Source organism: Nicotiana tabacum, chromosome 4, assembly GCF_000715075.1.
Source record: "Nicotiana tabacum cultivar K326 chromosome 4, ASM71507v2, whole genome shotgun sequence".
NCBI classification, from domain to species: Eukaryota; Viridiplantae; Streptophyta; class Magnoliopsida; order Solanales; family Solanaceae; genus Nicotiana; species Nicotiana tabacum.
In genome coordinates this window covers 58,538,837-58,610,925 of record NC_134083.1, presented here as the reverse complement: position 1 = coordinate 58,610,925, position 72,089 = coordinate 58,538,837, and the positions used below count along the sequence as shown (strand labels likewise).

The window sequence follows — 72,089 nt, the reverse complement described above, 5'->3', positions numbered from 1 at the left end:
AGATTTTTAAGATTTAAGAGCGCAGAATCGAGTTTTAAAACATAAGGTAACCTTTTGGGTCATCACATTTTATGTCAAGTTAATCACCTATCCTTAAAATCACTTACAGATTCAATTGTTATTCGATTTTGAGAGTAAACAAACAAACTATAATTGTCACGTAACAAAAACCAAATAGTATATGGCATTTTCAAATTTTCCCGTCATATTCGTGCAACCACTAACTTTTGCCCTTGAGAAACAGAAGGTGAGCATAAAATTAAGGTCACATTTCTATAGGATGTGCTCCACCTTTTTTATTTTATTTAAATCCCTCCCAACTCATAAGCACAAACAGTGGTTCCATGTGGCAAATAGCATCAAAATTAGCCATTACAAAATAAAAATAATGAGAGCCTAAATTAAACAACTACTAGTATAACACCCGCACGATACACAGAGAATATTAATCATATTGTGTTATCTAATTTGTTTGACCATATTATATTATATTACTTAAATTAAATTTTAATTCCCTTTTATCTGGTGAAACATGCCCAATAAAAAAATCTTATGAAATTAGAAAAGATTCATATGGTCATCAAATAGTATTTTTGTTACTTCTTTTTTTTTAATATATTATAGATATAGAAATATATTTTTCTTGAAACTTTTTTTCCATTGTACATCTTCATTTGAATTCGTATAGCATGGTATTCTTCTATTGCCTAATATATTTGGTTTTTGACTTTATCTATTAAGATTTAAGCAACGTGATATTTTACATATGTATGATTTTTATCATTATAACTCAAAAACGCTTTATGATTTGAAATTCTAATAAATCTTATTATTTTATATTTATTTTTCTTTTGTTGCTCGATATCGTTATTGCTTTATTCATTGCTCCAAATTAATTCCGATCTAATATTAAATAATTTTGAATTTTTAACTATTGGTATTGTGTTACCTAATATATAGTATTTCATGTTTTCATATGGCCTTCATTACTTTCCTCTTTATTTAATATCATGATCCATTTATATCCTTTAATATAATATAGATAAATGTGTGATTTTTTAATCTTGATATAAATATTTATTTTATTTTAAATTAATACTCGAAATTATTAAAATTCTTTAAATTTATTAATAACATTTTTATGTATTATATAGTAAAATTTATAATATTTTGATTTAGATATTTATTATTAATAAATTAAAAAATAAGTTATATGTGGCTTTTTCTGGTTATGCCATATGGTTGAAGTAGTTATTGGTTAATAGTAATGTGTTATATGTGACTAATTTTAAGGATGCCACTTGGCTTAGGGAAAGGACTTCTTTCTCTCCTTTTAATAATATATAGATTATAACTCAAAAATGCTTTATGATTTGAAATTCTAATAAATCTTATCATTTTATATTTATTTTCCTTTTGTTTTTCGATATCGTTATTGCTTTATTTGTCGCGACCCAAAATCTGTTAAAGGTCGTGATGGCGTCAGCCACCACTGTCAGACAAGCCAACAATAAATAGTTAATTAAATTCTCATTTTAATATTTTTGAAACTGTAAATTTACTTCAATTTATCTAGTAAAGGATGAATTTACAAAATAATTATAATGTTTCCCAATTTCAATACTGAACATCCCATAATCATCCCAAAGCCCGGTGTCACAATTGCATGAGCATTTTCTAGGAATTTAAAATAAAATACAATAACTGTGCGGAATACAAATTTGGACATGAAAGAAATACAATACTTTGAAGGAGACTCTGTTGGTTGCGGATCGTAGTAGAGAGTGCAGCTCACCTAAGTCCCCGCAATCACCGCGCCTCTGCGCCCATAAGGCCTCTAGACATATATGTACCTACACAAAAATGTGCAGCAAGTGTAGTATGAGTACATAAATCAACGTGAACCCAGTAAGTATCCCGCCTAACCCCGAAGAAGTAGTGACGAGGGGTCGACTTCAATACTTACTATGGGCTATAAATAGGATATCAATGATATAATTAAGTATAGATTATATGAACGGTTGCAAGCTCAATATTTGAAGTATATAAGCAGTTCTTTTATAATTGAAAAATCTCCAAATTTATCTCCCATTATTAAACAATTTAACTCAGGTCGCAGAGGCAATATCATTATTCATAAATTTCAAGGTAAGCAATACAAGCATGCGCAAATCATGCCGAGGTCGTACGGCCCGATCCAACAAATATTTAAACTGTGCACTGCCAGAGGGTCGAATGGCGAGAACCATAGATGCATCTATTTAATCTGCCGAGGCAAACGACCCGCTCCCATGAGAGTAGTAGGAAATACCCCGCTCGCGAATCATACGTGCGATACGGTCAAACATAAATTTAAGGAATCACCTCGCTCGCAGATCATACTTGCGATGCGGTCAAATATAAATTTAACATTAAAATCATATCTCTTTATTGATTCTTTTCAAAATAAGGGAAATTCAGCTTATAGCTTTTTAAGAAAATTATCCTGTTCGCGAAACATACATGCGACGTGGTTACACATAGATTTCTTCAGCTATTATATTATTCATCACTTCTTTTCGAAATTATGAAGTTCAAATGAAACCTTTTAAATCTTAAGTTCTTCAATTTCGACTCCTTTCAAAACATTTAATAAGCAGACTCAATCTCGCTCCCTCTCAAGGCAAACAATAAACATAAATCAATAACAATATCAACAAGGCATGATGTGAGCCTAAAACTACCCGGACGTAGGCATAGCTAGTATCTACGTACGGACTCTCGTCACCTCGTGTGTACGTAGCCCCCACAAATAGAAGCACACAATAATTTAGTTTATCTATGGGGTTAATTCTCCCTTACAAGGTTAGAAAGGAGACTTACGTCGCTCCGTAGTTCCATAACCGGCTTCTGAGCCCTTCAAACAACTTAAATCGATGCACAATGCTCCAAAACTAGCCAATAATTATGCAACCCATTAATATACACTCGAATACTCATTATAATCCAATTTATAGCAGTTTCTAACCCCGATCGAAGTCGATAAAATTACCCTCAGGCCCACGTGCCCGGATTCCAAAAAGTTTCGAAGATAATCATTACCCATAACCTTATGAACTCAAATATATGATTTATTCCCAATTCCAAGCCTGAATTCGTGGTAAAAATCCAAAATACCAAATTCTAGGTTTTCTACTAAAGCCCCACAATTTATACTAATTTCCATGTTCAAATCCATATAAACTCATGTATTTAACTCAAAATTGTGACGAAAACACTTACCCCATTATGATTGATGAATATGGCACTCCAATGTGCTCCAAAATCGGCTCCCATGGGCGAAAATGAAATGAGATAGAGCCAAACCCTCGCTTTAAAGGAGACACTGCTCAGCCCCGACTTCCACACCTGCGGCCTCTTCGTCGCATCTGCGGTCTCGCAGGTGCGGCCAAAACCTCGCACCTGCGCATTCCCTCTACCTAGCTTGACTCCGCACCTACGCCTTTCCTTCCGCATCTGCGCCTTTGCAGGTGCGGACATACTCTCGCACCTGCGCTCCCAGATTCTTCTCTCACTCTCGCACCTGCGACGCACCTCCACATCTGCGACCTCGTAGGTGCGGAAAACCCTTCGCACCTGCGGTCACTGCCCAGATTTGCCCAAATCGCATCTGCGACCACTGGCTCGCACCTGCGGCCCTTATTGCGCAGGTGCCATCACACCATATATCAACTACCTCATCTTTTCTTCCAAGTCCAAACTCGATCCGTTAACCACTCGGAATCCACCCGAGACCCTCGGGACCTCAACCAATTATACCAACACGTCCCAAAACACATTACAAACTTAGTCGAGCCTGTAAATCACATCAAACAACGTTGAATTCATGAATCGCACCCCATTACAAGCTTAGTGAACTTTAGAATTTCAAACTTCTACATTCGATGCCGAAACCTATCAAATCACATCCGATTGACCTCAAATTTTGCACACAAGTCACATTTGACATTACGGACCTACTCCAACTTCCAGAATCAAATTCCGATCCTGATATCAAAAAGTCCACTCCCGATCAAACTTTTCCAAATTATCCAAACTTCCAACTTTCGCCAAATGACCCCAAAATGACCTACGGACCTCCAAATCCACTTCTGGTCGCGCTCCCAATACCCAAATCACCATACGGAGCTATTCCTATACTTAGAATTCCAAACGGATATCGATAACATTGAGATGCACTTCAACCCAAAATTTATGGAATTCTTCCAAAATGCTAAATTCCATAATAGGTGCCGAAACGTTCCCGGGTCATCCAAAATTCGACCCGGATGTACGCCCAAGTCCAAAATCATCATACGAACCTGTTGGAACCTTCAAATCCCGATTCCGAGGTCGTTTACTCAAAAATTCAACCTTATTCAATTCTTCCAACTTAAAGCTTTCAAAATGAGAATTTTCTTTCCAAATCAACTCTGAACTTCCGAAATTTTAATTTCGACCATGTGCACAAGTCATAATACTTGAAGTGAAGCTACTCATGGCCTCAAAATGCTGAACGATATGCTAGGGCTCAAAACGACCGGTCGGGTCGTTACATTCTCTCCCACTTAAACATACGTTCGCCCTCGAACGTGCTAAGGATTATTTTGGAGTTGTTTGAAATCACTGCTTAACACCTCGTGCACCTACCCATGCTACCACAACTCAGTTGAGCATATTAGCTCGATCAATCTGAAGATATTCTCTTTTATTTAGGCAAATAAGCCTTAGAGCCAAATTCCAACATCCCAAATTTTCTACTAGGCATGTTTCCAACATACGATCACTGTATCAATCACAACACGATGTACCAAAACATGACTGCATACCTTTGCTAAATTCACACCATGTGCCGCATAATTCACATGACCATAATAACATCCTCTGATAACAATAGCCGAAATTCCATGAACCTGATGTCCACAACACACCTCATGCCACATACATGTCCTGCTCTAACTCTTGTAATGCTGCCGCAGCGGAAAAGATGCGTAGAAATTTACAACCAACTGTCGAGTCAACCATTCAATAAGTTTCTCCCCTTGACAAGAATCATTATCTCATTCTGGACTGAATACCGATATTTACTCTTTAACTATGCCTCATACCGATCTGATCACACTCACTCCAGGTCCAATAATCCCGTCTCTCCCAGCATAAGCTGTCCAGGCAATAAGCCACCTCAGACTCTGTCAAAAATATCATATGATGCCACAATGTGCCGACAAACTATAAACTTGAATGTGATACATAAGGAAAACGAACTCTGGAAAGAACTACTCAACCCACGTAACTAACTAGACAATCGAAAAGTTGTTACGAACCTTCCTCAGAAAATGGAAAACAAAACACACGAAAATGGACATAGGGGACTGCACTCAACATCATACTGCTGCGGCATGCAACCCAATCCAAACAACATACCCGTGGTGGCATGCTACCTGATTCACACATAATAACCTATAAGGAATTCGTTACCGAGCTAAAATGCTCATTATTACAAAATACCCGAATATCAGCCACAAGCAATGTGCCGACAAACTATAAACTTGAATGTGATACATAAGAAAAACGAACTCTGGAAAGAACTACTCAATCCACGTAACTAACTAGACAATCGAAAGGGTGTTACGAACCTTCCTCAGAAAATGGAAAACAGAACACACGAAAATAGACATAGGGGACTGCACTCAACATCACACTGCTGCGGCATGCAACCCGATCCAAACAACATACCCGTGGTGGAATGCCACCTGATTCACACATAATAACCTGTAAGGAATTCATTACCGAGCTAAAATGCTCATTATTACAAAATACCCGAATATCGGCCACAAGCACGCTAAGTGCATAATACCATCTTTGGAGAGACAGATAGCACCATACGCTACAAAACTCGAGCACAACTAAGGTATGATATATGATCTTAATCTCGAGAGCCATCCCGCTCACACAACACCATCGCTACGCGAAACCTCAACACATAGGAAATTTATCAAGCTGTTCCGCAACTCACACGGCATAATATAGTATTACATGAAATAGCCGACGATGAAATAACATCCAACGTCTGAATACTCCTCCATGAGGAGCGCTATGCCGAAATGAACACATTCGGCCTGACATAGAGCACATATTCACTTTTAAATCCATCCACAGACCTCAAGTCGATTCCGATCGCACCGTACTAGGATAATAACCTTTCAAGGATCCATAATAACCCTTTTTTCCCATAACACACGAGAACAACCATCATAACCGGAACAAACTACCACAGTCCACAACCAAATAAACCGAGCGCCCTCTAGGCATAAATTCCCAATCAGCGATATTACCACAATCTTCATACTTGGTTTCCATTCTTCAATCAATCAAGTGACTACACATCACACTTATACAACCTTCCCGTGGCATATGCTCCCATGACCTTCCGCACCATGTAACAAGTCTGTATATTCATACTACCGTCCACACCAACATTGTAAAGCAATTCGAGAATCCGCATTCAGTATGCAAAGCCTCTTCATACCAGGCACCGATATCAGGTGACGCTAAAGACAGTACCATCTTACTCTAACCATCTGAATCCCTTGCCGATCACTACACTTAATCATGCCAATGCGCAAGAGTACAAGAATTTCATTTTAACTTCCAAACTATTAATAGGGTAAACACTTCATCACATAGAAATCTTTTATTTAACTCATTCCGAGAGAACCATTGCAACACGCAATTGAATCCTCATATCCGCAAAAAATACCAACCTCAAGTAGTGTTCTAAACCACCATAACCACTCCGGGATCCATCTGCACATAACAGGCCATAATACTCAATAGCCTCCTCATCATTATGTCAATTCAACCATTGCTAACCAAACCCGACTTCTCCTAATTTACTCTGGATCTTTCTTAGAAATAACAACAACTCCTTTATCATAATTTGTTGCAAAAGCTCGATATTCAACCCTACTATGGACTCAAAATCCTTAGACACCACACCTTAAATTTTGAATCTACTAGGACCGTTATTGAGATTCACCTACTCTGACTTGGTCCCGAATATAATCAACTCCAAGGCTCTGCTAGCACATGAGCACCCTCTCAAAGAAGCACCTGGCCGAATCATCTTCCTTGTAACCCACCTCTACACGAAGCATAAATCCTGAATCTTCCCCAAGCCTGACATGAACAGATAAGGGCAACTATAACACACATTACTCAAATCGCTTGCTCAAATTACCACTGATGTTCTCTTTCCTTAGTCATAATATCCCATCAATATGTCGATAATCAGAAATCTTTCAAATAGACGACCATGAAATCCAACTATGGGCGGTGGGACTCTCCCACTTAGCTTGAAGCTACTATTGCATAAACCTGAAACCAACCAAGATTCTTCCTTCATCGACATGGTCTAGCCCAATCAACCCGCCTAATTCCTCGAAATCCTTTCTGTTAAACACTTCATGAGTACTCTGAATCACTAGCCACATGCGCATATTCGACCTCTTCCTGGATAGTCAGTAGAAATTCTCCGTTGGAGCTTCGTCAACACCACGCGACCGCTAACCTACTCACAAGAGATAACCCACTTGTGGAAATTATATGGCAACATATTCCAACGTCGCTGCACTGGGTATAATTACTACGAAATCAGTAGATCATCCAGAGTCTAAGCTCATTCACCAGCTGCACCAGTCTGTTCACTCCTCATAGACGTCAATTAAAGGTGCGATAATACATTCCAATCCAAAGTCATGTGGTATCCTTCTTCATATCATGCAACTTCTTTCTGTCACACCTAATCTCCCTCAATATAGCAGCCAATATTCCAAATTAAGCCCGCATACCTTGTCACTGCCCACCATGAATCCCAAATCACTCTAAACTTTTCTCAAGGAGTGTAGTCATCCAACCACCGAACCCATATGCTACCTTGCCACTCTCCCACTTTGGTCAAACCCTCTCCTTTAAGCAACTACTCGATTTGTGTTTCTCACACTTGGCCTTCTAGGAACTTAACCACCACAAGACACCTCCCCACATGTCCTTCCTATTCCTTCGCTGCCCAGTTATTGCCTTAAATCAAAATCTCTCTGTAGCACTTGAACCGATAGATTGCTACCAACTTTAAACCCTTCCGGAAATCATCTATCTCGAGCCATCAATACCCGGAATGCCGATTCAATCCTGAACCACTGCACACTGCGACCTCTGAGAGCTGCTTTCTCGGCACCATTTATAATACTCGGCCCCAAGGCGAATTAAAGGAAACCATAGCACCGGCGAACTTAACACATCATAACTAATCAAGGACAATGACGTCACATCACAGGCGAAGATTCCACCACGCTCAAAAATATCGAGTCCTGCTACTCCATCAACCCAAATCTGAACATTCTTAGTTCGATTGGCTTTCCTCCGTCGGAAGTAAATTACTGAATCTTTGAATCATGCACTGAGTAAACCTCATTTCAAGTAATTCACTGCCCCGAGACATAGGCAAGCATCCTACCATCACATCAATACTGTGCAATAACAACTCATGAGCATCATAGCAACCTGTGCATAGCCTCAAAGCTCTCAGAAGTACAGCTACTAAGCTGAAATGACAGAATATCCTTCCATAAGGAGATGACAATAGCCCAATCAACTATGCAAGGGGAAACATCTCGCACCACATCTGTAGTACCATTACAATTCCTCAATTCTCGATCGATAGCAAGTGCTTCACGTCTCATAAGACTGAATGGGAAGGAAACAAAGGCATAAGCCTCAAAGGAATCAAATCGCACGATGCGAATCAAGAAGGGAAGTGCTCCTAACAGTCATGTAGCCTCTCGAAGATAAGTACAGACGTCTCCGTACCGATCCACAAGACTCTACTAGACTCGCTCATGACTCGTGAGACCTAAGTGAACCTAGTGCTCTGATACCATGTTGTCACGACCCAAAATCCGTTAAAGGTCATGATGGCACCGGACACCACTGTCAGGCAAGCCAACACTAAATAGTTAATTAAATTCTCATTTTAATATTTTTGAAATCGTAAATTTACTTCAATTTATCTAGTAAAAGATGAATTTACAAAATAATAACAATGTTTCCCAATTTCAATACTGAACATCCCATAATCATCCCAAAAACCGGTGTCACAAGTGCATGAACATTTTCTAGGAATTTAAAATAAAATACAGTAACTGTCCGGAATACAAATTTGGTCAGGAAAGAAAATACAATACTTTGAAGGAGACTCTGCTGGCTACGGATCGCAGTAGAGAGTGCAACTCACTTAAGTCCCCGCAATAACTGCGCCTCTGCGCTTACAAGGCCTCGAGACATATATGTACGTGCACAAAAATGTGCAGCAAGTATAGTATGAGTACGTAAATCAACGCGTACCCAGTAAGTATTAAGCCTAACCCCGAAGAAGTAGTGACGAGGGGTCGACTTCGATACTTACTATGGGCTATAAATAGGATATCAATGATATAATTAAGTATGGATTATATGAACGGTTTCAAGCTCAATATTTGAAGTAAGCAAACAGTTCTTTTATAATTGAGAAATCTCCAAATTTATCTCCCATTATTAAGCAATTTAACTCAGGCCGCGGAGGCAATATCATTATTCATAAATTTCAAGACAAGCAATACAAGCATGCACAAATCATGCCAAGGACGTACGGCCCAATCCAACAAATATTTAAATTGTGCACTGCCAGAGGAATGGCGCGAACAATAGATGCATCTATTTAATCTACCGAGACGAACGGTCTGCTCCCACGAGAGTAGTAGGAAATACCCCGCTCACGAATCATACGTGCGACACGGTCAAACATAAATTTAAGGAATCACCCCGCTCGCGGATCATATTTGCGATGCGGTAAAATATAAATTTAACATTAAAATTATCTCTTTATTGATTCTTTTCAAAATAAGGAAAATTCAGCTTGTAGCTTTTTAAGGAAAATACTCCGCTCGCGAAACATACATGCGACGCGGTTACACATAGATTTCTTTAGCTATTATATTATTCATCACTTCTTTTCGAAATTACGAAGTTCAAATGAAACCTTTTAAATCTTAAGTTCTTCAATTTCGACTCCTTTCTAAACATTTAATAAGCAGACTCAATCTCGCTCCCTCTCAAGGCAAACAATAAACATAAATCAATAACAATATCTACAAGGCATGATGTGAGCCTAAAACTACCCGGACGTAGGCATAGCTAGTATCTACGTACGGACTCTCATCACCTCGTGTGTACGTAACCCCCACAAATAGAAGAACACAATAATTTAGTTCATCTATGGGGTTAATTCCCCTTTACAAGGTTAGAAAGGAGACTTACGTCGCTCCGTAGTTCCATAACCGGCTTCCAAGCCCTTCAAACAACTTAAATCGATGCACAACGCTCCAAAACTAGCCAATAATTATGCAACCCATTAATATACACTCGAATACTCATTATAATCCAATTTATAGCAGTTTCTAACCCCGATCGAAAAGTCGATAAAATTACCCTCAGGCCCACGTGCTCGGATTCCGAATATTTTCGAAGATAATCATTACCCATAACCTTATGAACTCAAATATATGATTTATTCCCAATTCCAAGCCTGAATTCGTGGTAAAAATCCAAAATACCAAATTCTAGGTTTGCTACTAAAGCCCCACAATTTATACTAATTTCCATGATCAAATCCATATAAACGCATGTATTTAACCCAAAATTTTGACAAAAACACTTACCCCATTATGATTGATAAAGATGGCACTCCAATGTGCTCCAAAATCGGCTTCCATGGGTGAAAACGAAATGAGATAGATCCAAACCCTCGCTTTAAAAGAGACACTGCCCAGCCCCGACTTCCGCATCTGCGGCCTCTTCGTCGCATCTGCGGCCTTGCAGATGCGGCCAAACCCTCGCACCTGCGCATTCCCTCTGCCTAGCTCGACTCCTCACATGCACCTTTTCTTCTGCATTTACGCCTTCGCAGGTGCAGACATACTATCGCACCTGCGCTCCCAGATTCTTCTCTCACTCTCGCACCTGCGACGCACCTCCTCATCTGCGACCTCGCAGGTGCGAACCACTCGAAATCCACCCGAGACCCTCGGGACCTCAACCAATTATACCAACACGTCCCAAAACACATTACAAACTTAGTCGAGCCTTTAAATCACATCAAACAACGTCGAATTCATGAATTGCACCCCATTCCAAGCTTAGTGAACTTTAGAATTTCAATCTTCACATTCGATGCCAAAACCTATCAAATTAGATCCGATTGACCTCAAATTTTGCACACAAGTCACATTTGACATTACGGACCTACTTTAACTTCCGGAATTGAATTCCGACCTCGATATCAAAAAGTCCACTCTCGGTCAAACTTCTCCAAATTATCCAAACTTCCAACTTTCTCCAAATGACCCCAAAATGACCTACGGACCTCCAAATCCACTTTCGGTCACTCTCCCAATACCGAAATTACCATACGGAGCTATTCCCAGACTCGAAATTCCAAACGAACATTGATAACATTGAGATGCACTTCAACCCAAATTTATAAAATTCTTCCAAAATGCTAACTTCCATAATAGGTGCTGAAACGTTCTCGGATAATATAAAATTTGACTCGGAGGTACGCTCAAGTCCAAAATCATCATACGAACCTGTTGGAACCTTCAAATCCCGATTCCAAGGTCGTTTACTCAAAAATCCAACCTTAGTCAATTTTTCTAGCTTAAAGCTTCTGAAATGAGAATTGTCTTTCCAAATCAACTTTGAACTTCCGAAATTTCAATTCCGACCACGTGCTAGGGCTCAAAACGACCGGTCGGGTCGTTACATTATTCATGGTAGCCCAAATCAATTCTGATCTAACATTAAATAATTTTGAATTTTTAACTATTGGTATTGCATTACCTAATATATAGTATTTCATGTTTTCACATGGCCTTCATTACTTTCCTCTTTATTTAATATCATGATCCATTTATATCCTTTAATATAATATAGATAAATGTGTGATTTTTTAATCTTGATATAAATATTTATTTTATTTTAAATTAATACTCGAAATTATTAAAATTCTTTAAATTTATTAATAATATTTTTATGTATTATATAGTAAAATTTCTAATATTTAGATTTAGATATTTTTTATTAATAAATTAAGAAATAAGTTATATGTGGCTTTTTCTGGTTATGCCATATGGTTGAAGTAATTATTAGTTAATAGTAATTTGTTATATGTTATTAATTTTATGGCTGCCACTTGGCTTAAGGAGAGGGCTTTTTCCTCTCCTTTTAATTATACATAGATTATAACTCAAAAACGCTTTCTGATTTGAAATTCTAATAAATCTTATCATTTTATATTTCTTTTCCTTTTGTTTCTCGATATCGTTATTGTTTTATTCATTGCTCCAAATCAATTCCGATCTAATATTAAATAATTTTGAATTTTTAATTATTGGTATTGCGTTACCTAATATATAGTATTTCATGTTTTCATATGGCCTTCATTACTTTCCTCTTTATTTAATATCATGATCCATTTATATCCTTTAATATAATATAGATAAATGTGTGATTTTTTAATCTTGATATAAATATTTATTTTATTTTAAATTAATACTCGAAATTATTAAAATTCTTTAAATTTATTAATAATATTTTTATGTATTATATAGTAAAATTTCTAATATTTAGATTTAGATATTTATTATTAATAAATTAAGAAATAAGTTATATGTGGCGTTTTCTGGTTATGCCATATGGTTGAAGTAGTTATTAGTTAATAGTAATTTGTTATATGTGACTAATTTAAGGATGCTACTTGGCTTAAGGAGAGGGCTTTTTCCTCTCCTTTTAATAATATATAGATTATAACTCAAAAACGCTTTCTGATTTGAAATTCTAATAAATCTTATAATTTTATATTTATTTTCCTTTTATTTCTTGATATCTTTATTGCTTTATTCATTGCTCCTAATCAATTCCGATCTAATATTAAATAATTTTGAATTTTTAACTGTGATGACCCAAAAGATCATCTTATGTTTTAGAACTCGAATCTACACTCTTAAGCCTTAAAATTTTCATTTTTACCCTCCTCGATTTGCATGCGCAGTCCGAGCATAATTAAAATTCAAGATTAAGCTCAAAGGATCTTTTATTTACTGTTGAAAAGAAGAATCAGAGGATTCATAGAGATTGTATACTCAAATTACTTGAAATCTAATACTACGATTGTTGCAATATTTTTCGATCTCGATTACGTTCTTGATGCAAATTTATTGTCTACAAATTCTGGCATGCCCAGTGGGACAATCTCTACCTCTCATCTCAACTTTTCAATCATCAAAGTTCAAGAACATTGAAATGGCTTCAAAGAAAATCAACTCCAGTTCAACTTCCACCAAGGCTGCTAATTCCAGGTTCTATGTTGACGTGGAAAGCATCCTCGATGTTACCTTTGGAAGCTTTGGACCAATTACGAGGAGAAAAGCAAGCACGTTAGGACAACAAGAACCCCAAGTGTCATCCGCATCAACCCCTGTTTTCGAATCTTCATCCTCAAAAGGAGCAAGATCTTCCACAAACGTACCCAAAGGAGGAAGCGATGTTGCTGAAAAGATCAAGAAAACTCTTGCTATGCTTGACCTCTCCGGATCCAAGAACTCGGATGTGGAGGAAGATGATGATGCTTCAAGTGATGGATCCTCCCCACTTACACCGCAATCCATGTTACTCTCCATCATCTACAACAATCATGCAAGCCATGGTGACAAACACTTCATCTGTGGAAGAGCAGTTGGCGAACTTGACGGAAGCAATCGCTGGCTTAACCAAGTGCATGCAAAATCAAGATGCTAGAATTGATATACTAACAGACATGGTGGGAATCTTGATGGAAGAAGAATCCACCCATGCACCTGGCAAGCTCCCAGTAGTTCCAGAGATTGAGTCTCCCCCGATACGAGTAGCATCCGCTAAGGCTATCATGTCTCATCTAAAGGGATGATTCCCATCGATCAACTGAAGGATTTCATTGAAGGAACTATTAAGAATAAATATGAAGTTGCTGCCAAGTTCTCCCTTACATACGCAAAGCCGTACACTGCAAGGATCGATATGTTGAAGATGCATGCTGGCAATCAACCTCCAAAGTTTCAATAATTTGATGGTAAAGACAATCCAAAGCAACATGCGGCACACTTCGTTGAGACATGCAACAACGTTGGGACTTATGAAGATTACCTTGTCAAACAGTTTATCCGCTCGCTAAAAGGAAATGCTTTTGATTGGTATACAGACCTCGAGGTGGGATCTATTGATAGTTGGGACCAACTAGAGCAAGAGTTCCTCAATCGCTTTTATAGCACAAGGCGCACTGTGAGCATGGTGGAACTCATAAATACTCATCAACGGAAAGGTGAACCAGTTATCGACTTTATCAATCGTTGGAGGAATGAAAGCCTCAACTGTAAAGACAGGCTTAGTGAAGCTTCTGGCATAGAGATGTGCATCCAACGCATGCATTGGAAATTGCGCTACATCTTGCAAGGTATCAAGCCTAGTACATTTGAAGAACTTGCGACTCATGCCCATGAAATGGAATTGAGCATGGCCTCCGCTGGAAATGAAAGGCTGCCTATCTACGAGCCTCACAAAGGGAACGACAAGCAAGAAGTTAGGAATTGGAGCAAGTTTGTACCCAGGTCTGAAAACAAAGAAGCTATGAATGTCAACGCATCACCTGTGGTGTTCACAATAAAGGTGAGCAAAAATCAGAGTACGAAATCCACTTCTTTTCAAGATAAACCAAGTGGTAAGTTGATTCTAAAAGAAATGCAAGAGAAGGAGTACACATTTCTGGATTCTAATGTGCCAGCAATTTTTGAAGAACTCCTCGAGTTAAATCTCATTGAGTTTCCGGAGATGAAGCATCCAAATGAAGCTGGTAAAACAAATGACCCAAATTACTGCAAATACCATCGACTCATGAGCCACCCTCTAGAGAAGTGCTTTGTCTTCAAGGACAAAGTTATGGACTTGGCCCGTGAAAAGAAGATCGTGCTTGAAGATGAGAAATCAAGTGCAAACCAAGTCTCTATCACCTTTGGCTCATTTAGTCCGGATGAATTGTATGGTTTTAAAGAAAGTAAAGATGGAGAATTAGTGGAGAACAATAAAGTTGAAGTCAATCAACCTAATGACGATGAAGGTTGGACATTGGTGACTCATCGTAGGCGCCACAAAAGGAGCCCACGAAAAGAATAAATAAAATAACCAACAAAAAAATGATGGTAAAAAGACGAAGAAAACAAAATCCAGTTAGGCATTTGGGGAAAGCAAAAGTGGAGGTGTACCACCCTTAAAAGCCACGACATCCAGTGACCTTGGAGGATTATTTGCCAGGTTAGTTTCGCATGAAGATTTCCTTGATAGTATTGAGGCCTCTTGTTGCAATGCTGATAAAGGGGAAGAAAAGAGTGATGACCTACCATTGGCACCATCTCCAGAAAATCTCATCGAGTCTATCCATCAAGAAGTTAACACGTGCGAGGAAAAAGTTACGTTCACAAATGACGACCTTCTACTAGGTGACACTCTTCATAACCGCCCGTTGTACCTGGTTGGCTATATGCGTGATGAAAGGGTAAATCGAGTTTTGGTTGATGGAGGATCCTCAGTGAATATCTTGCCAATTCGCACTTTGAAAGAACTTGGTATTCCCATGAACGAACTCTCGGAAAGTCGTGTGATGATCCAAGGATTCAACCAAGGTGGGCAAAGATCCATAGGTGCGATCAGGTTGGGAATCACCATTGAAGATATGCAATAAAGTGCATGGCTGCATGTGATCGATGCAAAGACTTCATATAACGTCTTGCTCGGAAGGCCTTGGATACATGAGAATAAAGTGGTTCCATCTACCTACCATCAATATTTGAAGTACTACGAGGGTGAAGTCTAGAAGAAGATAGTTGATGATGATGAGCCATTCACCAAGGCTGAGTCACACTTCGCCGATGCAAAGTTCTACTTGAAGAACCACATTATGAATAAGCTAAAATTTGATGATGGCATGAAAAGTAAGAATGACGAGCCCACAACTAAAAGAGCTGAGGTGATTGTTGGTAGAGCCAAAGCTGTTACTAAGGAGGTATAACCCAACACGAATAGATCTCATAGAGGGGATATTGCGTCTTATGGAAAAAAAAGTAAGTCCTGCACTCCAATATGTCCCTAAAAGAAAGAAAGATTAAGGCGAATCATCTAATCTCCAAACTAACATGCTAAAGGAGTTAACTCTTCCGGTAAAATGAATTGAGGCAGTAAAGTTGTCCTCAAAGCCACTTGCAGGGTTTGTAGCCCAAAATCGTTTGCAGAATATGGCACTCCCTACAAAGCAAACAGATGAAGGTTTTGATCCTAATGCTTACAAGCTATTTGCAAAAGCTGGATATAATCCCAATGAGCCGTCAAAGTTAGGGAAGCTCCCATCAGAAGATGCGACGAGGCAACCACGTGAAGGTTTGGGATACAAGAAACCATCACCAGTGCGCATCTCCATAAGAAGGGCGAGCTGCAATTATATCACTGTAGAAGATGAATCTGCCACTTCTAACAGGCCTTCTGTCTTTGATAGACTTGGAAAATTAACTGTGAAAACTTCTGTATTTGAGAGATTAGGTCCATTAAAGAAGGGGAATAAGTTCCAGAGAAATTATCGAAATACAAAAACAGCCGCTTTGCCCAAAATTTAGAAGATCTTTAAAGATTCCAAAGTTTGGTTGCTTCTAGAATGAAGCAACAAACAAAAGTCATGGTTTTGTGTGATGAGGTACTGAAGGTGAAGCCATACACTATGGTCTACACTAAAGAACGTGATGAAGACGAAGAAAGTGTGGGTTCTTCGTATCATGTTACTGCACAAGGCGAGCATGGTGTTTTATCTCTAATGGAGGATGACGAGAAATTGGACGATGTTTCACCGTGTTATCATGTATCCTTCAATGATGGGGACCCTCAAGAAGATAAAGATGCGAAAGATGCTCCCACGAAACTTGAAGAAGGGGGTGAAGGCAGCTATTGATGCCTTAAAAGAAGTTAACCTTGGCACTGATAAAGAACCAAGACCCACCTACCTAATTGATTTACTAGAAGTTGATGAAGAAAGCACTTATATTGAGTTACTCAAGGAGTTTAGGGATGTCTTTGCTTGAAGTTACAAAGAAATGCCTGGCTCGGACCCTAAAGTAGCAGTCTATCACCTTGCGGTCAAGAATGGCGCTCGTCCTATTAAGCAAGCTCAAAGGCGCTTTAGGTCGGACTTGGTTCCCTTGATTGAAACCGAAGTTAACAAACTCATTGAAGTTGGATTTATTCGGGAAGTTAAATACCCAACGTGGGTTTCAAGTATTGTCCCTGTAAAGAAGAAGAATGGCCAGATTTAAGTGTGCGTCGACTTCAGGGATCTCAATAATGCGTGTCCCAAAGATGAATTCTCGCTTCCTATTCTAGAGCTGATGATCGATGCTACTACTGGGTATGAGGCAATGTCATTTATGGATGGTTCATTGGGCTATAACCAAATTCGCATGTCACCAAAAGATGAAGAGCTTACTGCATTCCGCACCCCCAAGGGTATTTATTGCTACAGGGTAATGCCTTTTGGCTTGAAGAATGCAGGTGCTACTTATCAAAGGGCTATGTAGAATATTTTTGACGACCTTCTCCACAAAAATATCAAATGCTATGTGGACGACTTGGTGGTAAAATCAAGAAAGAGGGGCGACCACTTGAAAGACTTGAGAATGGTGTTTGAGTTGCTCCGGAGGTACCAACTTAGGATGAATCCATTGAAATGCGCTTTGGAGTTACTTATGGAAAGTTCCTTGGTTTCATTGTCCTACATCGAGGGATTGAAATTGATCAAGCCAAAGTAGATGCAATTTTGAAAATGCCTGAGCCTCGGAATATTCACGAATTGAAAAGTCTACAAGGAAAGTTAGGATACCTTAGGAGATTCATCTCAAACCTAGCTGGGAGGTGCCAACCATTCAGTCGCCTTATGAAGAAAGGTGTCCCTTTCAAATGGGACCAAGCGTGTAGCAATGCCTTTGAGAGCATTAAATCCTACTTGATGAAGCCTCCGATTTTAGCAGCCCCTATACTTGGAAAGCCAGTGATACTATATATTTCAGCACAAGAAAGGTCTGTTGGAGCGTTGTTGGCCCAAGAAAATAGTGAGGGGAAAGAAAACTCTCTTTACTACTTGAGCAGAATGATGACACCAAACGAGCTAAATTATTCGCCAATTGAAAAGTTGAAGCACTACTTTCAAGCTCATGTTGTTCGTCTTGTTTCTAAAGCAAATCCCATCAAGTTCGTTGTCACGACCCAAAATCCATTAAGGCCATGAATTCCCATATCCGCAGAATATACCGGCCTCAAGTAGTGGTGTAAACCACCATAACTCTTCTGGGATCCCTCTACACATAACATGTCATAATACTTGAATTCCTCCAAATAAAATCAATAACGGCGGCCGTCGAGCCTCGCACGTACCACCACAAATCACATGCATAACTCAATGCACTGAAGGAACTGATCATTGCCACCATCATGCCGATTCAACCATTGTTAGCCAACCCGTGTTTTCTCAATTTATTCTCAACTTGCCTTAGAAATAATAATAGCTCCATTCATTACATTATGAACTCAAATCCGTACTCATCCCGAGTGACCTTATTTCACGAGACCACGCTGTTTCAAAACCCACTAATCATCTCATATCCCTCCTTGTGCGCACTTTCACATCTTCAATTGGTACACCCATTCTAATACTCCTTTTATGAATCCGAAGTTATTTTCTTCCATTTATCAAATACTACACCACAACCTGAAGATAACGCAGAGTACTCCAAACCTCGTTTCATAATCTGTTGCAAAAGCTCGATACTCAACCATACTACGGACTCGAGATCCATAGACACCGTACTTTAAATTTTTGAACCCGCTAAGACCGTTATTGAGAGTCACTTGTTCTGACTTGTTCCCAAATATGATCAACTCCAAGTCCCTGCTAGCACATGGACACTTTCTTAAGGAAACACCCGACTGTCTCACTTTCCCTATGCATTACATCTACACGAAGCATAAACTCTGAGTCTTCCAAAAACCTGAATATGAATCGATAAGGCCAAATATGGCACACATTCCCCAAATCCTTTGCTCAGATTACCACTGATGTTTTCTTTCCTTAGTTGCAATGATCCACTAATACACCGATAACTAGGAATCTCACAAATAGACAACCATGCAATCTAATTGTAGATGGTGCGGCTCTCCCACTTAGCTTGAAGATACAATTACATAACTCTGGAAACCACCAAGATTCTTTCTTCATCGTCGACATGATCCTGCACACGCAACTTGCCAAATTTCTCGAAATCCTTCTATTAACCTTTAATAAACACTCCGAACCACTACCCACATTTACATATTAAAACTCTTACCGGGTAGCCAGTAGAATGTTTTGCACAAGCTTCGTCAATACCACGCAACCGCTAACCTGCTCACAGGAGATAACCCACCTGTGGAAATAACATGTCGACATATTCTAATGCCGCTGCACTGGGTGCAAATATTACGAAATCAGTAGATCATCCTGAGTCCGAGCTCATTCACCAGCTGCACTAGTCCATTCACTCCTCATGAATGTCAACTAAAGGTGCGACAGTACATTCTAATCCAAAGTCACGTTGTATCATTCTTCATATCAAGCAACTCCCTCATGTTGTATAAAATCTTCCTCAATATAGCAGCTAATATTACAACTTAAGTCCGTAGACCTAGTCAGTGTCCATCCTAAATCCCAAATCACTTCAAACTTTCCTCAAGCCGTGTAGTTATCCTACCACGTAACTCATATGATACCTTGCCACTCTTCTTTAAGCAACTACTCAACTGTTGTTTCTCACGCTTGGCCTCCTAGGAACTTAACCACCACAAGACACCTTCCACATGTCCTTCCTCATCCTTCGCTGCCCAGTTGTTGCCTTAACTAAAAATTCGTCTCTGTAGCACTTGAACCAATAGCTCGTTACCAGCGTTAAACCTTTCTGACGATCATCCTTCTCGAGACATCAATACTAGGAATGCTGCTTCGATCCTGAATCACTGCATTGCGATCTCTAACGATTGCTTCCCCTATATCAATTCCTAACACCCCGTCGTGAAGGCGAGTTGAAGAAAACCATAACACTGGCGAACCTTAACACATTTTACAAGGCGATGACACTACATCAAAATTGAGAAATATACCACACTCGAAAATATCAAGCTCCGTTACTCCATCAACCCCAAACCTGAACATTCATAGTCCGATTGCCTTTTGTCCGCTGGAATTAAAACATGGAACCTCTGAATCATGTACTGAGAAAATCTTCTTTCAAGTCGTTTACTGCCTTGACACATAGACGGGCATTTTACCATTTCATAAACACTGTGCGATAACAACGCATGAATCGTCATAACAATCAATGCCAAATCTCAAAACCTTAGGTAGTACTGATACTTAATTTGAAGTGACAGAGCGGCCTTTCGCAAGGCGACGACAATAGCCCAATTAATTACACAGGGAGAAGCATCATGTACTACATCTGTAGTACCATTAAAAATTTCCTTGACCCCCAATTTATAACAAGCGCTTCACATCGCATAAGATTGAGGAGGAAGGAAATGAAGGCATAAGCCTCAAAGGAATCAAATCGCACGATAAGGAATCAAAAAGGGAAATATTCCTAACATCCCTATAGCCTCTCGAATATAAGTACAGATGTCTCCGTACCGATCCGCAAGACTCTACTAGACTTGCTCATGATTTGTGAGACCTAAGTGAACCTAGTACTTTGATACCATGTTGTCACGACCCAAAATCCATTAAGGTCGTGATGGCATCGGACACCATTATCAGGCAAGCCAACCATAATTCGAATAACTTAATTACCCATTTTTAGTAATTTTGAAATAAAAATTTCTTCAATGAAATATTAAAGATAAAACTCATAGAGTAAATGATAAATATTTTTAGCAACTAAATTTCTAAACAATTCACAACTATTCCCAAAATCCGGTGTCCGAAGTGCATGAACATTTACTAGGAAATTTAAAATAAAATACAGCATCTGTCTAGAATACAAATTAGACAGAAAAAATATAATAACTCTGAAGGAGACCCTGTTAGCTGCGGATCATAATATAGAATGCAGCCCACCTATGTCCCCATAATTATTAACCACACATATGCACCCACAAGGCCGTTATACATATATGTACCTGTACAATAAAATGTGCAGCAAGTGCAGTATGAGTACGAAAATAACGTGTACCCAGTAAGTATCAAGCCTAATCTCGAAGAGGTAGAGACGAGATAGCCAACTTTGACACTCACTATGGGACAATAATAATAATTGGAATAAATTATAATTATTTAAATCAGCATGTGTCACAGAGTTAACAATAATTTTATTCAATTAGCAGAAATAATAAAAATCCTTCAAATGCAACAATTTTCCAATCTATTAATTAAATCATGCAATTTCAATAAAACTTCCAATTTATCAAATAGCTTTACAAGCTGAAATTCAATTTCAATAAATTTTTAATTTATCAATTAGTCTCATTTACAGGAATAACAATAATTTCCTTAACAAGCTGAAATAATAATTCATTAAATTCCAAAGATTTCCAATTTATCAATTAGCTTCGCAAGCTGATATAAACTATTAAGGTATCGTGTAATTATTATTATTAAGCACGATTTCTGCCGAGGATGTACGGCCCGATCCAGAGTGCCGTGTACACTACCGAGGGGCGTGCGGCACGATCCATAGATGCATCTATCCTGCCGAGGCGTTCGGCCCGCTCCACAATAAAGGAGGACATTTTCTTATGTACCTCCGGAAGGAGAGTATATTTATTATAAGATAATTCGGGAGGAAGAACAATTTCTTTCAACAATTAAATAATTTAAACAGAAATTAAAACATATGAGATTTCCATCCTTTAATACTTTATCTAACAATTCACAACATATATATATAAATATATCAAATAATTTAATTAAGTAAATACTATCATTTACACAAGTAATTAATGTTTTTGAGTCCTAAACTACCCGGACTTTAGCATTAATAGTAGCTACGCCCGGACTCTCGTCACCTCGTGTGTACGTAGCCCCCATAATTAGCAACAATTATTAATTTAATTACCTATGGGGTAATTTTCCCCTCACAAGATTAGACAAGAGACTTACCTTGTCTCAATGCCCACTTCCGATCACGATGTCATGTAAAAATCCCAATTCGGTGCTGAAAATCCGAAACTATCCAAAAGTTATATGAAATAATTAATACATGTTAAATAATTCAAAATTTATGTATTAAATAAATTACCCTATCCAAAATGGTAAAATTTCTAAAATTCACCCCGGGCCCACGTGCCCGGATTTCGGAAATTTTCGGAGGGAATCGTTACCCATAATCTCAAGAACTCAAATATACCATTTCCATCCAATCCCATACTAATTTTCGTGGTTAAAATCCAAAAATACCAATTTCTAGGTTTTTCTTCAAAATCCCAAATTTCTACTAATTTCCATGAATTTTCACGCCTAAATTCGTATATAAACCAAGTATTTAACTTGCAATAGGTAGGAATCACTTACCTTGACATAAATGATGAAAATGGAGATCCGAAATCGCTCCTAGGTCGGCTCCCATGGAGGAAATGAGATGAAATGAGCCAAACCCATTTTTTCAAACTTATACACTGCCCAAGCGACCCTTCATCGCGTTCGCGAGACCCCCATCGCGTTCGCGATGAACAAAATTCTCAGAAGCCATTTTCAAACTCTTCTCAGACAGCCTCTAGTATAATGTTCATAACTTTTTGTACAAATTTCCAAATCATAAATGGTTTAACTTTCTGGAAACTAGACATCAAGGACTATTATTATTATATGTTGATCATCTCCCAATTCCTTATAGATTTTGAGATATAAGCTGTCAAAGTTAGCCCTATGAAATATAAATTTCTTCATCTTCCTGGACAGCCTGTAGTGTACCAGCCATAACCTTTGGTACGCAAATCCAAATTCTAAATGGTTTATCTTTCTGAAAACTAGACACAAAGGACTACAATTTTTATTATTGGATTATCTCTAAATTCTTTATAGGTTGTGAGATATGAGCCTCCGAAGTCTAACCTGCGAAACAAAAAGTTTCTTCTTCGCGAACGCGAAGAACAAAATTCCAGAAGCCAAATCCTTCTTCGTGAACGTGAGAGGATCCTCGCGAACGCGAAGAACAACACCAGACACCAGCATCTGCTATTGCAAAACAGCCCAAAATGATCCGAAACCACCCCGAAACACACCCGAGGCCCCCGGGACTTCGTCCAATCATACCAACCAGTCCCATAACATAACACAAACTTGCTCGAGGCCTCGAATCACTTCAAACAACATCGAAATCATGAATCGCACCCCAATGCAAGCTTAATGAACTTTAGAACTTCAAACTTCTACATTCGATTCCGGAACCTATCAAATCACGCCCGATTGACCTCAAATTTTGCACACAAGTCACATTTGACATTACGGACCTACTCCAACTTCTGGAATCGGAATCCGACCCCAATGTCAAAAGGTCTACTTCCAGTCAAACTTCTCAAAAATCTTCAAATTTCTAGCTTTAGCCAAATGACCTACGGACCTCCGAATCCACTTCCGAACGCGCTCCCAATTCCAGAATCACCATACGGAGCTATACCCATACTCAAAATCCCAAACGGACATCGATAACCTTGAAATGTATTTCAACCCAAATTTATGGAACTTTAAACCTTCCAATAGTTGATTTTCACTATTAAGCGCCAAAACGCTCCCGGGTTATCAAAACCCCAATTCGAACATACGCCCAAGTCCGAAATCATCATACGAACCTATTGGAACCGTCAAATCCTGATTCCGAGGTCGTTTTCTCAAAATGTTGACCGAAGTCAAACTTGGCCTTTTAAGGTTAACTTAAGGAACCAAGTGTTCCGATTTCAATATATATTCGATTTACTATATATTCATTTTAAGATTTATACATTAATATTCGATTTATATACTATATATATATACTATATATATAATACGTAACCGATCGATTTCTCTTATCTCTCTCTCTCTCTCTCTCTCTATATATATATATATATATATATATATATATATATATATATATATATATACCATATATACATCTTACGATATTAAGATGTATATATAGTATATCATAAGATGTATACTATCGAATATGGCTTATATACTATGTATGTATATATATATATATATATACTATATATACATCTTACTATATTAAGATGTATATATAGTATATCGTAAGATGTATACTATCGAATATGGCTTATATACTATGTATATAGTAAGATGTATATATATATCTATACTATACTATACTATACTATACTATACTATACTATACTATACTATATTATACTATATGTATAGCTTAAGATATATAAAAAGACAAAAATATTATAAAGAGATATTCAAAGCAATGCGTTATATTTTTATTATAGCATTAAAAAATCATGACAATATCTTTCTTATTCTTCCTCCCCCCCCCCTTATGGAATGAGCACAACAAGCTGCTAATACCACCATTGAGAAGAAAAAGAAACTAATCAAAATGTGCCAAAATACAAGTTACATATTAATTTACATGGTATCTCTTACAAATTTCATAAATCCTTCAAGGTCCGAAGGAATTTCCGTTGGTGGTGGCGGAAATGAAGCTTGGTCATCACCGCTTCCAGGCAAAGCATCATCCTCCGCAAGTTCAGCTAGCATTTCTTCGTAAGCTTCGTCTACCTCTGGTTGTGATTCAGCAAGTCCAAAATTTCTTCTTTTCGAACGGATCCAATCTCTGAAAAGTACTGATTTTTCCAAGCTCTCCCTCATAGACGCTCTATAATCACCGAGTTGAAGTCTTGCTTGACTGAAAGCGCTCTCTGATACCACTGTTGAAGCTTGAATAGTTAAAATATCTCGGGCCATCCTTGAAAGAATCGGAAAGTGTTTTTCTTTGTCCTTCCACCATTCCAAAATATTAAAGGAGCTGTCGGGATTCACTTCCTCAATTCCCTGTGACAAATAAACTTCAAGCTCATTTAGTTGTGAAAAATCACTAGTACTAGAACCTTGAGAACCCCTGAGCCCTGCCCAAGCACTAAGTGCTCTTACTCCCGCAGTTCTTTTAGATGATTGAGAACTAGAAGAAGAAGGAGTTGGAACATTTGGTCTAGCATGATCTAATGCAACTTGATAAGCATTATAAATAGTTTGAACATTTATTTTAATTGAGGCTATTGCATCCGGAAGTTTAGACAACTCCTCATCTTCAAGTGCTAAACCATTATAAACAGTTTCATACCAAAATTTGAGGACCTCCTAATTTCATAGTAGGATTTAACAATGCAACAACACCATAAATAGGGGGAATAGGGAAAAAATATTTTTTAAATTTTTTTCTCATGGAATCAATAGCAAGTTGATAAATTTCCCCACCCTCTGAAAAATGATCAAACAAATTTGCAAGTTCTGCAATATAAACTAAACAGTTAGAAATAGTAGGATAATATTGCCCAGAAAATTCATTTGTAGCAATATAAAATTTTTCTAAAAACTCTACAAGCATTTTAACATTAGCCCAATCCGTATTTGTAAGGTGCTCATCATCATCACTTACATGAGCATTAAACGTTGAGTTTATGGGGTTTCTGTATTCATATGCAACAACTAAACTTTCATACATGTAATTCCATCTAGTTGGACAAGGTTTAGGAACCTTTCTTTCTCTTAGGCCAAATTCATCGCATCTTTTAAAATATTCTCTAAGTCTACTTCTACGGTTTGAATAAAAAAGCCAATTAAGTGCCATTTTAACCTTTTCAATTTCAACATTTAAAATTCGCATACCATCACCCACAATTAAATGGTAAATATGACAAATACATCTAACATGAAAAATGTTACTAAATGTAGGACTTAGTGTAGTGGTAAGCAAGGCTACATCATTTGTGTTACTAGTAGCATTATCCATTGAAACTGACATTATTTTATCACTAATGCAAAAATATCTACAAATATCCATAATCGTGCTAGAAATAAACTGCCATGTGTGACATGAATTAATTATTCTATAAGCAATAATGCACTTTTGCATTATCCAATCCTCATCAATCCAATGACTAGTAACAGTAAGGTAATCACAGTCATTACCACTTCTACCAATATCAGTTGTAATAGCAACACGACAATTTATATGAGTAAATAAATAGCGCAAATATTGTTCATATTCATGTTTATATTTATAAATATCACTCTTTACGGTTGTGCGAGGAAAACCTTTATAAGTAGGATTATAAACTTTTCTAATATAATGCACAAAGTGAGGGTTAGAAGGAAAACTATAGCGTAAGCACATAACAGTAACCATTTTTGCCAATTCTTCCCGATCTTTTTTTGGATCATAATATAAAATACCACCCGTAACAGTGTTAATCCCCGGTTGAAATTGATTTGACCCGGTACTAAGGTCAGCCTGACTAGGTGCACTTGTCCCCTCGGCCAAAGCTTTCATACGAAAATATCTAGTTTTATCTTGAGGGTGTAGCAATACGTGTCTAGTCAAACTTCCCGGTCCCCCTCGACTTCCAACATATTTAAAAACTAACTCTTTGCCACAAGTTTTACACTTAGCCCTATTTTTTTTCTCTTAGTTGAGTAAAAAATGGCCAAACAAGAGATGTTTCTGCCCGTTTAGAAGGTTGTCTAGAAAAAGTAAGGGCAGTAACAGGAGGGTCAGACGAGGGATCATTTGGATTATTATTAGTTGGGTTAACTTCAGGAGCAGGACTAGTGGGTGTATCGTCATCCGGCTGCATTTCATCAAAATCTATTTCTTCATCATCATTTTCATCAATAGTTGGATTACCATAAAGAGCATTCATATATTCATGATTTAATTGTTCACCGAGTGCAATATTATGGCAAAATTGACTCTCAGTAAATTATAATAAACTATTATCGCTATCAAGAATAGGAGGTGTAGGACGGGTAACAGGTTTGGGCCGGAAAGCCGGGGGAAGTGGAGGAGGAACATATTGGCCACTAGATTCACCACTCTTGGATTTTTCCTTATTTTTACTAAACATTTTTTTTAAGGAATAAGCCATCTTAATTAATCAAGCAAAGTAAATAAAACAAACAAAACTATAATATTAAAACTTAAGAGTTGGAACGAGTTTACTGAATTGACGAACAACTTGTTAAAAAATAATTATCGTTGAAGACTTGAAGACTTCAATTCACCAACTTCACAATTTTGCACAAATTGTAACAATTAAGTAAGCAATTATAGAAGAATATTAGAGAGAGATTGAGAGAGATTGATGATTTTGTGAGAAAAATAAAAGAATGATGGGGTATTTATAGTTGAAAATAGGGAAAAAGTGTAATTATAAAAAGTTTGGAGTTAAAAAAAATTTGGGGGGTTAAATGGCTATTTTGCAAATAGCCAACGGCTATTTTGGCAGACCAAACGGCTAGTTTTTAAATGGCCAAACGGTCAAATTTTTTTTTATAAAAAACTATCCGTTTGGCCCGGATAGGACCGTTTAGGACCGCTTGAACCGGCCCACTTCTCAGCCGGTCTCGGTCCCAAACGGTCCTGGTCTCGCGAGCCTCGCCTATGAGACCGGCCCACCACCCCACGGTCTCGGTCCTATCCGGTTAGGACCGTTTAGGCCCACCGCCCATGTGGGCTTGCGGTCCTGGGCGGTCCCGGTCCTAACCGGCCCACATGCCACCGTTATTCGCGAACGCAAGAGGATCCTCGCGAACGCGAAGAACAACACCAGACACCAGCATCAGTTATTGCAAAACAGCCCGAAATGATCCGAAACCACCCCGAAACACACCCGAGGTCCCGGGAATCCGTCCAATCATACCAACCAGTCCCATAACATAATACAAGCTTGCTCGAGGCCTCAAATCGCATCAAACAACATCGAAATCATGAATCGCACCTCAATGCAAGCTTAATGAACTTTAGAACTTCAAACTTCTACATTCGATTTCGGAACCTATCAAATCACGTCCGATTGACCTCAAATTTTGCACACAAGTCACATTCGACATTACGGACCTACTCCAACTTCCGGAATTGGAATTCGACCCCAATGTCAAAAAGTCCACTTCCGGTCAAACTTCTCAAAAACCTTCAAATTTCTAACTTTAGCCAAATGACCTACGGACCTCCGAATCCACTTTCGGACGCGCTCCCAATTCCAAAATCACCATACGGATCTATACCTATACTCAGAATCCCAAACGGACATCGATAACCTTGAAATGCACTTCAACCCAAATTTATGGAACTTTAAACTTTCAAATAGTTAATTTTCACTATTAAGCGCCAAAACGCTCCCGGGTTATCCAAAATCCGATTCGAACATACGCCCAAGTCCGAAATCATCATACAAACCTATTGGAACTGTCAAATCCCGATTCCGAGGTCGTTTTTTCAAAATGTTGACCGAAGTCAAACTTGGCCTTTTAAGGTTAACTTAAGGAACCAAGTGTTCCGATTTCAACCCAAACACATCCAAATCCCGAACCAACCATCCCCGCAAGTCATAAATCATTAAAAACACATTCAGGAAGTTTTATTTAGGGGAACGGGGTTGTTTCTAAAGCAAATCCCATCAAGTTCGTGATGTCAAAACCTGTTCTTAGTGATCGACTAGCGAGATGGTATCTCCAATTTCAACAATTCGAGATTTTGTACATCCCTCAAAAGGCTGTAAAAGGACAAGCATTGGCAGACTTCTTGGCAGATCACCCTATACCTGATGATTGGGAGCTAACTGATGAACTGCCTGATGAGGACACAATGGTTATTGAAGTTCAAACTACATGAAAGATGTACTTTGATGGTGCTGCACATTGCGGAGGAGCTGGTGCTGGTATAGTATTTGTCATTTCTCAAGGTAAAGTTCTGCCCTACTCTTTTACGTTGACGCAACTCTGCTCTAACAACGTTGCTGAGTATCAAGCACTAACACTTGGGCTCGAAATGGTTGTCGAAATAAAGCGGTTGCAATTGCAAGTCTTTGGTGACTCTCAGTTAGTGGTCAATCAGCTTCTAGGTAGTTACGAGGTCAAGAAGCCTGAACTACGCCCATATCATGATTACGCTAAAATATTAATGGGGTGGCTCGGTGATGTGACTATTCAGCATGTGCCAAGGAAAGAAAATAAGAAGGTTGATGCTTTAGCTACCCTAGCTTCGTCGTTAACCCTGCCTGATCAAGCACAAGTTATTGTCTGCCAAAAATGGGTAGTACCGCCACCAAATGAGGCTGAAGGTGAAGAAAATGAACTCAAGCATCTTGTCGCTGTTTCTGAAGTTGAGAAAGAAGAATGGTGACAACCCATTATCGACTACTTATGCTATGGGATACTTCCAGAAAATTCGAGGAGGAGGACTGAAATACGTCGTCGTGCACCTCGCTTTCTTTACTACAAAGATATTTTATACAGAAGGTCATTCGAGGGAGTACTCTTGCAAGGCTTAGGGGAAGAAAAAGCACTCTAAGCTTTGCAAGAGGCACATTATGAGGTATGTGGGTCACACCAGTCTGGACCAAAGCTCCACTTCCATATAAAAAGGATAGGATATTATTGGCCAACGATGGTAAAAGATTGCTTGGACTACGCTCGAAGATGCAAGGCTTGTCAATTCCATGCGAATTTTATTCATCAACCTCCTGAAGTGTTGCACCCGACTGTGGCATCCTGGCCGTTTGACGCTTGGGGATTGGATGTTGTTGGACCACTGCCAAAGTCCTCTGGTGGGCTCCTATACATCTTGGTTGCAACTGACTACTTCTCAAAATAGGCTGAAATTGTTGCTCTTAAGGAAGTAAAGAAGGAGAATGTTGCAAGTTTCATCCGAGTAAACATAATCTATCACTTTGGCATTCCTCGTTACATAATAACGAATAATGGCAAGCCATTCGACAATGGGTTGATGAATAAGATTTATGATCTCTTTGGCTTCAAGCAATGCAACTCTTCTATGTACAATATTGCCGCCAATGGTCTAGCCGGGGCATTCAACAAGACTCTATGCAACTTGTTAAAGAAAGTCGTCTCTAAATCCAAACGAGACTAGCATAACCATATGGAAGAAGCTTTGTGGGCATATAGGACAACTCACCGCACGCCAACACAAGCGACCCCTTATGCACTCATTTATAGAGTCGAAGCCATCTTACCACTCGAGCGTCAAATACCTTCATTACGATTAGTTATTCAAGAAGGGATCACTGATGGAGAAAATGCTTGACTTCGATCAGCAGAGTTGGAGGCTCTTGATGAGAAGAGGTTGGAAGCTCAACAGAGTCTTGAATGTTATCAAGCTCAATTGTCTCGCCCCTTCAATAAAAGAGTTTGCCTGAGATCCTTTCAAGTAGGAGATCAATTCCTTGTCGTACGAAGACCCATAATTACTTCCCATAAATCAACTCGGAATGATACCAAATTTTGTGTGAAAGTCTTAAATAACCTTACAGGACTATTTCCGGTCTCAGAATTCCATTTGGACCTCGATATCACCAAAACCTACTCCAAACCAAATTTTAAAAACTTCAAAAACCTTCAAGAACCAACTTTCACTATTAGGCACCAAAATGCTCCCGGGTCCCCCAAAACCCGATCCGAACATACGCCCAAGTCCAAAATCATCATGCGAACCTATTGGAACAGTCAAATCCCGATTCCGGGGTCATTTTCTCAAAATGTTGACCGAAGTCAAACTTGTCCATTTAAAGCTAACTTAAGGAACCAAGTGTTCCGATTTCAAGTCACACACTTCCAAATCCCGAACCAACCATCCCTGCGAGTCATAAATTAATAAAATCATGTTCGGGGAGTTTTATTTCAAGGAACGGGTTTCTAAAAGTTAAAATGACCGATTGGGTCATTAGATTCTCCACCTCTTAAATAAATGTTCGTCCTCGAACGGGTTTAGAATAATACCTGGAGTGCTAAATAAGTGTGGATATTTGCTCCGCATGTCCTCCTCGGCCTCCCAAGTCGCTTCCTCGACTGGTTGGCCCTTCTATTAGACCTTTACTGCAGAAATCCTCTTGGAGCTCAACTGGCGAACTTGTTTATCAACAATGGCAAATGGCTCTTCTTTATAACCCAAACTCTTATCTAGCTGAACTGTGCTGAAGTTCAACACATGTGATAGGTCAGCATGATACTTCCAGAGCATAGATACATGGAAAATCGGATGAACTCCCGATAGACTAGGAGGCAATGCAAGCTCATAAGCAACCTCTCCAACTCGTCTCAACACCTCAAATGGGCCTATAAACCTTGAGCTCAACTTGCCCTTCTTCCCGAATCTCATAATTCCCTTCATCGGTGAAACCTTCAAGAGAACTTTTTCACCTACCATAAATGATATATCACGCACTTTCTGATCTGCATAACTCTTCTATCTGGACTGTGCTGTACGAAGTCGCTCCTGAATCAACTTTACCTTTTCCAAGGCATCCCTTACCAAATCAGTACCATATAACTTAGCCTCACCGGGCTCAAACCATCTGATAGGTGAACGGCCTCGACGGCCATATAAAGCCTCAAATGGAGCCATCTCGATGCTGGATTGGTAACTGTTATTATAAGCAAACTCGATCAAAGCTAGGAAACGATCCCACTGACCTCCAAAGTCAATCACACATGCCCTGAGCATATCCTCCAAAATCTGAACTGTTCGCTCTGACTACCCGTCGGTCTGCGGATGAAAGGCTGTGCTGAGCTCTACACGGGTCCCTAATTCATTCTGTACTGCTCTCCAGAAATATGAAGTAAACTGAGGGCCTCTATCTGATATGATGGAAATTGGCACACCGTGCAACCAAACTATATCCTGAATATAAATCTGGGCCAACCTCTCTGAAGTATACGTAGTCACAACAGGAATAAAATGTTCTGACTTGGTCAACCTGTCAACAATCACCCAAACTGCATCAAACTTCCTCAAGGTCCATGGCAACCCAACTACAAAGTCCATAGTAATTCGTTCCCATTTACAATCTGGTATGGTCATTTGCTGAAGTAGGCCACCTGGCCTCTGGTGCTCATATTTAACTTGCTGGCAATTTAGACACATAGCTACATACTCAACTATGTCCTTTTTCATTCGTCGCCACCAATAATGCTGCCTCAAGTCACGATACATCTTTGTAGCACCTGGATGAATAGAGTACCGAGAACTGCGTGCCTCCTCCAGGATATTTTTCCTCAGTTCATCCATATTAGGAACACACAGACGATCCTGAAGTCGCAAAACATCATCCGCACCAATAGTAACTTCCTTGGCACCACCTCGTAGTACCGTTTCTCGAAGAACCATTAAGTGTGGGTTGGCATACTGGCGAGCCTTGATCTATTCAAATAGTGAAGACTAAGCTACAATACATGCAAGAACTCGGTTGGGCTCTAAAATGTCCAGCCGCACATGTCTGTTGGCCAAGGACTGAATATCCAAAGCTAATGGCCTCTCCTCTACTGAAATGAAAGCCAAACTACCCATACTCTCCGCCTTTCTACTCAAGGCGTCTGCAACCACATTTGCTTTGCCCGGATGATACAGGATAATAATATCATAATTTTTTAGTAACTCAAGCCATCTGCATTGTATCAGATTTAGGTCCCTCTGCTTGAACAAATGCTACAAACTGCGATGATCAGTATAACTTCACAAGACACCCCATAAAGATAGTGCCTCCAAATCTTAAGAGCGTGAACAATCGCAGCTAACTCCAAATCATGTACCGGATAATTCTTTTCATGGGGCTTCAATTGACTTGAAGCATATGCAATAACTCGCCCTTCCTACATTAATACACAACCCAAACCAACGCGTGAAGCGTCGCAATACACTGTATATATTCCTGAACCAGAAGGTAACACTAACACTGGTGCTGTAGTCAATGCTGTCTTAAGCTTCTGAAAGCTTGCCTCACAATCATCGGACCATCGGAACTGAACACCCTTCTGGGTTAATTTGGTCAAAGGTGCTGCAATAGATGAAAAACCTTTCACGAACCGACGATAATAACCTGCTAAGCCCAGAAAACTCCTGATTTCAATCGCCGAAGTGGGACGATGCTAATTCTGAACTGCCTCAATCTTTTTGGGATCAACTTTAATACCCTCGCCCGATACAATATGTCCCAAAAATGCTACAGACTCAAGCCAGAACTCACATTTAGAGAACTTAGCATATAGCTTTTGTTCTTGCAATGTCTGAAGCACTACTCTCATATGCTGCTCATGCTCCTCCTTACTGCGCGAGTAGATCAAAATGTCATCAATGAAGACAATGACAAATGAATCAATATATGGCCTGAATACCCTGTTCATCAAATCCATAAATGTTGTCGGGGCATTAGTTAAACTGAAAGACATTACCAGAAACTCATAATGACCATATCTAGTACGGAAAGCAGTTTTCGGAACATCCGAATCTCAAATCTTCAACTGATGATACCCTGACCTTAAGTCGATCTTAGAGAACACCCTAGCACCCTGCAACTGGTCAAATAAATCATCGATATGCGACAACGGGTAATTTTTCTTAATAGTAACTTTGTTCAATTAGCGATAATCAATACACATTCTCATTGTGCCATCCTTCTTTTTCACAAATAATACTAGTGCACCCCAAGGCGATACACTCGGTCTGACGAACCCTTTGGCTAATAACTCCTCAAGTTGTTCTTTCAACTCTTTCAATTCTTTCAGAGCCATGCGATATGGTGGAATAGATATAGGCTAAGTATCTGGAGCCAAGTCAATACAAAAATCAATATCACGATCAGGTGGCATATCTGGAAGGTCTGAAGGAAATACATCGGAGAACTCCCAAACTACTGGCACTGAATCAATAACCGGAGTCTCTGAAGTGGTATCCCGAACATAAGCTAGATAAGCTAAACAACCCTTCTCAACTATGTGTTGAGCCTTTATAAAAGAAATAACCCGATTAAATGAACTAACAGACGAACCCTTCCACTCCAGCCTAGGCAAAGATGGAATAGCCAAGGTAACAGTTTTGGCATGACAATCTAGAATAGCATGATATGGAGATAACCAGTCCATACCCAAAATAATTTCAAACTCAATCATCTCGAGCAATAAGAGATCTGCTCTAGTTTCATAACCACATAATATAATAATACAAGACTGGTATATCTAGTTCACAATAACAGAATCGCCTACAGGAGTGGACACATAAACATGAGTACTCAAGGACTCACGAAAAACACCCAGGAATGGAGCAAATAGAGATGACACATATGAATACGTGGATCCTGGATCAAATAATACTGAGGCATCTTTGCCGCAAACATAAATAATACCTGTAATCACAGCATCTGAGGCCTCTGCATCTGGTCTAGCCGGAAAAGCATAGAACCGAGCTGGAGCACCAACTGGCTGGCCTCCGCCTGGCTGACCTCCACCTCTAGGACAACCCCTACCCACCTGTCCTCCACCTCTTGGTGGTCGGACTACTGGTGGAGTAACTGGTCCAGTAAGAATAGGCTGCTGACCCTGCTGTACTGGTCTACCCCAAAGCCTGGGGCAAAACCTCCGCATATGACTGGGATCCCCGCACTCGTAACAACTCTTCGATGCGATAGGCTGCTGACTAAGAGTCTGGCCCTAGGGACCTGAATACCCACTGGGAGGACCCTGAATAGCTGGTGGGCGGTAGGAACTCTCTGGTATAGCACTGAGATAAGGTCGCACTGGAGTAACCCGAGGAGGTGGTGGTGCTGGAAATGGGGGTCTACTGGACTGCCCCCTCACGAACTGACCTCTGCCCCCAGACGGAGCACCTCTGAACTCTCCAGAGTACCTGAACCGCTTATCTCTCATAATCTGCTCTCGACTCCGTTGACGCACACCCTCAATCCTCCGGGCTATCTCTACAACTAGCTCATAAGAAGTACCCATCTCAACCTCTCGAGCCATAGTGGCCTGAATGCCAGTATGTAAACCGGCTACAAACCTCCGCACTCTCTCCGCCTTAGTAGGGAGTATCATAAGTGCATGGTGAGATAATTTAGAAAACCTCGCCTCATAATAGGTCACTGACATCTGACCCTGCTGGAGCTGCTCAAACTGAAACCGCAACTTTTCCCTCTAGGAGGGTGGAATATACCTGTCCAGGAAGATATGAGTGAACATGTCCCAAGTCATGGGAGGAGAATCTGCTGGTCTACCAAGAACATAAGACTGCCACCATCTACGGGCTCTTCCCTCTAATTGAAAAGTAGCAAAGTCAACCCCATGAGATTCCAATATCCTTATGTTGTGCAGTTTGTCCCTGCAACGATCAATGAAGTCCTATGGATCCTCATGTCGCTCACCCCCGAAGACAGGAGGATGTAGTCTAGTCCATCAGTCTAATAATTTCTAAGGATCGGCAGCTACAGCTGGCCTGGGCTCAGGTGTAGCTGCTGCCACTGGCTGGGCTCCACCCACGGATAGTGCACCCTGGGTCTGATATACAGTAGCTGCCTATCCATGAGCATGCGCGGTAGGGGTCTGTGCTCCCCCACCCGCCTGAGATGTGGCTGGGTCTGTCGGAAATAAACCGGCCTGAGTCATATTGTCCATGAATCGCAACATATGACCCATGACATCCTAAAATCCTGGTGCAGATGTGAAATCCACCGGAGTTGGCTCTGCCACAGGCACCTCATCCTGTTCCTCAACAATGGGGTTCTCTGATGGACCTACTGGCGGCATAACTGGAACAGTCCTGGGACGTCCTCTCCCTCTACCATGGGCTGGAGCCCTCCCTCGGCCTCTGCCTCGACCTCTAGCAATTGGGGGAGTAGCTCTCCCCTGGCCTGGAACCTCATTCGAGCGCGCTCTCACCATCTGAGAGAGAATAAGAGAAGGATATTTAGAACTACCTCAATTGCACGCTGGAATATGAAGAAAGGTAATTTCCTAACACCCTATAGCCTCTCGAATATAAGTACAGACATCTCCATACCGATCCGCAAGACTCTATTAGGCATACTCATAACTTGTGAGACCTACGTGAACCTAGTGCTCTGATACCATGTTGTCACAACCCAATTTCACCTATAGGTCGTGATGGCGCCGAACACTACAGCTAGGCAAGCCAACTTAATAACTTAAGCATATATTGATAAAATTTAAAACCAAGAAAAATAATAAAACCCAAATTCATGTTGTCACGACCCAATTTCACCTATAGGTCGTGATGGCGCCCAACACTACAGCTAGGCAAGCCAACTTAATAACTTAAGCATATATTGATAAAATTTAAAACCAATAAAAATAATAAAACCCAAATTCTACCAATGTGTGTGCCAAGACCTGGTGTCACAAGTATATGAGCATCTAGTAGATTATACAAAACCTCAAATACTGTCTGAAATAAAAATAGACAGAATGAAAAATACAAGGAGAGACACTAGTAGCTGCAGAACGGCTCAGAAAGGCAGCTCACCACTATGCCCCTGGATAACGTGGGTGTAAGACGATAGGTCCCCCACTAGTACTTGCCTCAGGTCCTGCACAAAAAGTGCAGCAAGTGTAGTATGAGTACGTAAACAACGTGTACCCAGTAAGTATCAAGCCTAATCTCGAAGTGGTAGAGACGAGATGGCCGACTTTGACACTCACTATGGGTCAATAATAATAATAATTGAAATATGACTAGAATATTTAAATCAGCATGATTCACAGAATTTACAATAATTTATTTAACCAGCGAAAATAATCAAATTCCTTAAAATGCAACAATTCTCAATATATTAATTAAATTTTTTCAATTCAAATAATTTTCAATTTATCAATTAAATCTCATTTACAGGAATAACAATTAATTCCTTAACAAGCAGGCATAATAATTCATTAAATTCCAAGGATTCTCCAATTTATCAATTAGCTTCGCAAGCTGAAATAAACTATTAAAGTATCGTGTAATTATTATTATTAAGCACGATTTCTGTCGAGGACGTACAACCCGATCCAGAGTGTCGTGTACACTGCTGAGGGACGTGCGACGCGATCCATAGATGCATCTATCCTGCCGGGGCGTTCGGCCCGCTCCACAAGAAAGGAGAACATTTTCTTATGTACCTCCGGAAGGAGGACATTTCTTATGTACCTCCGGAAGGAGAGTATATTTATTATAAGATAAGTTCGGGAGGAAGAACAATTTCTTTTAACAATTAATTAATTTAAACAGAAAATCAAGCATATGAGATTTCCATCCTTTAATATCTTTATCTAACAATTCACAATATATTCATATATATCAATTAATATTAATTAAACAAAGAATACAATGTACACAAGTAATTCATGCTTTGAGTCCTAAACTACCCGGACTTTAGCATTAATAGTAGCTACGCACGGACTCTCGTCACCTCGTGCGTACGTAGCCCCTGCAATTAGCAACAATTATTCAATTTAATCCCTATGGGGTAATTTTCCCCTCACAAGATTAGACAAGAGACTTACCTCGTCTCAAAGTCCACTTTCAGATTATCGCATCGCGTAAAATTCTCGATTCGATGCCGAAAAATCTGAAACTATCCAAAATTTATATAAAATAATTAATATATGTTCAATAATTCGAAATTTATCTATTAAATAAATTACCCTATCCAAAATGGTAAAATTTCTAAAATTCATCCCGAGCCCACGTGCTTGGATTCCGGAAATTTTCGGATGGAAACGTTACCCATAATCTTAGGAACATAAATATATGATTTTTACTAAGTTCCATAACAAATTTCGTGGTTAAATCTCATTTTTGTCAAACACCTAGGTTTCACCTAAATCCATGGTTTTCACTAATTTACATGTTATAATCTACCAATAATCTATATATGTAACTCATGTTATGTAGGAATTACTTACCTCAAAGTACTAGGTGAAAACCCTCTTCCAAAAGCTCCAAGAATCACCCAAGAGATGAAAGAAAAGTGAGATAAATGGCCTAAGTCGCGCATTAAATGAGCTGGGCACAAACCTCTGATGTCGCATTTACGACACCAGGTTCGCAAGTTCGAGGGTTGCAAATGCGACACAACTCTTGCAAATGCGAAGCTTGGCCTTCAGCTGCTGGGGTCGCAAATGCGAACTCTGCTGGGATCGCAAATGCATCAAATATGTCGCAAATGCGAACACTGCCTAGGTCGGGCATCTTCGCAATTGCGAATCCCTTCTCGCAAATGCGAGGTTCGCATTTGCGAACAATTTTTTGCATTTGCAAGACCTGCAACTGCTGCCAAGAAATACCAGAAAACTGATGTATTTTCATTCATTTCGAACGTCCGAAACTCACCCGAGCCCTCGAGGCTCCACACCAACTATCCACACAGGTCTAATAACCTCATACAAACTCGCTCGAGCGATCAAAATATGAAAATAACATCAAAAAACCAAGAATCGGATGCCAAAACGCATGAATTGACTTATGAATTCAAAAACTTCTAAAAAGACTTCTGCTCGTCCAATTCCTATCAAATCAACTCGGAATGACACTAAATTTTGTGTGCAAGTCTTAACTGACCTTACGGAACTATTCCCAATCTTAAAATTCCATTCAGACCTCGGTATCACCAAAACCTACTCCAAACCAAATTTAAAAAACTTCAAAAACCTTCAAGAACCAACTTTCACTATTAGGCGCTGAAATGCTCCTGGGTCCCCCAAAACCCGATCCGAACATACGCCCAAGTTCAAAATCATCATGCGAACCTATTGGAATCGTCAAATCCTGATTCCGGGGTCATTTTCTCAAAATATTGATCGAAGTCAAACTTATCCATTTAAAGCTAACTTAAGGAATCAAGTGTTCCGATTTCAAGTCACACACTTCCAAATCCTGAACAAACCATCCCCGCGAGTCATAAATTAATAAAAGCATGTTCGGGGAGTTTTATTTTAAGGAACAGGTTTCTAAAGTTAAAATGGCCATTACAAAAACCATCCCCCATCATCCTCACCTCATCGGCATCAATATTAGAGCCCGTCTGATAGCCATCCTCGACAACATTTTTTCCTTTCCTGTCAACCAGCGAAAAAGGACCATCAACTGGTCGCGAGGCCGATGGATCATCTTGCCGTGAAATATCAGAGACTCTCGTAGATGGCCCTTCAACTTCCATCGTGACATCGGGAAGGGACACTGTCACGACCCAAAAATCCTAAACTGTCGTGATGGCACCTATCTCAATAGTAGGCAAGCCGACAACATCAATAACTCACGATTTCCTTAAGTTTGAAAACATAACGTTTAATACAATACCAAAAATCTCGCAAATTCCGATACAAACACTCCCAAAACCTGGTGTCACTGAGTACATGAGTATTTATACATTACAAGTCTGAAAAAACACGGTCTATAATAGTCTGAGACCGAATACAGTAAACAAGGAGATTGGGAAGGAGAGACAAGGTCTGCGAGACATGGAAGCTACCTCGGAATCTCCAAAAAATTAATTGTGCGAAAGAATCAACACCCACTGTATCCGGGATCACCTGGATCTGCACACGAAGTGCAGGGTATAGTATGAGTACAACAAACTCAGTAAGTAACAATAATAAATGAAGAACTGAAAGTAGTGACGAGCTTCACAGCTAAGTTCAAATACAGTACTTTCCAACATTAAAAGGTAGGCATGCTTTCAAGTTCGACATTTAAAACTCCACAGCAATTTCATATCAAATTTTGATTGAAACAGAAATAATATCTTTCAGAGTTTTCCAAAATAATGATATATGATAGCTGAAATGCAACAATAATGAAATCAATGCATCCTCTCAGAGTAACAGTCACTCAATCCTCCCATTCACTCCAACCTCACAGTCACTCTTTTCTCATAGTCACTCATTCCTCACAATCACTCAGCACTCGGCACTCGCACTCAGTAGGTACCTGCGCTCACTAGGGGTATGTACAGGCTGCGGAGGGGCTCCTTCAGCCCAAGCACTATAACAAGCCAATCATGGCATAAATTAATGAAACATGTTGCGGCGTGCAGCCCAATCCCATAAATATCCTCACAATCAGGCCCTCACCCTCTCTCAGTCATCAACCTCGCCAGTCTCTCGGGCTCGCAGAAATCATAATAAGCAGCCCAAACAGGATAATATGATGTATCAATAGATATCAACAGAGACTGAAATATGATATGAAATGAATGAACATGACTCAGTGTGAAATTATAATTTGAACATATAATTCAACCACAGAAATAATCCCAGTGGGTACCAACAATAATAACATATGTCTAAGCATGATTTTTAATACGAGTCTCAACTCAATTTTTTCTAACACGTAGAGAATGTACGGATATCAACAGATTATTCAACTATACAGTTAATGGAATTTGACCAAGTCACAATTCCTACGGTGCACGCCCACACGCCCGTCACCTAGCATGTGCGTCACCTCAAAACCAATCACATAACACATAATCCGAGGTTTCATACCCTTAGGACCAAATTTAGAACTGTTACTTACCTCAAACCGTGTAATTCTATATTCCGCTATGCCCTTTCCATGAGAATTGGTCTCCAAAAGCCTCGTGTCTAGCCACAACTAATTTGATTCAGTCAATACCAATTATTGTAATTAATTCCATAAGAAAATACTAATTTTTCCAATAAAATCCGATATTTAACTCAAATATTGCCCGTGGGTCCCACATCTCGGAACCCAACAAAAATTATAAAATATGAACACCCATCCAACCACGAGTCCAACCATACAAATTTTATAAAATTCCGACATCAACTCAACCATCAAATCTTCATTTAAAGTCTTTGAAGATTCCTACCATTTTCAACTCAACCTCTACCCATTTGAACTCAACAATCTTTCCATAAACCTTATTGATACGTATAAATAATACTCTTACACCCAAGAATCATACTCTTAATCACCCATCTTTATCCAAACTCGAAATTGAAGACTAGGAGTTAGAACCTTACCTCTTGGGTGAAGATCTTGTGATATTTCTTTGTTGGATTTCAAAGCTTGAAAAAGATCTTGATGAACAAAGCACTCAAGCTTCTTCCTCTCTCTAGAACACTCTCCCTTCTCTCTAAAAATGTCAGATTTTAGCTCCAAAATGAGCTTCAAGAAATATAAATCAAAGTTGGATCGGGTTATAAAAACCCAAAAATGAAGCTCCGGACAGGATATGCGGTCCGCATATCCTCCGCACAATTGGCCTCCAGAACTAAGAAAAACCTGCCTGGGTTTGCGGTTACTATGCGGCCCGCAGACCTGTTCTGCGGTCGCATAATGAATCGTAGAACAGTTCTGCGGTCGCATAGTCGACCGCAGAATGGCATCCAAAACGACCCCTTACCTACCTCACTCTGCGGCCATTATGCGGTCCGCAGAGTGATTCTACGGTCGCATAATGGACTGCAGAAATGAATTTCTCTGCCACAATTTTTCCTTTACTCCCCAGTGCATTGTTCAACCTTTGTACTAATTGATCTACCTCGACACCACAAAACCTTAATTTTCTTAGCAAAAAAAATCTTCAAGGTTGTTACACATAAGTTAACATCCGGTCAACATTTTCAACTTAAATTCTAAACCTTGGAACTAAGTATTCCAAATCATTCTAAAACCTCACCGGACCCGAACCAATTACCCCCGGCAAGTCACATAACAAATGTAAAGCATAAATTGAGCAGTAAATGGGGGAACGGGGTTGTAATACTCAAAACGACCAGTCGGGTCGTTACATTCTCCCCCTCTATGGCCTCAGCTGATGGCGGAATCTCAGGCGGCGACTCGATGTCATCTTCGAGCACTATTTTTGCCATCTCACGGATGACGAAATCACCCCTTACTGAATCTACAGCCCGGGCGACCTCATCACCGACATCCACCGATCTTCTATTACGGGGAACCAAATTCCTACCGCTCGGTGACGACTCTTCCTCCCCATCCACTAAATGATGCAAAGGAGAAGCTAGGAGCTCTCCTGTCGATATACCCGCAGGCGGAGAAGAAATCGATACAGAGGCAGTAATAAGTGTGGCCGACGAACGAGTAGACCTGGCCGCCATGGAAGAACGAACAGAAGCAGATGACCGAGCAGGCATAGCCGCAATCACAGTAGGAACAAACTTCGAAGAAGAAGCAGCCTTCCTCTTACGAAACGCAAGAGGAGGAGCCCTCAGCCTCCTCGAAGATCCTTGAACTAAAAATAAAATTATCAAAGGTTGTCACTACCGATAATAAACTATAGCGAGTAAGCGACCATGAGGTCAAAACAGTAAAAATAAAAAATAGATGAACTCACCGGCCAAGGAAGAAGCATGCATTTAACTTCATGAGAAACTCTGTCCACTCACGAAACAGACAAATCAAATGCCTTTCATAAAAAAATGGATACTTACGAGCGTGATTCCAAGTCTCCGGAAAGCCGTCCGCGTTGGCTACCACGTCTTCAGTTCTGACAAAAAGGTAGTTGAGCCAGAACTGATGATTTGCTTTGTCGTCCATCTTCACCACCAAACATTTACCTCCTCGGTGGCGAAGGTGCAACATCGTCCCCCTATAAAAGCTAAGGGAAAAGAGATGCATCGGATGGCGGAGTGTAACCTCGACGCCGACCAACTCCTCTAATTTTGTGAGCATCCTAATAAGCTTGTAGATGTACGGAGAGATTTGGGTCGGGCAAACACCATAGTAGCGGCAAAATTCTTCCACCAATGGGAGAAGGAGGAGAATATAACTGACCTGGAAAGGATAGGCATAGAATGCGCAATATCTAGGGCAGTGGATTTGCACTACATCATGCCCTGCTAGAACTAGATTGATGTGGGCAGGAATGTTGAATTTTGTCCTAAGCTCAGCCAGATCGGCCTCTTTCATCACTAACTCCGAGACTTCGGGCTCACCTTCGGGTGCCTTCGAAAAGTCGGACCTAACTTTCTCACTACGAGGGATTATTTCCTCCACCGTTGGAAAATTCTCATCCTCAATAGCGACAGAGACACTATCAATGTGAGGGGGCATAAGCCTCGCCAAAGGGACAGGGTCAGTTGCCATACCAGAACTAGAGGATACATTAGCCATGTTGTTAAGAGAGGATATTCAATCAAGGAAGTGTTAGAAGCAGCGATAATCGCTAAAACTAGTAAGAAGATACGCGACAATAGAGGAAGGAGAAGAAGAATGCAAAGGATATTGATAGGAAGAGCAAGTAGAGGGCAAATAAAAGTCATTACATCCCTATTTATAAGAATCCGGGTATCAAAACCAAGAAATTATGCCATCATTACCTGGCAGTAGAGTCAAAACGGCAACCCCAATTGACAGTCGCACGGGAAACGACGCAAAACATCGGGAAAAGGCGCCATAATGTCGCACGATGTCATGACGTCATTCTGGTGCGGAAGCGACACCCCCAATAGTGCGTTCACAAAAGGTCACGATGTCATCTCGTCTGGAATATCACTACTCGACTCGCTCGTCCAAGTCTGGCCAACTACAACAAATAGAATCCGCCCATTAAGGTCGCATGAGGCCGACCTTAATAAGCGGAGGGACTAACTGTATAGGTCGAAATCTGTCTCAGTATTTGGTGGGAAGTAACATCGAGAAAAGAGTCAGCCGAGGTCGACCAGGAGATGGTGAAGCCTGTGGTCGAGATGCAGACGCATGTCGATGTCGAGCACGGCGTAAAGAACTGTAACGGCTAATTTACTAGGGTAGGATATTAAAGAGAATATTCTTTATACTTGTGTTATTATGATTTATTGGGGGTATATCCCATATAAATAGGAAAAAAGACAATGAATAAATATATGTGATATTCACTTGATAAGAACACTTTTTAGAAGAAGAATCTCTTTCTCTCTAGCAAAGATACAAACATTACCTTTTCATCAAAATTTTTGCTCATATTATTCCATACTTTTCCATCAGATCCGAGAATAATTCGAACATTCTAGGATTTATCTGTCACGCATCATTGTTAGGAGAAACAATCATCTAACTCATTCATTATTGGGTGAATCATTCCTTTTATTTACTTAAATGTCATTTATTGTTATTTATTGCTAGTTACCCCTCCATTATTGCTCTTCTTTTGGCATATTTAATGCACGATATTATTAATCCCCCACTGGATCAGCCCCACATTATCCGTATTTTCAAGATCAATGTTTAGGAATATTATTATTAACTAGGTTTAACCCAACATTATATAAATATAAAGGTTTAACCGAAAGTTATACTTTTTGGTCAAACATGCTTAACAATTATAACTAATGTTGGGGCTAATACTAATTATCCCCCTCGATCCACTTTAATTGATTTATTGACTGTTTTTACGTATATTAAAACTTTATCTTTTAGCATTAATTAACATAAAATTGATTATATTAACCTTAATTTGTTCATTTGAAATATACTCCCTCCGGTCCACAATAAGCGACCATTTTACTTTTGGCACACCCATTAGGGAAATACGAACTCCTAGAATTTTTTTTCATTAAATTAACCTTAATTAATTTTTACTTTAACACATTAGAATATGTAAATAAGGGTGAATTTTGGAAAAATAAAATTAATTCCTTCTTGATTATGTAAATGAATACTTATTTTGGACCAAAATAAAAATATAAAGTGGTCACTTATTGTGGACACTTACTCCCATGCTCTTTATTTCAAGGATATCTTTGGATAAAAAAGTTAATTCTTTCTTAATATCTGTAAAAATTAAATATTATGGACCATAAAATAGGTGCCAAAAACTCAAATAAAGTGTACAGGAGGGAGTAAGAATAATAATTTGGTTTAGTTATGTGGTCTAATAATAAGAATATCGTAAAAACAAAGTACTACAGTAATAAATTTCTTCCAAGAGAAATAAAAACGCATCCTCCTCCGGTTCGTACGTTGTTTTGTCAGACGTAGGACAGAACAAAAGATACTTGACGGATTTAAGAACTACTTGTACTTTTAACATTCGGTTATTACTTCGATCAAAAAGCAGTTCAGTTTGGTGTTGGGTAATTAACTATTGTCAGAGTGACATGGCGGATGCTTATTGGCGGGTCACCGACGGCCGGATACAGCCGGCTTCTCTTCCTCCGGTCGCCGGAAAACGCCCTCGGACCGAATATGGTACCTACTTCCACTCCCTATCTCTTCAAACTCTTTGAAATGAAAAATTTTGTCAATTTATTTTACTCCGTTGTTCTCTTCGGAATTGACAAAAGCTAGGGTTTTTCCTTTTATTCAGTCAAAAACTTATTTTTGAGGATTTTTTTGTGCTTTAAGGGGAAATATTAGGATAGCAATTGAAAAAAAATGCTTCTTTAAGGATGTCTTTCGTAGAAGTAAGAAGAGCAAGTAAAAAATGTGATCTATTGTCATTTGTCGGCCTAAATTGGATGGTCCCCGGAAAAATAGTGTCAGCAGTTTATTAAACCTTGAACATATTTTTTGTTTTCTTATTAAGAGGAGAATTGGACAAAAATCTTCTCCAAGTAGCAGACTTGGCTTTCATTTATGTTCTCTATTGTTGATGCTGACAATGTTTGAACATCATCTTGCCTAATTTAAGTTACCACTCTCTTGTTTCTTTGTGTGTGTCTTCTACTAGCAAAACTATGAGTGTTATCTGAGTTATTGCCAATTATCTCTTTTCAAGAAGGAATACTATCATTTTATGTTGTCAATTCATAGATATTCCAAGTCGTCCTGAGATGCCTGGTTATTATGGCCGCAATGGTGAACAAGGAACGCATCATGCCATTAGGGATACGGATCCTATTGAGGCATCCTATGAACAATACTTGCGAAGTGGGGTACTTAATATTTACCTCTTTGCGTGTTTATTTTTTTTATGCTTGCTTCCGTGACTATGTTTTAGTCTAACATATTGCTAACAATTTTATCAGCAAATTTCCTCCTTTGCTGGTAGTGAATCTGCAAGATCCATGGGTAATGGAGTAACCAGTCATCCTATTGATGATCCGCGTGCTATGGGTATTGTGGGAGCAGAAGCAGTTGTTGCTAAAAGCAGGGCCATTGGGATGGGAGGTGTTAGACCAGAAATTCCTCTTCCTCCTAATGCCAGCAGTACATTGTTTGTTGAAGGGTTGCCAGCTAATTGCACCCGAAGAGAGATGTCACGTATCCTTCTGTAATCTGCTTCTCCATTTAACTACTTTTCTTACGGTGCTAGTTCTTTCCTTGACTTCAGTTTGCAGATATATTTCGACCATTTGTAGGTTACAGAGAAGTTAGACTTGTGATCAAAGAATCACGACACGTAAGAACATACCTATATATTTCTTTCTAGTCTTAGTTCTATTATGATGTTTTCTTAGGAATTCTGCCCCATCAACTTATGTAGCCAGGAGGGCATCCCTTGGTTCTTTGCTTTGTTGATTTTGTGAGTCCAGCCCATGCAGCTACTGCAATGGATGCCTTACAAGGTGAGCTGTCCATACCTGCTATTGGTAACATTAATCTTGTGGCTGATTTCGCTGTAGGCTTGAAGTATATTCAGTGTTCTATATCCTTCCCTCTTTTTGGGAAGCCTGTAAAAATGGCTACAAAAATTAAGGCTACAACAGTTAAAAGGTGTCTTTTGCTTATCCAAGAAAAAAAGGCTTCAGAAGATAAAAACTGTAAGAAACAATTAGGTTACAATATTAGAACTATCTGGCATTTAAATTTGGCTGTGATGGACTTGAAGGTAATGACTTTATTAAAAACAGAAAAAGAAAAAGTCAGCAAGTTTCCCCGTCAAGAGTGTGAACATGACTGTTTATAACTTTATATTATACTCTTAAGGCTCTCTAAAAATTAGCTTAAATGTTGGTGGCACTTTTATGATCAGTTAGGTGTTTGCTCACGTAATTCCGCTAGATACTTCTAATTGTAGACTCTTTTGGTGTTTGCTCTCTTTATTTGATCACTTGCATCTGAGACTTTGTAACTTATGTTTTTCTAGCATGAAAAATTCTCCTGCCATTCCTGCGAAACACAAAAGGTTCTATAGACAAAAATGGCTATGTAGCCCTAATTTAACAAATTTCATACATATGTTTTGTCTCATTCCTTCCCTTCCCTTGCACATCTGCAGTCGAATTGAAGCACATTCCAAAAGTGATGGTTTTGCCAAAAGCACCTGAAATGGAGTACAAGTGTCAGTTTTTATTTTTTCTCTCAGACTTTATACTTGCAATTCATAAAATTGATGCCTCCATTCCTTCAACAAAAACAAACAATATCTTCCCCCAAAGTTGGCTAACCAGTAATGTTTTCTTTGCTTTTTTTTTGGGTGGGGGTTGGGGTAGGGGGTGGATGCTCCATCTTGGTTTGTCTATTCCTTCTTTTCCCGCCTTTTCTAAATGTCCATTACAATGCGTGGCCTTAATAAGCTAATCTGGAGAGTGGACATCCCTTTCCTGATTCTTTGTAATCCTTAGTTTCTAGATCCTTTACTCTCAGTTATACATATGCCATCTCCTTATAAATGCAGAACTGGGTCTAGCATTTTCTTGTTTTTGGGTTTGTTAGAACACTTCAAAATACTTTTCCAAACATTTTTTAGACGTGACATACATTCCTCATTGTTGAATATTGGGTTCTCAAAATTTCTCAGAGAGAAGCTTCTACAAAATGCAGGATTAGCAACTTCAAATAATTATAACGTTACATTTGAGTGTTGAGGAACTCGTAGCTTTGAAAATTGAGCTAATCTTACTGCGTGTTGCTGTTTCTGGATAAATGCCGAGTGCTTAAAATCAATTATAAATGGTATCCCTCCTGTTGCTCGGTCAAGGGGGGAAATGCAATCTTCTTTATGATTTTCTAAAAGTGCTTTCAACTGATTGAGGACCCAAAAGAAGACACATGCATGTGGTGGAAACTTGACGCTTGCTTTTTCTGGCAGAGATGATTGCCTTGCTGTCCTGCTCTAGGCTATTGTATTCTTTTTTCCCTGTTTTGGCACATTACTCTTCTGGGATTGCTTTAAGGGAAGCATTGCCTGGGATTACTTGTTGCAAGGCATTTTGATTTAAAATTGATCTGCTCTTTAGACTTTTCACCAGTGGTTTAGTTTGTCAAATGTTTTGAAAGTTCATGGGTTAGAGCTACAGTAGTCCAATTGAGATAAATCTTAATGCAGCCGATCTGTAATTCAGTATTCTACTTGAAGAAACTGGAGAATGGATTCCCTCCTGGAGAATGTTTTAATTAAATACGAATAAATTCAAAGTTTTAACTCCCCATTGAGGGGTTTTTTATGCGGTTTGTCCACTTTTAGCCTCCAGCTACATCTCAAGACTCGACCTACAAATTTTAACGGAGACATCAAATTTGTTTGGTTGGTACAATTTTTGTGATGTAAATGATATAATTCAATTTTTGTATTTTGTGGGCTCTAACTTATTTTAGGAGCCAGGGATGCCCTTTAATGAAATCTGTACTTTATAAAGAAAAAGACAAATTTTAACGGAGACTGGATCTGGATCATCTGTCTAAAAAAGCCATCTGAAATGTTGAGTATGATAGTTGCCGTTTACTAGACCCGTCAAAAAAATTAGGTCTCCGCATTTATCTTGCCTCAAACAAGCAGAGAGTGATCAAGTTATTCAGTTCTTCTGTAGTTTGTTATCTTGTTTCTTTGAGTGACTTGCATGTTAACACTTTTTCCTAGTAGTTGGACTTCCATAAAGGTAAAAAGAAATTTGTACAAGGTACTGTCTGTAGCTTTGCCAGGGTTTGAGTTGCATGATCTGGTGAGATCTAGTTGCAAATTTCATGGGTTGGTCGCGTGCTTTAATTTTTATTATAAAGTGATCCTCTGCCAATTTTGGGACATTGAACTCTAAATCACATGTTTGTACGTCTGTACCTAATTCGTCAATGATGTGTGCTGTGTCAGATAGTAAACTCTAATCTTGCAGGTTATAAATTCGACGATCATGACCGTGATTCGGTCAACTTAAGGCTGCAATATGCTCGCCATCCTGGTGCTAGGTCAGGTGGCGGGCGTCGCGCAAGACGTTGAATTATGCGTCTTTACAGGTGATACGCTTAACTTCTGTGCACTTGACCCTCTATTACTAATGATGAAAGGCTACGCTACAAAATTCATCGATCGAGCTAAATTGTGGAATGACCCTTACTGTGTAGGACCAACTTGACTTTGGAGACTACGTATTTAGATGTTACACCAGCTTTTGCAGTTTCGTGTACTACACCTCTCTCTGAAAGGGTTTCATTAGGACCGGCCTTTTCTATTTGCACGGGTAGAAATGGTAGTTGGATATTAATATTTAGCTTCCCTTTCCGCGTCAATGTTGGTGTCGTCCTTTGTTGAGGACGGATGTTGTTATATTTCATCTCCTGATAGATGAAGATGATAGTTTTATCTGGCGGTTAGGATGTTACCTTACCGTTGTAATGATAAATGGGAGGTGCTGCGTACTAATTTTTAGATTTGCTTGTTTGATTATGCGGTATATTGTTCGAATTCATCTTTAGATTTGCTAAACAACTTGTTATGACATAGCCGTTAGCCCATTTCAGGGTTCTATTTGATGAGCTATTGATTTCTGCTTTGATTGATGACAGAAATGCTTAGTGTTCTGTGTTGATATTGGATGTTTGGTATACTGGGATTTAGCATTTAGGTAGTGGAAGAAATTCGCAGGAGTAAGGGAAAAAAAATCTCCTTCCATTTGGCAATTCTTTGTTAGCATGTCTGCACTTTCCCTTGGTATAATTTGTTCATGGTTTTGGTCACATTTCTTGGAGTCTAGTACTCAGGAACTGTGCTTCAAGAGTCCTAGGTTCCTCTAGCATTTGCTCATATTATACGATTTCGTAGTAGGTCTATGACTGTGAAGACGAGGGATCTATTCTTCAATCCTGTATTGTCATCAATGCATATACTACAACTATCTTAGTTAACAATTTTTTGGTTTCTTCATTTGTTGCATATTAGTGCTCTTCAAAAATCTGCAGATGGAATTTGGTACCATTTTTTTAGTTTATAGTTTAATTTATATTAGGTGATGCTGGATCTGTTTGTTTAGTGTGTTCACAGTTATAGAGCGGAGGCTGCCAAATTCTCTCATGTGTTTGTATGGATGACACATAATGCTGCTTGAAGGTTGCGCAGCATGCGTATTCCATCTCAAAAGACCATGTTGTCACCAATTTACACTTAATCATGTTGAATACAGTAGATGTATCCTTGTGTTTTTATATATTCTCTAACTAATTTTCAGAAGTTGACATTCTCATGTATTCTTGCTTTAAAACCAAGAGCGGGACGATGCGAAGGAATATTTGATAAAAGAAAAATTTATGTTAATTTGACATTGTTAGGTTTGCTGCCCACGGCAGACAAATTCTATGGCCAGAAGGCCCAGAAACATATTCTACATAGTCTTGGCACTCATTTGCTTTCTGCATGTAGTTCATCAAATGGAATAATGAAACCTGGAATATTAATCGTCTATTTTACAGCCTTGATACTTTCAACATATACCATTGATTCTTTTAAAAAGAAAAAGAAATAACAGTAACAAAAACTATACTTCAATCTTAAGTTAGTTATGGTTAGCTATATGAATATCTTACTATCTATTCCGCTCCATTTAAAACAAACAGATGAGAAGAAGGAAAAAAAACAAGGTAAGTTTAAACCCATAAAACTAATTTTTACTGTTAATTAATGGAAAAGCTGTAATAATTCAAAAGCATATTTAGCAGATACAATGTTTTTCTTATTTATTGGCGATGGGGAGGGGGCGTTTCCAATTGGCGACGCAAACAACTGAACATGGACGGCAAGAAGCATATAATTTTTTTTTGAAAATTTCACTCAAACTTGCTGCAAGAACAAGAAAAAGAAAAAGCTTTTCGTGTAAAGTTACTGATCCGACTAATAAATCAATCGTACCACACTCCTTTGTGTTATGAGAAAGTGTGATGTTGATATTTTGAAGGAAAAATTATCCCTGGAATATATAAGCATACGGAATTAACAAAATGATAGCGTGGAAATTATGCCTTCTGATCCAATCAGAGGGTTAATCTGTTCAGTCGATGGAGTAGTGAACGAAAAGTTAATGAAACTTAATCTAATCACTGGGTTAATCTGTTCGGTCAAAGGTTGCGAACCAAAATCTATAGCTTGGTCTTTGTGATGTAATGACAATACACAGCGATAATTCGACAGAAATTGAAAAAAAAACAAAAAGGCAGGTTATCAAAAAATGTAAACTATCGAGTAAAGAGAATTAAATGGACAAAAATATGTTTTCAAACCCCATACATTTAAGATTAATATGTTTCTTTTCCAAAGGATCTCAAAAATATTTTCTCTCTTTTTTCCGATTCCTTTTCTTTTCCAAAGGTTTTCAAACCCAATTTCTCTCCTTCTTACGATCACCCAAAATTTTTATTTTTTATTGATACAATGCAGACGAAATTCGGAAAATTGCTCTAGAATCGGAATATTGCTCTAGAATAAGCTGTGGGTAAGTTTGGAATCTTGTTTTCTTTCTCTCCAAAATCTTTATTGTATGTGACTTGTATATGATACATCAATACCAAAAACAATACTTGATATAATATTAATACAATTATATTAGATTTTTAGTGTAGAGTTGTGATTGAAAGTTAAAGAAGATGAAGATCATAATTGTATCACAATTTTTCAGAAATGTATCGTGATTGTATTATATTTGTATATGTATCATAATTGTTGAAGGAATTGTATTACAAATGTATGATAATTGTATATTGTTGGGGCAGTTGTGAGTTCGTGACGAATTTCATGGTTTGTATCACAAATATATGATAATTATATATTAATTTATTAGTATTATATCAGGTATTATTTTAGGTATTAATATACCATATACAAGTTAGACACAATTATGATACACGTATGATAAAATTATGTTTTGGGCAGAGATGTATCTGAAGCAATTCAAATACAATTATGATACAATTATTATACAATTCCTGAATACTTCTTTATTTTTAGGGTTGTTCAGTCTCCCAGCAAAAGAATGATGCAGTTGATGATTTTTTAATAATATAAAGCTGTCAGCAATGGTGGGAATAGGGAAGATGGAGATTTTTGGCGTAGTAGATTAAGGAATTTTGATGTAAAAAAAAAAAGGAAGAGAAAAGAGGAGAGAGAAAAAAGAAGAAGATTTAATTGGATCCCTTAATTGAATTCACTAATAATGGGATGAGAGCCTTTTAAGGAGCAATGTATACAATTTGCATAAAAAATGGAATTGTAATTTTTTTGACAGTTGTATTAAAGATCAAAATCATAACTGGATGAAGTATAATTTTAAGGATATATTCATTATTCTATACCTTAAATAACTAAAAGCAATCTTCATAATCCTAAACAAAAAAAGAATTGCTTCAGTTACCTTACCTACTGAGACACGTACCTTTCTTAGAGCATAGATCGCAGATTTTCTTAGAAAATCCCACAGAATCTCCTAAAAAGTCCTATTTATAGTCAGTTTCTATCTTCTTGATATTCAGTTAGGATTCTGTACCAGGCCGTATTATTTTACCAAATACGTATTATACTAGGAAAAAAACTTATATCTTATTTATTTGACAAAATTTTCTAGTAATATACAACTCATCAATGATAAATACTACTCCTAATTCTTTCCTGGCTATTTCTGTTCAAGGGTTTTAGAGCAAGGAGTCAGTGCCGAATCCATATTCAATGGCAGAATTACCAGTGAATATGGCGGCGGCCAATGAGGCTGACGAAGATCTGTGCCCCATAAAAGAAGTTGATATGACTGTTCCAAAAACTGATGATCCAACAACCCCAGTAGTTACATTCAGAATGTGGTTTCTTGGAATCACTTCTTGCGTTTTGCTATCTTTTGTAAATCAGTTTTTTTGGTACAGAACTGAGCCGTTGACGATTTCGTCTACGGCTGTTCAGATTGCTGTTGTCCCTATAGGTCATCTCATGGCAAAAACCATAACGAAAAGGGTGTTTTTTGAGGGTACGCGTTGGGAGTTTACGCTAAATCCAGGGCCATTCAATATAAAAGAGCATGTCTTGATTACGATTTTTGCAAATGCTGGTGCTGGTAGTGTTTATGCTACTCATATATTGAGTGCTGTTAAGCTTTACTACAAGAGACCACTTAGTTTTTTTCCTGCTTTGCTTATCATGGCCACTACTCAGGTAACCAACTCTTTTTACTAACCTTTTTATGGGGATTACTTGTTTTGAGGAAGGTACTGTTTTAATGCGTTCAACTGAACATAATATTTTTGTCATATATATCACAAAAATTTCAAAATATAAAGTGGGCATTTGGACATAAGAATTGTGAAATTCCAGAAAAAAATGATTTTTTTTTTCAAGTTGAAAATGGTATTTGGAAATTGGAGTTGTGTTTGGACATGAATACAAGTTGGAATTGTTTTTGAATTTTTGTGAATGATTTGCAGCGAAAAATGTTAAAATAACTTTTTGAGTTTTTCAAATTTCAGAAATTCCAGAATTCAACTTCAAGTTGATTTGGAATTTCATGGCCAAAACAGTGATTTCAGAAAAAAGCGAAAACAATTTCCAGAAAAAAGTGATTTTTTTTATGGCCAAGTGGCCCTAAATTCTGATCCCATATTTCAAAAGTACAATTTGTTTAATACCGATCAAATTTTATCCTAGATCTGCCTCCAATAACATGTCTTTTATTGGTACTGTTTAAGAATTTGTAGTAGTTGGATATTTGATTTATACAAGTAATAATTAGTTATATAGTTACTGGTTGTTTAGGTATTTGAGCATGTTAATTCTGAGGGTGGTCTAAAATATTTTACGAGTTAATTAACATAAGTTGACTAAAGCTACATTCTTCAACTTTTTCATTTCCTTTCTATTACTCCTAGTTATTTGTTTGTTTGTTAATTTATTGTTATCTTCCAATTATTGGCAGATGTTAGGTTTTGGTTGGGCTGGTATTTTCCGGAAGCAGTTGGTTGAGCCAGCAGAGATGTGGTGGCCAGGCAGTTTGGTTCAGGTCTCCTTATTCAGGTATATGCATAGGATTAATGTCGGTGTAATTTAACATGTTATAGCATATTACTTTACCATTTATTTTAGTTTATTACCAGGAAAAGTTGTACGTAGAAATTAAACTCATTAGTTATACCATTGTATTATTGTGCAGGGCTCTCCATGAAAAGGAGACTAGACCAAAGGGTGGTACAACTCGGATACAGTTCTTTCTCATAGCCTTAGTTTTCAGCTTTGCATACTACATATTTCCTGGTTATCTTTTCCAGATGTTATCCTCATTTTCTTGGATCTGTTGGCTGGCCCCTAAGTCTATCCTTGTTCAGCAATTGGGTTCTGGAATGCGCGGGCTTGGAATTGGGGCATTGGGATTTGATTGGACGACAATTTCATCATACCTTGGAAGTCCTCTAGCAAGTCCATGGTTTGCCACTGCTAATGTTGCAGCTGGTTTTGTACTTGTGATGTATTTGATGACTCCGCTCACTTATTGGTTCAACGTTTACAATGCCAAGAATTTCCCTATATTTTCTTCCGGCCTCTTCACGCTAAATGGGACGAAATACAACACCGAGGGAGTCATTAATTCACACTTTGAGCTTGATAAAGCTGCCTATAATCAATATGGTCAGTTGCATTTGAGCACCTTCTTTGCCATGACATATGGTCTTGGATTTGCTGGTCTTACTGCTACTCTCGTCCACGTTTTTCTCTTCCATGGAAGGTATGCATCAGCTTATTATTCTTGGATTATTGAATGCTAGAGCCCTTAAAAGTGATTGAAATATAACAATACATTGATCGATTTCAGATATTAAACTCCGCATATCTACGTTATAATCTTTGCATATAGACCATAAACCAAACACCCCCTTATAATTTTAATAGAGTGATCATGTCATCTATTGAAATGCAATACATTTTTGGCTTCTAAGTCATCTTGATATCAAAACTTGGAGGGTGTCTTAAAAAATTTGTCTTTGCAGAGAAATGTGTAATCGATCCAGAGAAGCATTAAAACACAAACCAGATGTGCACACAAGGCTAATGAAAAGTTACAAGCAGGTCCCTATGTGGTGGTTCCATGTTGTTCTTGTAGCAAATATGGTATTAATCTTCTTTACTTGTCAGTATTATCTTGAAACATTTCAATTGACTTGGTGGGGTATCTTGCTAGCTTTTGCTATAGCACTGGGTTTCACTCTACCCATAGGAATAATTTCAGCCACTACAAACCAGGTAATTAATACACTGTTCCCCAAAACCGAATCTCCTTTATTTGTTGTGTTGTTGTCAATTTGACCTTATTTCATTTTCTTTTGGTTGAAACAGCAACCAGGTCTTAATATCATCACAGAATATGTTATCGGGTATCTATACCCTGGCCGCCCTGTGGCTAACATGTTGTTCAAGGTATATGGGTACATAAGTATGTCCCAAGCTCTTAGTTTTGTTTATGATTTCAAGCTTGGTCACTACATGAAAATTCCTCCCAGGGCAATGTTTATGGCTCAGGTTAGTATTAATTCTTGATGTAGATAAGAATAATATCACTTTGGTTATTTTCTGAATGCTAAGATTATTTGGTTTTTCAGATGCTGGGCACATTCATATCGATAATTATCTACACCATAACTGCTTGGTGGCTCATGGATACGATACAAAATCTCTGTGACATCTCTGTGTTACCAGATAACAGCCCGTGGCAGTGTCCAATGGACCGTGTATTCTATGACGCCTCTGTTATATGGGGGCTCATTGCGCCATTGAGAATATTTGGATCACTTGGTGTCTACCCTAATGTGAATTGGTTCTTTCTTGGAGGAGCCATTGCCCCTGTACTAGTTTGGTTGGCGCACAAAGCTTTCCCTAAGCACAAGTGGATTTCCCACATAAATATGCCTGTCTTATTGGGCGCAACAGCAATGATGCCTCCAGCTAGCTCTGTCAACTACACGAGCTGGCTAATTTTGGCGTTCCTCTCTGGTTATGTTGTTTATAGACGCTGGCCTCACTTGTGGGAACGTTACAACTACGTTTTGTCTGGTGGCCTTGATTCTGGAACTGCTTTTATCGCCATCTTGTTATTCCTAGCTATACAATCCAAAGATATCAATATTGACTGGTGGGGAAACAACACAGACGGATGTCCGCTAGCTGCTTGTCCCACCGCTCCAGGCATTTCTGCTAAAGGATGTCCAGCCATATTTTAAATTTTTTTTTTACCATCAAGTTTTCAGTCTTTTCAACATCCTGTAATCTCGGTCAGAACATGCACTTATTAATTTAAAGAGTTCTTTAAGATTCCAACTCTTTTTAGGCAATATTATGATAAACAGCAGTTTTCGGTGTAGGAGTATTACTTTTTTCTTCTGTTTGGTATTTGGACGTGAAGCTCCCTTCAATATATGATGTTTATACCTACAAATATTCAAACTTCTATGATCTCCCAGTTTCTGTAGCTTAAGTGGCTGTCTGTTTAAGTTTATTCTAGTAGCTTTTTAACGTGAGTAACTAAAAGTCTAAAATAGCAAATCTTACTCATTTTATGGGGAAAAAGCTGGTGCTGCATTGGGAATTAGATTATCAATTTTGTTTGTCATTGGATTGGGAACAGAAAATGACTAAGTTAATCTTCGTGAAAGTAAATCAGTTCACAATTGTTTCTACTCATGGTCACAAGTAAGAATTGTGCCTTATCCTCAAATTTGGGGCCCCATTTTTTTTTTTAGAAATAATGGGTTTATAGGTATTTAAAAAATAACAATATTTTGTACTTTTAATACAAAAAGTAGAATTTTTCATATAAAGAAAATAAAACTTTTTAGATATACAAATAAAGTAATTATTTGACTTATTAAAAAATGGGTAGATGAATTATTTTCTCAACGTTTCAATTTAAGTTGGTTTTTCAATTTAACTATCTAATTTTTTTAATTTATTAGATAACATGTAAAAAATTAATTACTTTTCTTCCTTAATTTCCAAAAATCAATTTTTCTTTTTCCTAATCTCTTCACATTTCAGAAACCCCTACATTATTTCTGTGTTTCTCTTTGATATTTTATTCACCTTCTTTATCCAATCCAAAATTTCGTACTCGCCTTCTTTCTTCAAGATTTCATTAGTAAGTGCTCAACCGTCTTTTAAAAGTTTAAGCCTCACGTTACTTTGGCTTTAGGCCACACATGTGCTTGAGCTGCCATTGTAATTCTACTCTTACGGATGAATGATACTTCTATCCTAGATATTACGCTTACAGATAAATGTTTTTTATAAATTGAGGTAAGAATACATATTAACAAAGAGTTTAAGACTAAATATCAAAATACCATGGTTAAGTAATAAAGTTAAGTAGAAAAATACATGTGTCGTGCACTTATTAATTTGGTTCATACATTGGATACTGGTTTAGACACCGGATTCGGTAATAGGAACTATGAGTGTACATAAGTCGGGTTGATTAGGATTTTTCAGTTACCAAACCAAATCAATGGTGTCAGGTTTTTAAATCTATAAACCAATCCAAACCAACAAAGTCGAGTTTTCAATCTCGGTTTTTCTCGGGGTTTTCGATTTTTTTCGGGTTTTCGATTTTTTCCGGTAAAGTTTTTATAGCACAAAATATATAACTTGTGCTCCAAATATTTTTTTAGTCATAGTAACTGAGTAAGATACAACTATATAAGGTAGTTTCCAAGAAAATAACACAATAATATGAGATAAGTCATAGCATTATACTAAAATATTCAATAACAAAGATAATAAAATTACATAAAGCAAATATTGTTAATTAATAAGCCATAATAAAAATTAACATAATCTAAAAATACTATATAGGTCATGCTAAAATAAGTATAGCTAATAAGTACTATTAATTACATAATTGAGTACTAAAAAACGATAAACTAAGTTATGCTTACATTATAAACTAATATAAAACTAAAAAATAGATATCCAACACTATCGTCATTCCTAGTATTGAATTGAATTTTTTTTGTTAGTATTAGTATTGATTTGAACTTTAATTTGTTTGATCAGTTACTACATTTATGAGCTATAAAATTTATTTACCATTCAATAATGCTAAGTCCAAACTTGAAATAATACTTTAAAAGATAAAATTGTAAAAAGGTTTAAGAAATATTTATAAATTACATTACAATAAATATTTATATGTATAAAATATTTTTAAAAATTGTATAAATGATCGGGTTGGTTTGGTTTCGGTTCGACTTTTTTTAGTTAAAACCAAACCAAACCAATTATGGTCGGGGTTTTTTTTTCCCCCAATACCAAACCAAATCAAACCAAACCACAATCGAATTTTTTCCCCGGTTTGACTCGCATTATCGGTTTGGTGCGGTTTATCATTTTTTTTGTAAACCCCTAATAGAAAATACTACATAACTAGCGGAAAGCTATTGTAAGAGTAGTGGCGCCAACTTTACGATAGCCAGCCGTCCTATATAACTCTACAGGCGCGAAAATTCCATCGATCATGATTTCATGCTCAAGCAATTGACATATCTTTCATGGTGTTTGCTGTTATATATATGGCATTGTTTAGTTGCTTGAATTTTCTCCAGTGTTGATTTCTCAAAAGAATAGGCTAGTTATATGTCTGCATTACATATCCTGTGGCTAAGAACGACCCACGGATCCTCAGCAACATCTCGAGGTGCAATTAGTTGTCTTACATGAGACTCGAGGTATTCCCCTGTTACAAGGCATGATTCAACATAAATTCTCTCAAATGTTAATACAGAATCATGTCCCCTTTTCCCACTGCTCTATCATTTCAATCAGATGTGATTCAAACTCGCAGAGGATAAGGAATGACAGCCACAGACAAGAATCCATCTTCATTCTCTGTCAGGAGTAGACATTAGTTGTTCGTTCATTTGGTTTGTGTCTGATCTTGTTTTCGGAGTTTGAGTTCCTGACTAACACTTACCAGTTTATACAGTGTATTTTCTTATAATGGTGTGCGGGTGGCAAAACCTGTTTAGCTCATCAACGAAGTTCTTATTTGAAAAGGAAAATACTGTCGCAGAACTAAGTAGAACTGTCGCAAATAACGGAAATTTCATCCCTTGATCTCCAGATCTGCTATTACAACATCACGCCAACAGGCCTAGCGGCAACCTTAAACATTACAAAGGCAAAGCTAGAATTCATATCTGACAGACCCCACTCTAAAATATGTGAGCACTAAACAGTTGTCAAAAATAAAATGGAAAAACAAATGGGATGAATGTGCTATAGTTCAGTGTAGATGATCTACTCGTCTCACGAGTATAGTGCTTTTCAAATATTTGAGCGTGCATTAGAAAAAGGAAGAGTGTCCAGGAAGTACATTTAAGTGAGCTAGAACTTTAGCAGCCAAAGATTTCATGTCACTTCTTCCATTCTGAGTGATTTCCACAAGTGGCATCTGCGCTAATATCCCATACTTTTCCTTCATTTCTATCATTCGAAGTATCCTCTCCAAGGCCTTGAGAGATTTTTCTTGTAAAACGATAGATGATGAGCTCAACAATTTTATGATTGGAGCAATAACATTGGATTCTGCAAGTACCTTAGAACCATTCTGCAGTTGTGCACCTTCAATTATTGTCAAGATTGCATCTAAAGAAGCTTCAGCAGCTGCAGGATCTGATTCGTCTAGCACTTCTGCGAGGGGTCTGAGAGCATTAGCCTCTACAAGGCAGAATGTGGATTCAATGCTGCAAATTCCTAAGTGCACAGGACAGCTATGTGTCGGTGATGCAACACAACAGCTTAACATCCAATATTTTCTAACCGGCTTGCTCAGAATACACGAGCTTTCTGATAACTGCTTTAAACAAGTGGCTGCATTCTTTTTAGTCAAGGAACTGCCAGACGCTAGTAGGGATACCAAAAGAGTAATAACACCAGCTTCAGCAACTTGTTTTTGTGTTTCTGGATTTGTTGGAAGAGTAAAACGGCAAAGAGCTCCAGCAGCATTCTCTACAACTTCATTTCTTGGTAAAGCATGTTCATTTCTACCGCGTAAACAGTCTAAGATGACGTCAAGCGCCCCAGCATCAAGAAGGTGCTGAGACATTGAACAATATTGAGGAAGGTAGGAGATTATTCCCAACGCAGCAGCAGTCTCTTCTTCGTTATCCGAAGTTCTGATGATCCGCACCAAGTTCCCAATGCAGGTACTATTTACATGCTCTAAGAGAATATCATCATTGCCATCTTTTGTCAATAAATAGAAGAGTTTCACCGCATCAGCCCGTACCTTACGGTCATCAAGTTCACATAGGTAGACTAGTACCTTAATTGCGGAAATCTGACAATGAAACAATTATTGAAATGACAGCTGAAGTCAGAAATCAAATTGTGTTTATCTACATGAACTTCAAGATCTGACACTAGTGTGAGGTGTAATTAGCTGATTGTACAGGAGATGAAATGGAGAGCAATCATGAAATCATATCAGGAAATTGATACAAAAAGGAGATTTTCTTTACCTACTAGCAAGTGAGTCAACAAAATCTTAGAGAAACTAAAGCATCAGGGCCAAAATGCTAACAACAGCTATACAATGTTTAAGCTTTTGGTAGTCCGTTAATTGCAAATTTTCTTTCCTATAACACAACCTGAACATATTTCTTTCCTAATGAGGATCATCAGTTTACAGTTTGAGTAAGTTAGATATCTTTAGAGGGAATTGTGTTTTCCCACTAGTTTATGACTCGGAGGAATGACTAGCTATAGTAAGTGTGAAAAATTATATCCGATTCTGCTAGCTTGTGCAAAAATATTGAAGATAATTTATCAGAATCTACATACCTGTCTCAGTTTAGTCCGGATATCAGAACCAGCAGGAGATTGGCACATTGCTTGAAAGATACGAAGAATGCTTTGTTGCATGTTAGATCCAGTCAACGATACAAGAGAAAAGAGTTTAAAAATATCGTCATGAGACTCCAACAGTGAAACCTGAACATCCTCTGATCTTTGCGAATTTGTTGACATGGCAAGTTGCATAATTGTTGCTGCAACATGTTCCCGTATTTCGTTTGACAAGGTGTGACAAAATAGTAGTTCAAACAGCAGGTCACTGACACCTTCCTTAACCATCAGCTGACCATTTTGTGTGACAGTTGAAAGGTTTTGAAGTGCTTTGACAGCAATACTTTTCATATCTGTATTGCTATGGGAGAGAAGTTCAAGAAGTGGCTTCAGCGCCCCATTTTCTATGAGGCACAGCTTAAGCTGGTCGCTCAACTCGATCTCTGACAAGGTTTTGGCCATGAACATACGCTTACTTTCAGTTCCTGCACCAATAATGAGGTAGACCTATAAATTACGGCTTCTGGAAGTAGTTTTGAATTCAAACAACCAATGATTACATCAACATAAAATCTGCCTTTTCAACTTCACCAACCATGAGCCATCTGTCACTTTATGGGTCTACCTGACATCAGGATATCATTCTTGGTTTCTGCCACATGCCATCCTATTTAACTTATTGGTTCATACCCTTATTAGATGTATTCTTGCATTAGTTCTTTATGTCGGCTTAATTTCCAAAATGGATGCGCTTACTCATCTAGACCGGTCAGATGCCTTGTGGTTGCAATGAATTGCAGACATCCTACGATCTCCAGAGCAGTTCCGAAATGCTTAACATAGTTTATTATTTATAGGTTAATTAGAAGCTAAAATAAAGTTCACTCAAAACAAAGTTCAGGCTTGGATCAAAAGAAGCTATCATCCAAAAGCACAAAAAAGGATGATTATAGCCTGAATTATGCAGTAACCTTGGGGTCTTGAAAAATATCACTCAAAACAATATCATAAGTTTCAACTGTAAAGTATGACAGTGTTAAGCAAATACCTGAACATAGGTGTTGTAACAAGGGTTCACCGTAATTTAATCTTGCCATTTCAATAACATTCTGATCAAGGAAAGAGAGATTCTTTAAAATCTCACTTGCATGGTTTGCAACTACAGAGTCATCACTATTCATGAAAGTAACAAGTAGAAGGATGCAACCCTGGACACTGCCCATCAAGTCTCGAACTATACTACTTCTCGATAGCTCCAAAAGCAGTTGCAAAGCCAATGTGCTTTCTTCAGGCTTGCGCGCAAGGGATCGCACCACCAATCCAATAGCATTATCTACTGTACCTATTCTTTCCTGCCAGCGCACCAGATAAAATAGCTTTAAGATCATTCAGAGGAGGTATCCATTTGATAACATTATTTGTTTGTGGGAATTGTGTGAGAGATAAGTAAATTTTGAAAAAATCCACACATAAGCGACCAGTTGCGTGTTCATTGCTACTTGGATCATATTATTGTGAAATGTACACTAAACTGTACCTTGCCTTCTTCACTATCCTTTGAGAGGGCGTAAAGTATCATTAAAGCAGACTTTCTTATTTCAGTATTATTTGCAGATAGAAGATCTATAGTAACTGGAATGTAATTTTCCATCACTATCCATTCTCTCTGCAGCTCACTCCTTACACAAAACTCCAGCAACTTCTGCAAAGATTGAAGCACTTCTTCCTCATCGTTTGTCTGAATTTTCTGTTTTAGGGAAGCAATCGTGACCATGATGTTTCTGTTTTTCCATTCTTCAATTGACTGACGCAGCGTTTTATTGGACCTGAGATCTGATCTTTTCAAGGGATTTTTGGTCAAGGGGCACAGCTTATTGCCATCTGCTAACCACTTCTCAATCGCTGTCCTTTCAAATATCTGCCCGGAAGAAGTCTCCACCGGATCTTCCATGACATCTCCAGTAATCGGGCAATAAAATGATTGCAAAGGTTCTAATGGTTGCCTACCCAAAGAGTTCCTTTTAGTCAAGTAATTTGTCTGCTTTTCTTCTGCAGTTGTAAGCAAATCAGCCTTGCCAAGTAATATAATGATCTCTTCCATCCGTAATGTCTCAGCCAGGTTCTTCCCTTGTTCACTACTTTCAGTTTCTCTCTTGAATTCTTCAAATTCTTTCTTCAGTTGTGATTGCTCATTTGCTATTCCAACAGCTTTGGCAATACAAATGAGCAAATCATTTGCATAGGATCTATCGACATTCCTCTCTTGTATTCCTGATTCAATTTTCACTGAAACTTCCTCCTCCTTGGTAGAGACATCATACTTAGTATCCAGCATTTTCTTGCATAAATCTTTCAGCTGATCAGCGATTTCTGGTAAAATATTCAGAGGTTCCGTTGTCATTAGCAACAAAGTCTGAGTAATATCCCTAGTACTACTCTCAAAGAACTTGACAATCCTCCGACAGTTCAATAGGAGATAAATTTTGTTCCTATTTCTGCAGTCCAAAGCTAGTTGCTTAATCAATTCTATCTCCAGCTTGAGATCCTCAAAAGCAGGACTTAAGTTAGTGATTTTACTGGTTCCAGCCTTCGATAACTCTTTTAGGACAAATGCAATCTTCTCCAAGAAATTTGAAAATTTATTGAAATTTTCCTGCTGTACAACAACAGAATTTGCAGCATCCATTGTTTCAAATATAAGTTGAGTTATTTCAGTGACGAATCCTGAAGCTGCAACGTGAGAAACATCAGTGGACGGATCCTCTGGCATGATAACACACTTAGGAATGCAAAAGCAAAGGCAAATCCCTCAATCCTCCAGTATGCGAGCACGTTAGATAGCCAAACTTCAGCCCTTTCCAGGTACAATTATATCAAATATTGGATCGCTGTGTCGAGGTCCTACAGGAATGCCTGCATCAGTTTCCATCTTTACAACATCAATGCAAAATTTTCAACAGTGTCTCGGACAGTTGAATTTCAGCACTCAAACATCGATTTGTTAATTTGGGCATAAAGATCTCAACTAATGTCTTTGTCTTATAAGAAAACTAGTTACTGAAAGAAAAATTATACAAACGACAGATGCAACAATCTATTTCCGTAAAACTTCCTAAAATCTTTTAACCACTCTACTCAAGAAAAATTGCTCTATTGTTTGTTTATTGCTCGCTTTTCTGTTCCTGAGCCGTGGGTCTGCCGGAAGAAGCCTCTCTACCCTCGTAAGGTAGGGTATTAGTCTGCATACATACTACCCCACCACTCGTGGGATTTCACTGGGTTTGTTTTTGTTATTGTTACTCAAGAAAATTGCTTGATTTGTTTATCAGGTAAGACTATTTGATCTTCACATGAATTTTCTAAAGTATGATTCTGTTTGTGCAAAATGTAATCCGTTTTTTGCACTTCATTTTATCCACCTCTCCATTTTAGCATGATTTTGGTGTAAACTGTCTATTTTCCTTTACAACCTTTTGCTTGAAAACAACCTAGTAAAATTTAAATATAAAGAAGATGAAAGATAATAACAAAGAAACAAAATGCAGAATTTCTGAAATCATTCTGAGACCATTAACTGATGTAAAAAGCTTTTCTATTATTCTTGTTAAGATAAACACTGTAAAACCACATATCACACATCTTCCTAGCTTAAAAGCCCACTTTTCAAGATAATTAAAAATGTAAATGAACCTAGATGTAATTTAGCTGGTAAATAAAGTTTAATATCATATCAGTGCATTTAGGGAGGGAATTCAAGTTGCAAAGATACTGAAATACGTATTTACTAAGAACAGTTACGTACCTCTTTAAGGAAAAGTCTATTTATGTGCAGTTGATGCTCTTGAAGTTGTTTCGCTGAATTCTGGTTCTTCCAAAATTTGATTCCGACCTTCCAGAGTAGGCAAAGATGTGATGTAGAATTAATTAACAGGAGACATTTCTCTTTATGTGCTCTTTCCTCACTGCGCAAAGTCAAGTAAACGTCAACGGGAGAAGAAACACGGCAATTACCATGAATAGAAAGGTTCAGACTAATGGATTGGCCCCTACAACCGGGGCCTGGCGCCAATTAGAAGGCACTACTTGCGTGTGTTTAACTGTCACGACCCAAAATACGCCGTAGGCCGTGATAACGCCTAACGCTACCGTCAGACAAACCAACGGTGATTAACCAACTTAGTTACTCATTTCATTATCTTTAAAATCATAAATCCAATTAAATAAATAGAGTGAAATCCGATACTCGTAGAACACCCGTGATTTTTATTTACCAATTTCCGTATAAAGTATAAATTACAAGATAAAATAATAATAATTACGTGACTACAATAATGAACATCCACTAGGACCCCCAAAACCTGATGTCACAAGTGTATCAGCATCTACTAAGAGATAATAAAATACAATTTCTGTCTGGAATACAAGTTAGACAGGAGAATGTACGTAACTTTGATGGAGACTCTGTATGCTGCGGATCGTAACCTGAAAGCAGCTCACCATAAAGTCCCCGCAATAACCGCGCCTCTACGCCCAAAAAACCAATATATATATATATATATATATATATATATACACACACACACACACACACACACACACACACCTGCACAATAAGTGCAGAAGTGTAGCATGAGTACGTAAATCAACGCTTACCCAGTAAGTATCTAGCCTAACCCCGGAGAAGTAGTGACGAAGGGTCGACATTGACACTTACTAGTAGCCCAATATATCAAGCGCAATAGAAAGTAAACAAGTATGAGGCATGGTAAAAGTAAATGAACAATGTAAAGAGATATAGGTACGTGGTACGATCCTCCTCTGAACAGTAAATACAAGCTCTTAATTATTAGTCACCTCCTCAACCAGAGTATATATGTAGAATGATCCCCACCAGATAGATCGTCACAACTCACATCAGAAAAGCTCACGGATATGATGGCTTCTTGTCACATATTACGCACGACGCTGCCGAGGCGAACGACCCGATCCCATAAGAGTGTTTCATAAAGCTGCCGAGGCGATTGACCTGATCCCATAAGAGTATTTATAGAAATGCCGAGGCGAATAACCCAATCCCATAATAATGTGTACACTGTTGAGGGTCGAACGACACGAATCATAGATGCATCTATTATACTACCGAGGCGAACAACCCGCTCCCATAAGAGTGTGGTACATAATTCTGCCAAGGCGAACGACCCGATCCCATTAGAATAAGGAGCTTTAACAGGTCCTTGACCCCACTCATGAATAAACGTGTGAGTTATGAACTTTAAGAAAAGCATTGCGATGAAAACGCACAACGCGGGAGGAATTCATAAGGGAAGCACAAATTATTCCGCGTATTATCGAGCAACTCATCACATCTCTACAATAGCGAGTCTATCACCCCATGCAAGTCTAGTCTCACACCGTAACGCGAAATAAAGAAATTAAACGAGCAAAGATACTTAAATAGTACAATTATAGCATGGCGTGAACCTAAGTCTACCCGGACATAATCAGAAATTCTAGCATACGCACAGACACTCGTCACCTCATATGTGCGTAGCTCCCACAACATGTAGCACATAAGAACATAACATCTACGGGGTAAATTTCCCCTCACAGGGTTAGACATGAGACTTACCTCGCTCTGAAGTTCCATAACCGGCTTCAACGCCTCTCTAGCACCTTAAACCAATGCACATCGGTCTGAAACTAGTCAAATAATGTGCAAACCAATAAAAATGTACTCTAATACTCATAAATAATCAATTTATAACAATCCACAACTCCGCTTAAAAAGTCAATAAAGTCAACCCTCAGGCCCACGTGTCCGGATTCCGAAAATGTTTGAAGATAAAATATTCCCATAATATTACGAATTCAAATATGTGATTTATTCCTAATTCCATTTCCAAAATCATGGTCAAAATCCAGAAATACCAATTTCTAGGTTTCTTTCAAAATCTCACAATTTCTACTAATTTTCATGTTTAAATCTATATATAAGCCATGTATTTAATTCATAATGTGTAGGAATCTCTTAACTCAAAATTGATGATGAAAATGGCTCCTCCAAATCGCCCCAAAAATCGCCCAAGCAAGAGAGGAATGAGTGAAATGAGCAAAAATCCCGATTTAAAATAATTCTGCCCAGACCCATCCTCTTCGCGATCGCGAAGGCTAAAAATACTGCCTCCCAAAATTCCTCTACGCGTTCGCGACCAATGGGCTGTGTTCGCGAAGACTTCTGATCCCACTGCCTCGTGTTCGCGGAGTAAGCATCGCGTTCGTGGAGGCTTAACTGCTCTAGGCCCAACTCTCCTTCTTTCTACGCGTTCGCGACCTCCATGTCTCGTTCACATAGGTTGCCTCAGCTTCTCCTCCACGTTCGCGACCTCTGTGTCGCGTTCGCGATGAACAAATCCAGCAACTCCAAAAGTACTTCTTCACGAACGCGCGAATCCCTTCGCGTTCGCGAAGAACAAAACCAGACACCAGCAACCAGCAATAACAAATCATCCAAACTTAGTCCGAAACCATCCCGAAACACACCCGAGGCCCCGTCCAATCACACCAACCAGTTCTATAACACAACACGGACTTGGTTGAGGCCTCAAATCATACCAAACAACACCAAAACTACGAATCGACGATCGAAACCCTCTTTAAACTTTCAAACATTCAAACTTCGCCGAACGCGTCTTAATTACACTTAAACATCCTGGAATGATGCCAATTTTTGCGTGCAAGTCACAAATCACGATACGAACCTATTCCAAGGCTCTAAAGTCCAAACGGACATCGATAACACCAAAATTCATTTCAAATCAAACTTAAGAAATCCTTGAACTTTAAAAATGCCAACCTTCCACAATAAGCGCCGAAATATTCTCGGGCTGCCCGATACTCAACCCGAACATGCGCTTAAGTTCGAAATCATCATACGAACCTATTGGAACCTTCAAATCCCGATTCTGAGGTCCTTTACTTAAAAATCAAACCATGGTCAACTCTTCCAACTTAAAGCTTCGAATTGAGAATTTTCCTTCCGAAATGACTCCGATTTTCCCGAATTTCAATTCCGACCACACGTACAAGTTATAAAATATGAAGTGAAGCTACTCAAGGCCTCAAACTGCCGAACGATGCGCTAGGTCTGAAAAATGACCGGCCGGGTTGTTATATTCTCCCCCACTTAAACATATGTTCGTCCTCGAACGTGCTAAGAACTGCTCCGGAGTTGTTCCAAAATCACTATTCAACACCTTGTGCACCTACTCGTGCCACCACAACCCAGGTGAGCACATTACCTCGAGCCAGACTAAAAATCCTCCTTATAACCTTAGCTAACAAGCCTTAGAACCAAATTCCAACATCCAAAATTCTCTACAAGACCTGATTCTAACATACGAACACCGTATTAATCTTCATACGCTGAACCCACACATGATCATGAACCCATGCTGACATCACACAACGCACCGCATAACTCATTTGCCCAAGGCAACCTCTTCCAAGCATAACAACTGCAAATTCACTGACCCGATGACCGTAGTATACCTCATAACACATATAAGCCCGGTTTCAATCCTCACAATAATGCAATGATGAAAGAGATGTACAGTAACTCATAACCACCCGTCAAATCAATAACTCACGGAGTTTCTCCGCTTGGCAAGAACCGTTACTTCATTCTGAACTGAATAGTGACACTTTCTCTTTAATACACCTTGCATAAATCCGCTCGCACTGATTTCAGGTCCAAAAAACTAGTCTCACCCAGTACAAGATGCTCCAACAATGAGCCACCTCAAACACTGAACAAAATCTCATATGACGCCATCAATGCGCTAACAAGCTACACTTGAATATGACACATAAGGAAGAGCGAACTCTGGAAAAGAACTACCCAGCCCGCATAATGAATAAAACAGTCGAACAGATGCTATGAACCCTTCTTAGAGAATGAGAAACAAAATACACAAGAATAGATATAAGGAACCGTACTCAACATCTCACTGTTGCGGCGCGCAACCTGATCCAAACGTGACATTGTTGCAGCGCGCAACCTGATCTACACAACATACCCGTGGCGGAGTGCCACCCGATCCAAACAATATACCCGTGGTGGCGTGCCACCTGATCCACATATAACAATCACTAAGGAAACGCCCCTTAAGCCGAAATGCTTATACTTATGAAATGCTCGAATATCGATCACAAGCAGGCCAAGTGCATAATACAACCCTGGGGAGATGGATAGTGCCATACTCTACAAAAACCCAAGCACTACTAAGGTGCAATAAATGACCTGCATCTCGAGAGCCATCTTGCTCATATAACACTACAAGCTACACGAGATCACAACACATATGCGAATAATCAAGCCGTCTCACAACCCACGTGGCACAATACAGTATTACATGGTATAGATGACAACGGGAATAACATCCAACGCTCGAAGACTCCTCCGTAAGCAATGCTATGACGAATGAACACATCCGACCTGACGTAGAGCACTCATTCACATTAGACCCACCAACGGACCTCAAACCGATTATGATCATACCATACTCGGCCAACAACCTTCCAAGGATCCACAATGGCCCCTATTCATGACACACACGAGCAGCCGTCCAATCCGGAACAAACTCCCACAGTCTATAACCAAAGGAATAGAGCACCTTTCAGGCATAAACTCTCACATTAGCGATAGTACCAGAATATTCATACTTGGTTTCAATCCTTAACAAACAAGTGAATAACATGTCACACTTATACAATTTCCTGTGGGATACACTCCCACGACCTTCCGCACCAGGAAACGAAGTTTGCACCTCCATACCTTCAACCGTACTAATTCTGCAAAGTGAATCAAGAATTCGCAAATCAATACACAATGCCTCATACACAGGACACCGTTCCCAGGTGACACCAAGATAATGCCAGCTTACTCTAAACATCTGAAGTCTTCCCCCGCTCCTCCGAGCTCGTGACACTGTTATCAACACCAAACCTCGACCTTGGTCCTCAACTTCCAAATTTCCATACCGCCCGCTGCACTTACCATGCCGCTACACGAGAGTACTAGAATTCATCATAACCCCTGAACTACTAGTAGAATAACTACTTCATTGGCTAGAAACCTTTCACTTAACTCATTTCAGAATAACCATTGCAGCACACAACTGAATTCTCATAACCGCAGAAAACACAAACCTCAAGTTGTGGTCTAAACTGCCATAACTCTCCTGTATCTATTTACACATAACATGCCATCATAATCAAATACCTCCCAATCAATCAAATTATGGTGGCTGTCAATCCCGCACATACCACCACGAATCACCTGTATAATAAGACCTACCGAAGGAACTTATCATTTACACAACCATGCTGATTCAACCTATCACTAACTAACCCAACTTCCTCCGATTTACTCTTGACTTGCCTTTGAAATAATAATAGCTCCCTTCAAATGCATAACAGACCTCAAACGACACTCATCCCGAGTGACCCCAAATCACGAGGCCACGTCGTCTCACCATCCGTAAGCTATTTTATACCCTCTTCATGCACTCAATAGTATCTCCAATTGATACACCGCAATGATTAGATCTTCTGCGAATATGAATTTATTTCTCCCACTTCTCTAACACCGCACCGTAGACCTGATGATAACTGTCACGACCCAAACCGATGGGCCATGACGAGTGCCCGAGCCTACCTGTCGAACATCCCTAAGCATACTTCTAAGATAAAACATGAAATAAGTGTAGGACATACATAATGTCTGACAGTAAACTACTGAATTATGTGAATAACATACGCGAGAAAACATGCCCAAACTACATATGTACATATATATACGGAATACAGTGGGGCGAGCCGACAAGGCTACAAATTATCCGACTATACATGACTGTCTATATACCTCTAATAGAGTGTAAAATTGTATAAAGGACGGCACTGGGCCCCGTCATACCCATATATGTATACAAAAATATCGTACCAAAACTCAAAAGCAGCTCCGGATCAAATGGAGCACACCAACTCTCGCTGAGCAAGGATCCTAAGAAGGGGGATCGTCAACCTGTCTACCTGCACCTGCGAGCATGAAACGTAGACCCCAAGAAATAGGGGAATCAATACGAATAATGTACCGAGTATGTAAGGCATGAAAATCAGTACATAGAAGACATAAAAAGAAATATGGAATAAAGGTCTCAACCTGTAAGTCTGAATAGTTGTGTGAATCATGAAACATTTATAATGTCATGCACATGCGTACAAATGTCATATCATGTATAGGTATATGCGTACATAACGTCATCAAGCCTCTGAGGGCATCTCATCATATCATCTCGGCCTTAGTGGGCGGAATCATCAACGTATGCCAGCTGAATCAGGTGGTGGTGCGTATATAACGTCGTAACCTTTCTCCATACCCCATATACATACATATATATATATATATATATATATATATATATATATATATATATATATATATATATATATATATATATAACGCCATCTGGTCATGGGTCAATGTACATGAACAAACGATTTTCTAAATATCACGAAATAACTTTATCAATTTACGTATTTTCTAAAACCCATGAACAGACGATTTAATAATAATACACATGGGGAATCAATAACATAGGCACCCCTAGTGCTTCTATGAATAGAGGCATTTATGAAAGTTGTGCGTTTGCTAGTTTCATTTGTACCGTATGGATCATGCCAAAATAAAAGAAGGGATAGCCTTAACATATCTTGTATATACTTCCCAACCTCAAGCTATACAAATGTCGTGGCTCCTTATTCTACAATATGAGAAATTATACTATCGTTATCATTTAAGAGTCGTAGCTATTATATATCGATCACAATCTATTTTATGGTAAAACAGACAACAT

At 38.7% G+C, this 72,089-nt stretch overlaps 3 protein-coding genes across 13 annotated transcripts; 2 read left to right on the top strand and 1 right to left on the bottom strand.

Moving 5' to 3' along the window:
• The first annotated feature begins 45,137 nt into the window (after positions 1-45,137).
• On the top strand, positions 45,138-50,634 carry LOC107817690 (RNA-binding protein 2). Of its 10 annotated transcripts, none has more exons than XM_016643560.2 (7): positions 45,138-45,416; positions 45,981-46,102; positions 46,196-46,430; positions 46,508-46,569; positions 46,654-46,735; positions 49,220-49,340; positions 50,365-50,634. In XM_016643560.2, the coding sequence occupies exons 1-6, from the start codon at positions 45,326-45,328 to the stop codon at positions 49,321-49,323; spliced, it is 696 nt and encodes a 231-aa protein (XP_016499046.2). In that variant the 5' UTR covers positions 45,138-45,325; the 3' UTR covers positions 49,324-49,340; positions 50,365-50,634. The 10 variants fall into 10 exon arrangements, with proteins under 10 accessions (XP_016499046.2, XP_016499045.2, XP_016499044.2 ...); XM_016643559.2 differs by having other exon boundaries at positions 50,354-50,634; XM_016643558.2 differs by having other exon boundaries at positions 49,449-50,634.
• A 2,277-nt stretch (positions 50,635-52,911) lies between these two features.
• LOC107817691 (oligopeptide transporter 7-like) lies at positions 52,912-56,698 on the top strand. The gene is made up of 6 exons (XM_016643564.2): positions 52,912-53,508; positions 54,266-54,363; positions 54,500-55,069; positions 55,332-55,584; positions 55,678-55,860; positions 55,941-56,698. The coding sequence occupies exons 1-6, from the start codon at positions 53,032-53,034 to the stop codon at positions 56,556-56,558; spliced, it is 2,199 nt and encodes a 732-aa protein (XP_016499050.1). The 5' UTR covers positions 52,912-53,031; the 3' UTR covers positions 56,559-56,698.
• A 2,718-nt stretch (positions 56,699-59,416) lies between these two features.
• Positions 59,417-65,240, bottom strand: LOC107773611 (U-box domain-containing protein 44). 2 transcript variants are annotated; one of them, XM_075251919.1, is made up of 5 exons: positions 64,979-65,240; positions 62,714-64,077; positions 62,225-62,528; positions 61,174-61,661; positions 59,417-60,670 (listed from the first exon to the last, which is right to left on the bottom strand). In XM_075251919.1, the coding sequence occupies exons 2-5, from the start codon at positions 63,944-63,946 to the stop codon at positions 59,675-59,677; spliced, it is 3,021 nt and encodes a 1,006-aa protein (XP_075108020.1). In that variant the 5' UTR covers positions 63,947-64,077; positions 64,979-65,240; the 3' UTR covers positions 59,417-59,674. The 2 variants fall into 2 exon arrangements, with proteins under 2 accessions (XP_075108020.1, XP_075108019.1); XM_075251918.1 differs by having other exon boundaries at positions 62,714-64,089; positions 64,979-65,161.
• Between the last annotated feature and the right edge of the window lie 6,849 nt (positions 65,241-72,089).

Excerpts from the sequence above, each read along its gene's own strand:
- LOC107817690 (XM_016643552.2), top strand. The coding sequence starts at position 45,326 with ATGGCGGATGCTTATTGGCGGGTCACCGACGGCCGGATACAGCCGGCT. Across the intron at positions 45,417-45,980 it reads ACGCCCTCGGACCGAATATG|ATATTCCAAGTCGTCCTGAG; the intron begins GTACCTACTTCC and ends GTCAATTCATAG. Across the intron at positions 46,431-46,507 it reads CACCCGAAGAGAGATGTCAC|ATATATTTCGACCATTTGTA; the intron begins GTATCCTTCTGT and ends TTCAGTTTGCAG.
- LOC107817691 (XM_016643564.2), top strand. The coding sequence starts at position 53,032 with ATGGCAGAATTACCAGTGAATATGGCGGCGGCCAATGAGGCTGACGAA. Across the intron at positions 53,509-54,265 it reads TTATCATGGCCACTACTCAG|ATGTTAGGTTTTGGTTGGGC; the intron begins GTAACCAACTCT and ends AATTATTGGCAG. Across the intron at positions 55,861-55,940 it reads GGGCAATGTTTATGGCTCAG|ATGCTGGGCACATTCATATC; the intron begins GTTAGTATTAAT and ends TTGGTTTTTCAG.
- LOC107773611 (XM_075251919.1), bottom strand. The coding sequence starts at position 63,946 with ATGCCAGAGGATCCGTCCACTGATGTTTCTCACGTTGCAGCTTCAGGA. Across the intron at positions 62,529-62,713 it reads AGGATAGTGAAGAAGGCAAG|GAAAGAATAGGTACAGTAGA; the intron begins GTACAGTTTAGT and ends GTGCGCTGGCAG. Across the intron at positions 60,671-61,173 it reads TCCGGACTAAACTGAGACAG|ATTTCCGCAATTAAGGTACT; the intron begins GTATGTAGATTC and ends TTTCATTGTCAG.